At 45.9% G+C, this 62,636-nt stretch overlaps 2 protein-coding genes across 17 annotated transcripts; both read left to right on the top strand.

Moving 5' to 3' along the window:
• Positions 1–7,949: 7,949 nt before the first annotated feature.
• LOC123065714 (uncharacterized) lies at positions 7,950–8,688 on the top strand. Its single transcript, XM_044488943.1, has one exon. It carries the CDS (start codon positions 7,950–7,952, stop codon positions 8,469–8,471), a length of 522 nt encoding a protein of 173 aa, XP_044344878.1. The 3' UTR covers positions 8,472–8,688.
• Positions 8,689–40,246: 31,558 nt separating this feature from the next.
• On the top strand, positions 40,247–45,810 carry LOC123070890 (protein MAIN-LIKE 1). Of its 16 annotated transcripts, none has more exons than XM_044494287.1 (11): positions 40,247–40,648; positions 41,009–41,066; positions 41,844–41,973; positions 42,155–42,252; positions 43,172–43,253; positions 43,346–43,951; positions 44,031–44,297; positions 44,373–44,575; positions 44,658–44,964; positions 45,038–45,133; positions 45,220–45,810. In XM_044494287.1, the coding sequence occupies exons 5-7, from the start codon at positions 43,173–43,175 to the stop codon at positions 44,289–44,291; spliced, it is 948 nt and encodes a 315-aa protein (XP_044350222.1). In that variant the 5' UTR covers positions 40,247–40,648; positions 41,009–41,066; positions 41,844–41,973; positions 42,155–42,252; position 43,172; the 3' UTR covers positions 44,292–44,297; positions 44,373–44,575; positions 44,658–44,964; positions 45,038–45,133; positions 45,220–45,810. The 16 variants fall into 16 exon arrangements, with proteins under 16 accessions (XP_044350222.1, XP_044350215.1, XP_044350219.1 ...); XM_044494280.1 differs by having other exon boundaries at positions 41,009–41,099; positions 42,152–42,252; XM_044494284.1 differs by having other exon boundaries at positions 41,009–41,147.
• The last annotated feature ends 16,826 nt before the right edge of the window (positions 45,811–62,636 follow it).

Here is a 62,636-nt window from a genome sequence, read left to right as displayed (position 1 = left end):
GATGATTGGCATCATGTCTCGTACTTCCTTCGCAAATTTCTTAGGGGCTGGTCCAAGAACCACTTTGTTGAGGCGAGGCGCGATAAAGTTAGGCTGGGCGCCCAAATTAGCGCTCTTGACAATCGTGCGGATAATGGTGGGCTCTCGGAGGCCGAGTGGCAAGTTCGGTATGGCCTTGAGAAGGCGCTTCTGGATATCCACCGCCAAGAGGAAGTTTATTGGAAGCAAAGGGGCACGATTAATTGGACCCTTAAGGGTGATGCGCCCACGGCTTACTTCTTCGCCATTGCGAATGGTAGACGGCGTAGATGCCTGATCGATAGTCTCATTATTGATGGTGTTAGGGTCTCGGACCCATCGGTCATTCTTCGGCACGTTGTACAATTCTTCTCTAATATGCTTGCGGCTAAACCAGACCTCGGATTCTCGCTTGCTCCGGGCTTCTGGGCCCCCCTTGATAGGGTTTCGCCCGCTGATAATGAGCTCCTGCTTATTCCCCCTTCTGAGGAGGAAAATTTTGACACTATTCGGACTGCCAACTGTAACGCGGCTTCAGGCCCCGATGGTTTCTCCATCCCTTTCTTTCGACAGTTCTGGCCCCAACTAAAAGGCCTCATCTCTGCTGTCATCCAAGGGTTTTGGCTGGGCACTGTTGACATATCTAGACTTAACTACGTTGTCCTCACCCTCATACCTAAAATCAACGGCGCTGATCTCATCTCCCAGTTTCGGCCTATTGCTCTAATCAACAACTTTGCCAAGATGCCTGCTAAGGGCATGGCCACTAGGTTGTCTCCCATAGCGCATCGGACCATTAGCCCTTTCCAGTCTGCTTTCATCAAAGGGAGATTCATCTTGGACGGGGTGCTTTGTTTACATGAGATAATACATGACCTGCGGGTTCGAGGGACCAAGGCGGTGGTCCTTAAGCTTGATTTTGAGAAGGCTTACGATTCGGTGAGTTGGAGCTTTCTTCGGCAAGTCCTTCTGGCTAAGGTTTCGAGGGGCCTGTAATGCACCGCCTGATGCAGTTGGTTTCTGGTGGACACACGGCTGTGGCTGTCAATGGTCAAACTAGCAAGTTTTTTGCTAACCATAGGGGTCTCAGACAAGGGGATCCAGCATCTCCTTTGCTTTTCAATTTTGTGGCTGATGCTTTATCTCGCATCCTTTCTCGAGCTGCGTTGGCCGGTCATATTACCCCGGTGAGCTCTCACCTTATCCCTCATGGCATCTCTCATCTTCAATATGCGGACGACACTATCATTTTGATGGAGCTCAATGAGAACAATCTCACCAATCTGAAATTCCTTCTGCTTTGCTTCGAAGCGCTTTCTGGCCTTAAAATCAATTCTTCCAAGAGTGAGGTCGTTGTGACTGGGGTTTCGGACCTGGAGGCGCAGCGGGTGGCCCACCTTCTAAACTGTTCTCTTGGGTCCTTTCCTCTCAAGTATCTAGGCCTTCCCATCTCCCCGGTTAAGCTTCTGGCGAAAGACTTCGCCCCGATGGTCACCAAAGTTGGCAACAGAGTATTACCTTGGCGAGGTCGATATAATACGCAAGCGGGCAAGGTCGCCCTTACCAATTCTTGTCTTTCTTCACTCCCAATGTTCTTGATGGGCTTCTATCTTCTTTCTAATGGGGTTCATTCTGGTTTTGACAAGCATAGGGGTGCTTTCTACTGGAATGCTGCGGATAATAAACGCAAATATAGGTTGGTCAGATGGGACACTATATGTCGCCCCAAGGACAAAGGGGGCCTTGGCATTATTAATACGCGGGTTATGAATAACTATCTCCTGATCAAATGGTGGTTGAAGATAATGACTCTTAAGGAACCTCCGACCTGGCTCTCGATCCTAAAAGCTAAATATTTCCCCTCCTCGAGCCCTATGTTTGCTCCTGCTTCTGGTGGGTCTCAATTCTGGCGTCAACTGGTTAAAGTTCGGCCGATTTTTTGGTCCCTTGTCAAGTTTGTTGTCAGGAACGGTAAGACCACTCGGTTTTGGCTTGATTGGTGGGTCGGGGATTCCACGCTGGCGGTTGCTTTTCCGGCTTTGTTCTCTTACTGTGATGATGCTGAGATTTCTATCTTTGAGCTCTCGGCTAAGGGTTGGGTTTTAGATTTTCGGCGTTCTCTTTCCCCTGTAGAGTTGGAAGATTGGCAGTGCCTTACTGCTTGCTTCCCCCTGCTCTCGGAGGAAGAGGACTCCGTGGTGTGGCCCCTTTCCTCCTCGGGGCGCTTCTCAGTTAAATCGGCCTATTCTAAGCTTATCCCTGGTGGACACTCGGTCAAGTTCAAAGATATCTGGTCGGCTCGAATCCCACCTAAGATCAAGATCTTTCTTTGGCAAGCTGTTCGCGGTAAGCTTCCGGCGGCTGACCAGATTAAGAAAAGGAACGGGCCGGGTTCTGATAGATGCGTGTTATGTGGGGCGCTGGAGAACACCGAACATATTTTTTTTCATTGCTCCTTAGCGAAACTTATGTGGTGCTGCATCAGACTTTGGCTGCATGTTAACTGGTTCCTCTCCTCCTTTGAAGACCTGAGGCAGTGTGTCAATCTCTTATCTGGACAATCTAAAAGGGTTTTCTTAGTTGGCTGGGCTGCGATAGGGTGGTCGTTGTGGACTACTAGGAATAAGTTCTCGATTGAGTGTATCTTTCCGGCTAACCCTGTCAATTGCTTATTTAAAGCCAATGGTTTTTTGCAGCAGTGGAGATTATTGACTAAAGAGGGGGACCTCCAGGCTTTCAACGCCATGCAATCCAAGATGAAATCTACGGCGTCTGCCCTTCTTCGGCGATCTTTGAGGACGGCTTCCTGATCTTCTCTTTTGCGATATCTGTTCTATGCTGGCCTGCGTGCCATGTGAGGCCGGTGGCCTTGTAATGCTACTTAACTTCCTTGGTGTTTAAACTCTGTTTTGGTGTCGGGTGCTGGTGATGTACTCTGCCTGGTGGCTTTATTTATGAAGTCGGGCTCTTGCCTTTTCTCTAAAAAAAAAAGCTGGACAAAATAATAGAAACATTAACCGTAGAATGTGTTGTACCTAAATTAGCTGCGTGGAAACATAGGGCCTATGCTAAATGACTGAAGGGTGAGCAACAACTTCGAGCCGAGAATTGGAGACCGGCGAGATAGAGTTCGGCCATAGCGTAATGACTGGAAAGGAAGGCATTGCACTGGAAGGTGGCGCAGGTGGCAATGGAGGAGGCGGCGATGAGTATTGCGTCAGGCGGCAATCGGATTTAAGCGTGGAAGATATGGGCATCAATAAGAGAGAGGGTGAGAGCCATAGGAAAAGGGATCTGGTGAAAAAAGAACATGAGAGATGGGTGTGGGTCAGTGGGTGTTATCGGCCTGGCTAGGCCAACATGGTACATGCAAACTTTTTTTCTTTTCTGAGTTGTACTAGGCTAAATCTCACTATATTTGTACGTGTTCATATGCCATTTCTTTTTCAAAACAAAATAAATAATGAAAATGTAGAATAATGTAAAATCAAAATAAGCATGTTCATGAATTCAAACTCATTAACTCTTTTATTTTTTGTTACATATATATCCTTGTCATATTGGTGGTAAAAAAACTAATAAACAAACCACGGTTTTGGTATTATTACACATTCTTTATTTGTACTCACATATGCACTTATGAAGATGTGTGTTGCACGTGCAAGCTTTACTAGTACTGAAAAACTGCGACTGCGCCGCCCAACAAACGTGCAGCTATATTTTTTTGTTAAGGCGAAGTAAAAATACAAAAAAAAGAGAAACTCTTCTAGATTTGAACTTGCGAAGTGGAGACGCTAAGTTCCTCCCCGCTAACCACTAGAAACATTGTTCGTCATTGCTATGGCAAGAGGCCCAAACTATTTAACCATTTACAGCAGCGTTGAGATTTGAATTTTCTTAAGGGCAAACAAATATTCAAAACACGCAGGGCCGAACTATTTTTGAAATTTAAGATTTTTTAAAAACAGTTTTGAAAATTCTTAAATTTTTTTAAAAAATGAACATTTTTTTGAAAACACAATCAATTTTGGAAAAGTGAACACTATTTGAAAATAAAGATTTTTTAAAAAAGGCAACAAATATTGAAATATTTTTAATGTTTAAACAATGTGAAAAAATGTTCATATAGTTTTATAAAATGTAAATCGTGTATTTGGAAAAAAGTTACTGTGTCACAGTTTTTAAAATATATTTTTAGAATTTCGTAAATTATTTTCGTTTAAAAATATATATTCTGTATTGTTCACATTTTTCTCAACAAATGTTTTGAAAGTTTTCAAAAATAATTTCATATATGAACGCTTCTATCACTACACCCGCAAAAAACCCGGCTTCTATCACTAGCAGCCTTGAGGGCGATTTGATAGTTCGAGCCGCCGCGAGTGCGAGGTCCCGAATTTCGAGTCCTCTCAAGCTCAGGATTATATAATCAATAGTACTTTTTGTCCCTCCTAATAGAAGACAAGTGGGTTCTTGTAGTTTTAAAAATATTTGTTTTCAGTACGAAGATACAAAAGAATGTATTACCATTACAAAAATATAAAAGAAAGAAAACGAAAAGAAAAAAAAACAGAACATCACGGGCGAGCAACTGTGCTAATGGGCCGGCCCGATTAGTCCTAATATCCAGCCGTCCAGTAAACACTTGCTACGTCAGTGAATACCGTTTGAACTCCCTCAAGATTTAAAATAGACCGGGATCAGATAGTTCGGTGTGCGGATTTCCGGGTTTGAAAGTTTAGGGTTTGATTTAGCTTTCGCCTACAAGTTGCAGGTTTGTTTTGGACTTTTTCCTGAAAGAAACTCGAAGCCAACATTGCGCGGTGCAGGCGTGCAACCCTCACGCAGTGTGCAAGCTTTTGGTGGGTGTGCGGCTGCATCGGCCACAATAGCGAAGGTTTTTTAAAAAAAAAATCAACCGCCAAGGTGCGGTGACAGCGTTGGGGAAGCTCCACGGGCGGTGGCGGGAACTAAGCAGGCCTTGGGCCCCCAACGGGCCTTAGTGTGAGCCGCGGCGGTTGTGATGTTGCACACCTTCGAGTAGGCAGGCAGAGATGAGATTTCCTGAAATCACTAATTAAGAGGTATCTCCTGTAAAAGTCACTCCATCTTTTTTTGAGTTGACAAATGACATATTGTATTTGCATCAGTCGTCGCAACCTGAGATTTTTTTGGTGATTCTTTTTTAAAACATGTTTTTATCTTTTGAACCATGCAACTAAATCACGAGCCGTTTTCACCGTTGGATTTCTCACGTCGATACCTTCGAAACTAGATTTCATATTAATAGGTTTCAACAAATTTTCTAACAAAAAAGTGGAATAAAAAATAGAAATAAAGAAATGAAAACCGGAAAAACAAAAACACAACAACAACAAAAGCCATAACCTGGAAGCACAGTTGTGCTTTTTCAATTTTTTTGGAAGCACATTTGTGCTTTTACCATTTTGCGAGGCACATGCTTTGCTTTTTCATTTCCAAGAAGCACATGCTGTGATTTTTATTTTTTTCGGGAAAGCACGGTTGTGTTTTCAAAAGTTGTGCTTTTCTCTTTTTCGGGGAAGCACAACAGTCTTTTACAAGAAAAGGCACAGTTGTACTTCTTGTGCAGCACATCTATGCTTGTCTTTTCCTTTTCAGAAAGCACATGGCCTGCATTTCTCTTTTTCTAGAAGTATAGTTGTGCATCTTGAAGGAAAATACCGCTTTTCAAAGAAAAGCCTATTTTTTTCATTCAAGAAAAAACTAGGCAAACACCAAAGAGCCAAAGCATTTAAAACCCAAAAACGTGTACAAAAAAAAATAAAAATCTGATGGGACCGGCGAGCATGCGACACGCGGAGGCGCCTGGACGCACCACTTAGCATGCTGTCAGTCCAGAAAAGCGACCCTTGTGGAAGTCCCCCAAGGGTAACCATTAGTTAGTTGCTCCCGGAACTTTCGTGCGTCAAATAGTCACCACATCACACATGCAAACGGGACATGGGCCAGCCCATTTAGAACAACATATGAATTTTTGTTTTCCCTAGTTTTAGGATCCGGTTTTTCTGTTTTTGTTCAGGTTTTCTTTTTTTTACCCTTTTTCTGTTTTCTTTTCTTTCTATTATTTTTTCAAATTCCAAAAAATGATCAATATATATTAAAAAAGCAGTTCAAAATTACAAAAAATGTTCACGTTTTCCAAAATAATTTTAATTTTAGAAATTGCCCGTGTTTTCTAGAAATTGTTCATACATCCAAAAAATGTTTACTTTTTTAAAAAAATCTTGCATTGGAAATAATGCTCTCATTTTGTTAAATGTTTATTTTCTCAAAAAATGATTGTGTTTTCAAAATTTGTTCAAAATTTCAGAAAATGTTCACGAATTCAAAATATTTGCGTTTTTAGAAAATAATCGAGATTTCCAAAAAAGATGCATTTTAAAAAGTTTTCAAAATTTTGATAATTTTCATGTTCCAAAAAATATTATATTTTAGGAAAATCATTTGAAATTTCAAAAAATGTTTGATCTGCCAGTGCTGATAGTTTCAGTGTTGCTACACTGCCTACAGGACACCAAAGTTCATCGTACTACATTTTTGGGATTTTCCACTATTTGAGCTACAGCGTGCCACTCGCTACTGGGCTGGCCCATTCAAGGAGCCCCATGTATTGCGTGCGTCTATTTTAAACAAAGTGTCATATAGGAGCTCCCACCAGAGATGCATTTTTGGGTTGATCGTTGGCTTGGCACCGATCCCATGCACCTCTTACTTGAACCTCCAACATAGGGATGCCCCAACCCTTGTTGTCCATAGTGGAAATTCATAGCAAGTCCCGTGAGCGCAGTCCCAAGAGTGATGACAAGGTGGTGTTTGTTGGCATCGCCGGCTCCACCTACTCTAACAAGGTTGGCATCATCACGTGGACTCAATTGAATTATTAGTTCTCCATCCAAGGACCTTTATGCACAAAGAAAGGACAAGTGCCTAATTTTATATTTCTGTAGGGTCCTTGGAATAGTTGTGCAGTAACCACTTCTACCTAGGTCCTTCGGCACCCTCCTTGATGTTAAAAAGGAAATGCATTACTTGCTTGCATTGCACAAAACACTAGTGCTAAGTTCTTCATTACTATTTTTTTTGCGGGGAATAACTTCATGACTTAACGCGGTCACTCTCTATTTTGCTTAAGCATGGTGTACTGATATGACGGTGGCGGGGTTCGTGTCTTGCTATTTTCACTTTCTCTCTTTCCTAGTTGCCACCATTGTCAAGTTTAATTTTTTTTATTAAAATTGCCATCATTGTCCATTTTCCAAAGAAAAATGACACCATTGTCAGAATTAACGGCTGACTCACGGCCAGCGCTTCTGTCAGGGAACACGATTAGTCGGGAAAAAGTCGCTGTCTTTCCCGCGGTTGCTCGCTCGCTCTCTTTTACAATTGCATCGTTGACACGAGCAACGGCGATTGCTAAGCTTAATTAGCACGTCAAAATCCCAAGTTAGTAGGCCGACTGGTTTTGTTAACAGCAAAACAAATGGTATCAACTCCGGCTTACATATGCGTGCACCCGGCACCACCCGATGCAGCGCGTCTGCGCTCGTGAGACTTGGCCGGCTCAACTCCCCTATCACCCTAACCCCAAAACACATCACATACATGTGCATCCTGACCATTTCGCCCTTACCGCCGGTATTAAAAACCGCTTACGCCATGGTTAACCAAGCAAATCTCTAATATTCAAAACCTGCAGGCACCTCGAGTGCACAAGCAACCCGGTGTGAACATTATCATCGGGTGCTCGATTCTCAACCCAGAGATAACGGAGACGTCCGTCGAGTTGGCTCTATAAAGAGCAAGAAACCTCGACGACCTAGCTAGTAATACCAGGAGCGGTCTGTCGGTGTTTCTTTGTCGGAAGCCATCTCCACGAGCGTGCGCAGCAGATGACGAAGGACGGCAGCAGCCAGGCGGGCGGGTGCCTCTGCATCGGCGCGCCGATGCGCGCGCTGTCGCGGGCGTGCGACTCGGCGTGCGACCTCTACGTGCGCGGCATGTCCGGGTGCGCCACCCGCGTGCCGGCGGGGGCGGTCGCGGGCGGCCGCGGCTCCGGCTTTGTCAGATCGGCCACGACCGTGCACCTGTGGACGAGCTCGGACCGCGCCGACGACCTCGGCCGCGCCGCGTCGTCGAAGCAGCGCCGCGTGGCGACGCTCGATCAGCCGGCGGATGTCGGGGCAGCAAAGAAGGGCCGCCTTGGCCCGGTGGCGCCGGCGATCGTGCCGGCTCGGAGGAAGGGTCCGGCTATGGCGACCATCGCCGAGAACGGGCCGTGCGACTTCGGTGCCTGCGCACTGACGCCACCGGAGCTGAGGAGGCGCACCCCGGCGGTCGCCGGGCAGGGCGCGCCTCGCGGTGGGTTTGTCGCCGTCATGGCGGGGGGCGAGGCCTTCGCGTCTCGATCTTGACGCGTGCGTGCATGACGCGCGTAGCGGCTGTGTACAAAACTAGCTTCTAGAAGTCCAGAGGTCGATTTCACCCAACACACCAGTTTTCTCTCGCGTTCTCGTGATTTCTTCATGATGTGTAAACACTTTGACAAGTAGTGCAAATACTATTATCATCCGCACAGAACATAGTGCGGACATAATGGCAAAGTCTGTTTCAAGCCATGTCTTTGTAGTGAGCTAGTGATAATCTGACATGGACACCAATCTCCTGATCCGTGAAATCAGGATAAAGCTTGTCAAAAACACGATTATATCATGTGCATGTGCAAACATTCTTATCTGACAAGCTTGGAGTGTAAGGGCATCTCCACCACCGTCCATAGTAGGATACATCAAGCGTCCAAGGGCACGTCGGGACGTGTACGTGGACAGCAGATGGGATGGGGTGGTGTGTGTGTGTGGGGGGGGGGGGGGGGGGGGGGGGGGGGGGGCATCCAACAATTATATAGCAATGTTCGTCCCTGTTTTGTTCTCCTATATTCTGAGCACTTAAAACAATTAAAGATAAATATTATCTTTCGTTCATAGTCCGTTGTGCAAATATTTCAATACAACAATAATTCAAATGTAATTATTACAACCAAACATGAAGTTTTTCAATAAAATAGTTTAAATTTGAATTCAACTTATTCAAACATATTTTTTAGTTTTTTGCTCGACCAGATCTAAAGTTGCTCATGAGTTGCTCGATGACGAATCTGTTGATGCATTTGGATAAAATCCTCAAATGTTGCCGGGTTCTGCTTTGGAAGTTGTATAGAATCACCCGCATGCTTAAATTCCAGACCGTGGCGAACTCAGTTACCCTCATCTTCCACAATCATGTTGGGCATAATCACACAAGTTGCCATCACCTTCTACAACGTCTCCGGATCCCATATGTAGGTCCAGGAACAACTGCAAAATGGGCGTGGAGCACTCTGAATGCCCTCTCGACATCCTTTCTAGCAAATTTCTTGTCTTTGGGCAAAGTGAGCTCTTTTCTCACTGAGGGAGTCCTGGATTAGGGGGTGTCCGGATGGCCGGACTATGACCTTTGGCCGGACTTCAGGACTATGAAGATACAAGATTAAAGACTCCGTCCCGTGTCCGGATGGGACTTTCCTTGGCGTGGAAGGCAAGCTTGGTGATACGATATGAAGATCTCCTCCCATTGTAACCGACTCTGTGTAACCCTAGCCCTCTCCGGTGTCTATATAAACCGGAGAGTTTTAGTCCGTAGGACGAACAACAATCATACCATAGGCTAGCTTCTAGGGTTTAGCCTCTCTGATCTCGTGGTAGATCAACTCTTGTACTACCCATATCATCAATATTAATCAAGCAGGAGTAGGGTTTTACCTCCATCGAGAGGGCCCGAACCTGGGTAAAAACATTGTGTCCCTTGTCTCCTGTTACCATCCGCCTAGATGTACAGTTCGGGACCCCCTACCCGAGATCCACCGGTTTTGACACCGACATTGGTGCTTTCATTGAGAGTTCCTCTGTGTCGTCGCCTTTAGGCCCGATGGCTTCTTCGATCATCAACCACGACGCGGTCCAGGGCGAGACTTTTCTCCCCGGACAGATCTTCGTATTCGGCGGCTTTGCACTGCGGGCCAACTCGTTTGGCCATCTGGAGCAGATCGAAAGCTACGCCCCTGGCCATCAGGTCAGGTTTGGAAGCTTAAACTACACGGCCGACACTCGCGGGGACTTGATCTTCGACGGATTCGAGCCACGGCCGAGCGCGCCGCACTGTCTCGATGGGCATGATCTAGCTCTGCCGCCGGACAGCGCCCAGAGTGGCGCTCAGGAGTCCGCTCCGACCATTAGCTCGGAGCCGACTGCGCTAACCAGGGACGGACGGTTGGACGCCGCCCAGGAGCCACAATCTCTACGGCGATAGAGCCGAATACCAGCCTAGTCCTTTGCAAGGCCCGTGACTCCAAGGTGTCGGACTCCGTTTCGGACTCTGAATCTTCCGCACCCCTTCCGATCGAACCCGATTGGGCTTCGATCATGGAGTTCATCGCCGCGGACGTCTTTCAGCACTCGCCCTTCGGCGATATCCTGAACTCCCTAAAGTCTCTCTCTTTGTCAGGAGAGCCCTGGCCGGACTATGGTCAGCAGGGTTGGGACGCGGACGACGAAGAAATTCGAAACTCACCCACCACCCACTTTGTAGCCACTGTCGACGATCTAACCGACATGCTCGACTTCGACTCCGAAGACATCAACGGTATGGACGCTGATGCATGAAGGAGACGACCAAGAACCAGCACCTATAGGGCACTGGAAGGCCACCTCATCATACGATGTATACATGGTGGACACACCCAAAAGGGATAACAACGAGGATCAAAAGGGCGCAACCAGGGATCGCTCCCTCGAAAAATAATCAAAGCGGCGACGTAAGCGCCACGCCAAGCCCCACCTCGACAAAGACCCAGCCATAGAGCAGGGTGAATCAACGGAAGACGAACATGCCATCGAGCAACCGTCCAAACAGGGCGGACAATCCGAACAGCCCATTCCCGGGAAAGATAATAGTCCGGGCGATCTCACGCCGGACAAATTGCTGGAGCATCAGAATCTCCACCAAAGGCTCATCGCCACCGCACGTAGCCTGAAAAAGCAGAAGCGGAGGCTCAAAACAGCGGAAGATGCACTCAGAATCAGATGGGGCAAAGTACTAATACCGCACACAAGTACGGCAATAGTCGTCACACAAAGTGCTATCCGAAGCGGAAACTACTACCGGAATTTGATGAAGAGGCCATAAAGCCCCCACAATCAAAAAACAAGGAAGCCACCAGGTCGGATCGACGACCCAACGATAGAACTAAAGCGACAAAGGGCGCCGCACTCATACGGCGTGCGATCCGCCTAAGGATTCACATCAAATAACCGGCCCAACCAGATCCATCTATGGGCTAAGAAAGCAAGCTCCAGCGAGCAATGCAATGCAGAAAATATCCGAACATCGCGGCACACCTACATACAGGGGCGCCGCACATCCCCTATGTTTTACCGATGAGGTGCTGGATCATGAATTTCCAGCGGGATTCAAACCCGTGAACATAGAAGCATACGACGGAACAACAGACCCCGGAGTCTGGATCGAGGATTATATCCTCCACATACACATGGCCAGAGGAGATGACCTCCGCACCATCAAATACTTACCCCTTAAGCTCAAAGGGCCAGCCCAGCACTGGCTTAAAAGCCTTCCCGAAAACAACATGGGAAGTTGGGAAGAGCTCGAGGAGGCTTTTCGGGCAAATTTTCAAGAGACCTATGTCCGACCTCCGGATGCAGATGATCTGAGTCATATAACTCAGCAACCCGAAGAGTCAGCCCGGAAACTCTGGAACAGATTCCTTACTAAAAAGAATCAGATAGTCGACTGTCCGGACGCTGAGGCCCTAGCAGCTTTGAAACATAGCGTCCGAGACGAATGGCTCGCCAGACACCTCGGCCAAGAAAAGCCAAGAACAATGGCCGCATTAACAAGCCTCATGACCCGCTTTTGCGCAGGAGAGGATAGCTGGTTGGCAAGAAGCAGCACCAGCGACCCAAGTACATCCGAACCCAGAGATGGAAACGGGAAACCGCGTCGTAACAAAGAACAGCGCCGAGTCAAGGATAACAGCCCAATGAGCATGGCAGTCAACGCCGGATTCAAAAGCTCTCGGCAAAATCAGAAAAAGCCGCCCCCCAAAGATGACAGGGACGAGCTATCCAACCTCAACAAAATCTTGGACAAAATATGTCAAATCCACAGTACTCCGGGGAGGCCTGCCAACCATACCCACAGAGATTGTTGGGTCTTCAAACAGTCCAGCAAACTCAACGCCGAACACAAGGGGCTCGACACACCAAGCGAGGATGACGAAGCACCCCACAAGCAGAACACCGGAGAACAAAAGAAGTTCCCACAAGAAGTCAAGACAGTAAATTCACTTCAAATGACAAAGGGGAAAAACAGAATGGCGCTTACAAAGACACGCGCCGTACGGCCAGCCCCAGAGGAGCACCGCCACTGGTTGTTACAACCAATTACCTTTGATCGTCAGGATTACTCCAGAGGGGCCCGGAACGCAGGCTGGACTGCCTTGGTCTTGAATCCGGTTATTGGCGGACTACAATTTACACGAGTCCTTATGGACGGCGGCAGTGACTTAAACCTGTTATATCAGGACACAATCTGCAAATTAGGGGTAAACCCAGTGCTAATCCGCCATAACAACACTCCCTTTCGAGGAGCCACGCCGGGTCTAGATACCCAGAGTATGGGTTCCCTTTCGTTAGAAGTCACGTTCGGCTCACCCGACAACTTCCGAAGCGAAAAGCTAACCTTCCACATCGCCCCATTCGTAAGTCGCTATCAAGCGCTACTGGGACGGGAAGCTTTCGCCCGCTTTAACGCAATACCGCATTATGCATCCCTTACACTTAAAATGCCCAGTCCACGAGGCATCATCTCATTACAGGGGAATGACAATTGACCCCCAAAGTATGGGTAAGGGTGCGGCCGCCTGGACAGCCGCACACTAATCTAGCCCCACTATTCCGGACACGGCTAGACGAGTCCAGCGTCAACACACATGGACTTAATAGCTGCATAACCCTGTACAAGGGGATCCGCGTGTTTACGACAGGAGACAATGCGGCTCACTTCTTGCTCCAACTATATTTTGTTTATTTTAATATAGATTTCTCGCACGCTTATTTACTAAAGTTCCTCTTTTTCGCAGACGAACACCATGCTACGTCCGTCCAGGATACGGCACAATGGAGACACAGGCGCAGACGTGCAGTAGGGACCCATTCAAAGGATTCTTTTCAGATTAAGACCCTGCATAAACCTTTTTTACTGTCTCTTGTTGACAACATCCCCCGGTTTTCGTCATAACCGAGGAGGAGGCTGGCATCTTGGCATGTGGCCACGCCAGAATTTTGCGCGTACCTGGACACCAGGGGCTTTTTTAAAAAGGGCTCTATTTCGGCCCGTCCTCATAAAGACCGAATACCTTAGGCAGTGTTCGGCGTCGCGAGTTTGGCCCTATATGCATCAGCTCCGAATCATGTCTTTGGTCAAATGTTGGGTTTGCCCGGCTCCTGTGTTTTGCTGCCTTACGTTCCGTTATATCGGCTAACGCGGCACCAGGAGAACTACTGCGATTGTGCCCCGGTTCGGCCAGGCGAGCACCTCAGTAGAGAAAGCCGAAAACTGACTGTCATGATATAGCGAGAGACTGGTCAACCACTCGATGACTTTCGGAATCTTTAGGATTCCTCCGCATTAACGAAGGGCCGCTTCCCGGTCAGGCACACTCGCGCCCCGAATCCGGGTGAGCGCGGTGCCCCTAGGGGCTATTTAGTAGCCCACTATCAAACTACTATGGCTAAGTGAAAGTGATAAAGCATTATAGTACGGTTGCCTAGTTCGCCGCACCACCACCTCCTTTATAGGACCAAGACGTTGGATTAAGTGTGAAAAGGCGCCTTTTTGTGAACATCCCCGCATTCTATGCGTGGGGGTTGAAGCCAACGACTGCCATCTTTCAGGTTATATACAAATATATATACTAAACGGCCGCACAGGAGGCATCATAATTCTTGCAAACACAAGTATAAAAAAGCTTTAATATTCCATCAAAATATTTGTTTTACAAATAGCACACGCTATTCGAACACAACATCCTTCGAGCACTGCGACTCTATTAAACGAGCGCCATGAAGAACTTCCTCAAAGTAGTGCTTGGCAGGTACCCGGCTTTCGTCCGAATCCCGGGATGCAACAACACTGGCCTTCATATCCGCCCAGTATGTTTTGACACGGGCAAGAGCCATCTGTGAGCCCTCTATGCACGCCGACCTCTTCATTGCATCAGCATGCGGCACCGAACCAAGGAACTGCTGCACCAAGCCAAAATAACTCTTCGGCTCCGGCTTCTCCGGCCACAGACGACTCGCAACATACCTCATGGCGAGTCCGGATAACCTGTTCAGTTCCGCCCAGGCGGCCAAACGGTCGGATACCGAAAGTGGGCATTCTGGATTGTGGAACTGCGACCAAAAAAGCTCTTCCAATCCATGGTCACCTCGGCCGCGGAAGTGTTCGGTCGCGTCCGCCGCACTAGCTGCCAAATCCAGATAAGTGTTTTCCGCACTCCACTACCGGTCCAATGGAGCATACTTGGGGTCTCCGAACTTCATCCGCAGCATATAGGGCTTTCTAGACGTGATCTCTCCGGCCTGACGCAGCTCCTCCTTCATAGCTCTCATTGCAGAGCGAGTATCCTTGGCTTCGGCAGCGATCTTTTCAAGATCCTTCTGAGCCGTCCTATCTTCTTGTTCAAGAAATTTACAGCGGTCGGTAGCATCCTTCAACTTTATGGTCATTTCGGCTATCACCTTTTTGCTCTGGCAGTGAGCAGCCTGTTCGGCTTTTAGCTCTTCAGCCGCTTTAATGGCAGCCGCATCACTTCTCCTTGCTTGCTCCTTGGCTCGGGAAAATTCCACCCGAAGGTTCTCCACAGCAGCAGCACCATCTACATTAGGCACATATATATATAAGGTCCGAGCATCGAGCTCCTATTACCAGGTGTCTTTGGAACATACCTTGTGCCTCGTCTAGCCGCTTATTTACAAGCGCGATGTCGGCATCTGCTACGTCAAGTTGCCGCTTTAGCTCGGCAGATTCATCAGTCCGACTAGCCACCGAACGCCTCGCCACCTTCATGGAAAAGGCAACATATTATACCTGGGGTTATGATCCTCTGCGCGCCATAACCCTTGACGACACACAGAGTCTCAGGGGCTACTATTTATACAGGGCGCATTTAATATGCGGCTCTACCAAAAGGTACAACTTTTTTACGTACCTTAAAGCCTGTTAGTAAACTCCTGGCAGCCTCGTACAATCCGCTTTCCGCGGATGAAATCCTTCCAATCACCGTATTCATTAACATATGGTGTTCTTCTGAGATGGACGCCCTCTCAAGCAGATTCTCCAGCCCCTCCGACTGTGCACCAGAGGGTGCCGGACTAGCCTGACGACCTTTTCCAGGATCCGGACTTGCGAAGACCCTCCGAGACGACACCTCAGGGTCGCCTGCCTTGTGAGATGGCGCAAAAAGAGGAGGCATTTCGCTCTCTATCATCTCCGGACGAAGATCCCCTGAAGATGAGCTCTGCTGAGAAGGGTTGAGATCCGAACTACAAGGTAATGTTTCGGTTATCTTCCCCAGAAATAAAACAGGAGTGTCACTCATTATGGAACCCCTCCCTTCACTTACGTCTCGGGGGAGAGCGGGTCCCCCTTAGGGGGCGATTCGGCCGGGGCGTTCTCCGGTGCCGAACCCTTTGGCGAAGATTTCTTCCCCCGTTTTGAGGCCATCACCTCCAGGTCTTTAGAGGCAGTCCTTTTCTTTCCCTAGTCGGGGGAATTCTCGATTCTTCCCTTCCTAACAGCCTCCTTCATGGAGGCGGTAGCCCCTTGGTTCCCCCCTTCGCCTTCCGCCAAAAGCGCGACCTCCAGCATCCTGGTTAGCATGGGGTTTGACGCGGTCTCGGGCAGGGGGGCTGGACACCTTATAAGCTTTGCCTTCACTATCCACTCCTGTTCAAAGGACAACTCCGTTAAGGGTAATTTTTTGATGAAAATACAGATGGTGTGTCCAAATACGGGGCTACTTACCTTAGCATCCGGGCGATTGCAGCTCAGGCCCGCGTCCTCGGACAAATCCGGACACCTTGTATGTGATCCGAAGAACAATTTGTACATCTCCACGGCTGTCGCACCCATGAAATGTTGGAGGACTCGCGGTCCCTCCGTATTAAATTCCCACAGGCGGAGAGGTCGACGTTTGCAAGGCAGTGTGCGGAGAATCAGCATGACTTGCGCCACTATGGTCAAGTTGATATCTCTTTCTAGAAGATCTCGAATGCGGTCCTGCAGCAAGGGCACGTCTTTGGGCGGCCCCCAGATAAGTCCTTCATTAACCCATGACGCTAGCCGTGGTGGGGGACCCGAGCGAAAAGTAGGTGGCGCCACCCATGTGGTGCCCCTGGGGGCTGTGATGTAAAACCAGTCCCGTTGCCATAAGCCGAACTCCTCTTGAAAAGAGCCCTCGGGCCATGGAGCGTCGGCCATCTTGCTTATTATAGCTCCTCCGCACTCAACGTGCTGCCCCTCGATCATCTTCGGTTCCACCTTGAAGGTTCTTATCCACAATCCGAAGTGAGGAGTGATATGGAGGAAGGCCTCACACACGACAATGAATGATGAGATTTGGAGGATGGACTCCGGAGCTAAGTCGTGAAACACCAGCCCGTAATAAAACATAAGCCCCCTCATGAAGGGATCAATCGGGAAGCCTAGCCCCCGAAGGAAGTGAGATACGAACACCACGCTCTCACCGGGCTGGGGAGTGGGAATGGCCTGCCCTTGAGCAGGCAGCCTATGCGAGATTTCACTGGTTAGATACCTGGCATCTCTTAGCTTTCGCACATCTTCTTCCATAATGGAGGAAGGCATCCACCAGCCTTGAAGGTAGGAGCCGGACATCGTTGAAGGTCTGAAGCGCCTAAAACTAGAGGCTTTGGGTGTTGGAACTCGAAGCAAGGGGCGGATTCGATTGGACTGAGAAGGAGGGAGTCGGGCCCTGATCTCTTTATAAAGGAGTTGAATACCAAGAGCCCTCCCCGAAACCGTTTGAGACTCGCTTTCAATTAGGGAGTCATACCAAAGGCACGGTTGGGTTACCCACGCCCGTATTGATGAGAATCCCGGAATAAGGGGACACGATCTCTGCTTTGACAAGACGTGCCAAGGAAACCACCTCGCTAAACGGGCTTAGGTGGTACGTTAAAACGATTTGAATAAAGGCATGGCCGTGACGTCACACTACGGAGTACGCCAGCAGATTATATTTGTGCAGATATTATTCTCTCTACGGTGGCATGTGGAACTTATTTTGCAGAGCCGGACACTATCCTGGTGTTCAACATCATCTATGAAGTATTCGGAGGAAGAACCCGCCTTGCAATGCCGAAGACAATTTGCGCGCCGGACTCGTCGTCATTGAAGCCTGGTTCAGGGGCTACTGAGGGAGTCCTGGATTAGGGGGTGTTCGGATAGCCGGACTATGACCTTTGGCCGGACTCCCGGACTATGAAGATACAAGATTGAAGACTCCGTGCCGTGTCCGGATGGGACTTTCCTTAGCGTGGAAGGCAAGCTTGGCGATACGATATGAAGATCTCCTCCCATTGTAACCAACTCTGTGTAACCCTAGCCCTCGCTGGTGTCTATATAAACCGGAGAGTTTTAGTCCGTAGGACGAACAACAATCATACCATAGGCTAGCTTCTAGGGTTTAGCCTCTCTGATCTCGTGGTAGATCAACTCTTGTACTACCCATATCATCAATATTAATCAAGCAGGAGTAGGGTTTTACCTCCATCGAGAGGGCCCGAACCTGGGTAAAGCATCGTGTCCCTTGTCTCCTGTTACCATCCGCCTAGACGCACAGTTCGGGACCCCCTACCCGAGATCCGCCGGTTTTGACACCGACACTCACCCATTGGATCAGATAAGGTCTTGAGGAAGGTCTCCCACGAAGGATAGATATCATCACAAAGATAATAGCCCATGTTGTAATCATGATCATTGATGGTGTAGTTGCATGAAAGAGCTTGTCCCGCACACAACCTTGCAAACAATCACTAGTAGAAAAATACCTATTAGTCCCGGTCCGTAAGGGCCTTTAGTCCCGGTTCATGAACCGGGACTAATGGGTCGTTACTAATACCTTCACCCATTAGTCCTGGTTCAAACACGAACCGGGACCAATGTGCCTCCACGTGGCCTGTGCGCTGAGCCCAGTCAGGGGGGCCTTTGGTCCCAGTTGGTGGCACCAACCGGGACCAAAAGTCCATGTTTTTTTAGAAATGTGGCTGCTTTAGGGGTTTTGGGGGTTATTTTTAGGTTGTTATTAGCTAGCTAATAGAGAGAAGTGTCCTCTCTTATATCTTCGTCCTTTGTTTACCAACGCTGCTGCTATATATGTTCATTTCACCCGCTGATATAATAACTCATGCATGCTCGCATCATACATCATCATATATAATAACAAGTCCTACTAATCATGCATCATCATACAACTTCTACTCGTTATTAATAATAAGTCATACGATCATCATCCTCATAGTCATCGAACCCAACCCTACACAATTGTTCTTAGCACATGATCATCAGTATCAGGTAGGACCTAAATACCCTTAAGGTAAAATAGCATAAAACAATATAGACCCTGACTCTCCATTATGAAGAATGGCGATCATCCTGTCTCCAAATCTTGCCCTTCGCTGCTTTTTGCTTCCAAGAAGCTCCTTACGACTGTCTATACATTTTTTCCATTCTTTGGTTGTCATATCTCCACTTCTTTTAGAAACCCGGTATGGACAGTTGAGGTTCGTAGGAAGATCTGGTTGTATGTTCAAAACATGAAGGGTACTATGCGTATACATCATATGAGGCACACAATCATTCGGGATTATCTGTTGAAAAACATAGTAATAACTTCGTAGTTAGCAATGATGTACTAGTTTTAGAAGTGTGCAAAAAGATGCACGGATGTTGTAATAGTAAAAAATCTTACCAGGGTATCTCCATGATAGTTACCGTAGTTCAACACGTGCACTAGTGGAACGTATTGACCATAATGTTGAGGAGTTTGATTGTAGATATTGTAATTCTCAAGATCAGTACAAAATGCGACCAGATGATTTTTCTCCTGATAAGTTAATTCGGAGCCTTCGGTGTAGTAGGTTCTGTCTACCATCTTCCGCACATTCTTTGAAGAATGAAAATAAGCTGTCAATGGAAATAAGTTGTCAACTATTTTGAAATAAACAATATAAATTACTTAATAACTATGTTAAGCTCGCATGGGGGAAGAATTGGAGGTGTATCCACAAGGACCCAAATCGAAGGTCTCTCTTGCTCGATTGTAGGATCACCAAGATTCATGGTGACAAGCATACCCTCATCAAGACCATACATCTTGCAAAGTGCTTTCCAATTTTTGTAACCAAAATGGGTTACACTCTGAGCATTGTACAACTTTACTTGAAAATCCACACCATGATGGGTACTTAGGATAATTTTTTTGGTTTCCATACTTTCATGGTCTTCAAACCCATCCTCTCCAAGACATAGCGTCTTGCAAAGCATGGGATAAGCTAATCGAATTGGAAAAGATGAAAAATACAGTTAAAATAGTTGAATTCATGCTTAATTACGAAAAAAAAATTATTGTCGTTGTTGCGTACCGTATGAACATCGAAGGTCTCCTCGAGCTTAATGCTCAAGCGCCGATCTTCGTCCAGCTCAATGAACCTGTCGCACATACCTCGGTCGTCGTGGCACCAGTCGCACTCCCTCGGGCGGTTTTCGTCGTCCGAGTACGACATTTCCGGCCTATGTTCATAATTCAAATATTAAACTAGATTATTAATCATGGGTTGACTATCGGTGATGTACGTAGCTTCTCCTTTCATTCCCGAGTGCATTATTACACCAAATTGTCTAGCACACGAGAATGAAGGAGAACTTATCCAATATGAGCATTCAATAAGCAAAACCAAATCATAAAATAAGCAAAATCAAATCATAAAATAAAGTAGCATGCATTCAATAATTATAAGCAAAAGTACATCATCTCTTGGTGTCCGTACATCATCGAATATTATCACTAATATAGCATCACTAATACAACTAGAACCGTAGCGCCCGGCGGGTATCGACGCGGGCGGTGGACACCCAAAGATAAGGAACCATCACAGGATCATAGCTCCAGTGAGATCCCTGAAGAACCTGCCAGGTATTGTCGAACCTGCCCTCCAATGCAACCATGTAGCGACGGACGTGCTCGTCCTCCTCGCTGACACGGTGACGTACCACCTCCGCGGTGTCCGGAAGCCTCAGCACCGTCACTGGCCCACGCGACCGCCACCAAACAAGGATCGGGTCAACAACGGGCTGCCTCCTCACCAACCTACGTCCCCCGGAAGGTAGCACCTCCCAATACCAGCCCGGCGGAGCCCAGTCCCGAACATGGCCCTGATCAAGCAGGCCTCCACCGCCGAGTCGACGACGACGAGGATGCGGGATAGGCATCACCGACGTCGATGCGGGAACTACTTCTATATATAGTTAAATAAAGTAGTTTTATTAATTAAATCAACTATCTAGTTCAACTACTAAGCACTTACTATAAATAAATAAAGTAGTACTTACTAAAAACAAACTACTTCTATATATAGTAAAATAAATTAGTTTATTAAATCAACTAGCTAGTTCAACTATATATGAAGCACTTACTATAAATAAAATAAAGTAGTACTTACTAAAAATAAACTAGTATTTTTCTAACTAATTATATTAAACACTTTCTTTTCTTATTTTTTTTCCTTTTTCTAAATACTATGAACAAAAAAAGCATTAAAATTCTATGAATAAAATTAATTACACAATCTAAATATCACAAAAAAATCTATTAACAATAATATCACCAAACATGCATATTCAACAATAATATCACCAAATAAGTCTATTAACAGAAAAAAAAACATAATATGAACAAATTAATTACACAATCTAAATTACACAATATGAACTACATATCTAAATTACTACACATCTAATCTAACAAAAAGATCTATTAACAATAATATCACCAAACATGCATATTTCAACAATAATATCACCAAAAAAATCTATTAACAAAAAAATCTAACATAATATGAACAAATTAATTACACAATCTAAATTACACAATATGAACTACATATCTAAATTACTACACATCTAATCTAACAAAAAAATCTATGAACTACAAAAAAGTCTAAAAAAATCTAACAAAAATAAAAAAAGTTGCTCACGGCCGGCGCCGGCGACGGCAACGGCGACGGCGAGGTGCAGCGCGGGGCGGCGACGACGTCGAGGCGGCGCGGGCCGGGGCGGCATGGCGGGCGGCGACGGTGCGCGGGCGGGGCGGGGCGGCGACGGCGTCGGGGCGGGGCGGCGATGGCGAGGTGGTGGCACGGGACGGCGCGCCGCGTCGGGAGAGGAGGAGAAGAGATCAAAGTCGGGAGAGGAGGACGGCGCGCTAAGTGCTACTTATATAGCAAAGGCTTTGGTCCCGGTTCGTTCCACAAACCGGGACCAATGCAACCTTTAGTCCCGGTTGGTGCCACTAACCGGGACCAAAGGCCTCTTTTCAGTAGCCCAAAGTTCGGGAAACGAAGACCTTTGGTCCCGGTTGGTGGCTCCAACCGGGACAAAAGAGGGGCATTTGTTCCGGTTGGAGCCACCAACCGGGACCAAAGAGGGGGATTGGTACCAGTTGCTGCCACCAACCGGTGCCAATGCACCCGTCTAATTACTTATTTATTTTCTGTAGCTGTTTTTTAGTTGATTCTTTCTGCAGCTGTTTCTAATTAGTCCCACTTCGCCAAGCGAGAGGCACTCGCAGCGGTTTATAAGCCCTGAGTGCAGAGACGATGAAGAAGAGGCTCAATGCTCACCTGCACGTTGCTTAGGTTCAAGCCTTGAGGATTAGGGTAGACTGCACGGAGCTATGTGCAGTGCAGTTTATACTATTCTGAAAGGCTTGAAGCTAATTAACAAGCATTGCGCCTCTTTTTTATTTTTAATGACTTATTACAACTCAGAAATAAAAAGAAAAAAAATAAATATAGCAGAAAAGAAAAAAAAGATATAAAAACTACTCAGAAATTAATAGAAGAAAAAATAGTTGTGATTAACTTTACTAAAAAATGAGCATAGATGCTTATTTTTAATGACTTATTACAACTCAGAAATAAATAGAAAAAAATAGTTGTGATTAACTTTACTAAAAAGATGAGCATAGATGCTTATTTTTAATGACTTATTACAACTCAGAAATAAATAGAAGAAAAAATATTTGTGATTAACTTTACTAAAAAATGAGCATAGATGCTTATTTTTAATGACTTATTACATCTCATAAATAAAAAGAAAAAAATAAATATAGCAGAAAAGAAAAAAAACTATATAAAAAACTACTCAGAAATAAATAGAAGAAAAAAATAGTTGTGATTAACTTTACTAAAAAAATGAGCATAGATGCTTATTTTTAATGACTTATTACAATTCAGAAATAAATAGAAGGAAAAATAGTTGTGATTAACTTTACTAAAAAATGAGTATAGATGCTTATTTTTAATGACTTATTACAACTCAGAAATAAAAAAAAATATAGCAGAAAAGAAAAAAACTATATAAAAAACTACTCAGAAATAAATAGAAGAAAAAATAGTTGTGATTAACTTTACTAAAAAGATGAGCATAGATGCTTATTTTTAATGACTTATTACAATTCAGAAATAAATAGAAGAAAAAATAGTTGTGATTAACTTTACTAAAAAATGAGCATAGATGCTTATTTTTAATGACTTATTACAACTCAGAAATAAAAAGAAAAAAATAAATATAGCAGAAAAGAAAAAAATTATATAAAAAACTACTCAGAAATGAGCATAGATGCGCTTATAGAGAAAATTCAACCTAAATTCATAATAAATTTCTACTAACTTCAGAGAAATTCAGTATGAATTTAGGTTAAATTCCTTGTATAAGGGCATCTATTTTCATTTTGAGAGGAACTCAACAAGGCAGAGAGGGAGGGGCTTATAAACCGGTCTGAGCCCCCTTCGGTTGGCGAGGTGGGACTAAACTCTAGCCGCAACTAGGACCAACCCTTTAGTCCCGGTTGGTGGCCTGAACCGGGACTAAAGGGCAGCCTTTGGTCCCGGTTAATGCCTCCAACCGGGACCAATAGTGGTGGGCCAGGAGCGAGGACCATTGGTCCCGGTTCGTCCCACCAACCGGGACCAAAAGGTCCAGATGAACCGGGACCAATGGCCCACGTGGCCCGGACGGCCCCCGGGGCTCACGAACCGGGTCCAATGCCCCCATTGGTCCCGGTTCTGGACTGAACCGGGACTAATGGGCTGGCCCTGCCTGGACCATTGCCCCCTTTTCTATTAGTGAATGGAGACCACTGTAGCACATTCATGTCATTGCGAGCCCCGAGCATCCCAAAGAAAGAGTGTCAAATTCAAAAGTCTTGTGGTGCAACTACTTCAAGAATGATGGCAAACTTTTTGCAATAGGCCTGATATTGCCCTTGTAGAGAACATGGGCAAATTCTTCCATTGTCAGTGCATGCAATCGAGGGATTGTAGCATACCTAGCCAACCTCTTGGTTATGACAGTGCCATGAGTCATGGAGTGTATTTGTCAATTGGTTCTCTCAAGTACTCGGATCCAAACACCTTGACCACGGCATTAGCAAATTGGACAATGGATTCAAGGCATTTGGTTTCAGAACAGCTTTGGTGATGTTGGGGTGCAACCCTATCATGAAGAAATACATCATCCAAATAGTGTCGTCTCCAACTAGTCGCATGACATGCTTCACTTGGAGGAAGTATTTTTCGAGGAACTTGGTTCGTTGTGTAGTGTGTTCCAAATAGCGACTAAGCAGTGTAAGAAATGTCGCCATTTGATAGTACATGCTACATGCATGTTGTTTACTGTGGAAGAAGAAGATACTCTCCTTGGTTTGGCCACTAGCTTCAATGTTGGGAAGCTTTCAGATGCAATGGCGGAGGAGTGGTTGATCCCTCGCAAGAAAGAGGTTGCTATCTCAGTCCTGAAGTGGTTATTTCATGTTCTTTTCAACAAAATGGAAGTGGTGTGATCCATGACATTTCTTATCAACCTGTCAAAATTGGAACCATCGGAATGATAAGGTACACGGCAAGCAAATACCACCGGTGCACATTTCGAAGGAATTCCTTTGTAGCTATCGCAAAGCGATTCTACAATTAAGACATCAGGCCATGAAGGAGGTACTAAAGGGTAAGACAATCATTGAATGGCCTCGACCTACTTTCTCAAAGGTAACAATGGCGTCGGATCCTTGGCCTCGGCCAACGACGGGATGGATGTCTTTGTTTGTTGATGGGTCCCTTTTTGAGGCCGATGGAACGACATAATCTGAGATGGTGTTGCGTAATGAGGATGGGAATGCCATTTTTCGGCATATAGGCACTTGTTTTATTGCAATGATGCCCTCCAATTGGAGATCCATGTAATTTTGGAGGGCATTACTCTCAACTTGCAATGACGTATCACCCCATGATCATCCAAGCGGACTGTGTCGTTCTTATTGGAGCTCTCACTAGTACCTCAATGGACCGGTCCTGCTAAGTTCATCTGCTAAATCAAGCTTATACTTGAAAGTCATTGGTTTATTCCCCAGAAATTACTTCGTTCAAAAATAGGGTTGCTCATTGTTTAGCTCATCATTGTAGAACTGGTGTTAGCACTGATGTTTGGTTGCGCCAAATAGCATAATGTATTAGCAGACGAAAGCTGTTAACATGGTCCCCGCAAAGAAACTTCTACCATGGAATAAAACTCAATATTTTCGTTGAAAAAACACACTCTTAACAATTACCTTCCCCTTTTAAAGAAAATAATAATGCATTACCTTCCCAATAATCCACAGTATTTCGTACACACACACGACACTGCAACAATATAGACCAATCATTGGTTTTTTTTTGAGACAACCTCGCGAAGCTTTTATTAATCCGTCACAATGTTTACAGGGACGAAAGAAAGATCTCCAGGATGACCTAACACTACTAGGGAAAAGCCTAGCAGCAGCGCGGGTTTTGGCCCTCTCAGTAGCGCGGGTACCGGCGCTACTAATAAGGCGCTACAGCTAACGTATAGCAGTAGCGCCTGTTGACCCACGCTACTGCTACTCATGAATAGCTGTAGCGCTCTTTGGAAAACGGCGCTACTGATATTATCTGCAGCGCTTTTCAGCAGGAAGCGCTACTGGTAAGTTGGCGCTACTGCTAAATTCCCCCCCCCCCTAGCTACTACTAGTTTTATTAGTTTTTTTCCTGCATATTTGTTTTTTATTTGTTTTGTATTTGAATAGGCTTTATACAATAATCTTTAGCATATCATCCACATACAAATGTAATCATAACATATACATACATTTAGTCTCATCAAATCATGTCATCATCATAATCATCATCCAACACAAAGTGGTCTCTCGTCATCAATCTCGAAAATAGCGATACAAGTCTTGATTACTTGCAAAAACATCGTCATCCATCCAAACAATGATATACGCGAGAATAGCTATCACTTTGAGTACATGAGTTCGTATCCCTCTCTCGCATTAGCGTGAACCTAAACTAAGTACTGCGTGTCGCTCGGAAACCGAAAACCGGTACACCTGGGCCTGACACTCCGGCCATTTGTCGTATATATACTCCTGGCGTAGCACTTCTTCGCCATCTATGATCTATGCACCTGCATCGTCACATGAGTCGATGATATGCAACATATATAGTTGAGCAACAGAAAGAGACAGACTTGGCAAAAATAGAAACAACATATCATAAGCATAAATAACAAAGTTCATCGTACCCAAAATGACCTAACTAGAGTGATTTTCGCTAGTCGAGGAGGAGGACGGTTTAATTACATCACAAATAAAGTTTCACCGTGCATAACTCAAAGTTTTGTCATAAAAGAAAGTATGGACTAAACGGACACATTGTCATATATCGACAATCACTCGATCATGTCATGCCATCCATCCATGTCAGGGAGATAGTCATCGAGCTTAGTGAAAGGCTTCATGTCAAGACGCTGAGAGGCTATCCATGTTCGGACGTCTTCCCGCGACATTTGTCCTTCTGCATGGAACATCCCTGTTTTTCCGACGACCTCATTCATGATGATTTGGGCAAGTTCGCGCTGGATGTTATAGAACTCAGCTCGAAGTCGATGATCCTCGATATCTTCTATGTCCTTTGCCCATTGCAGAATATGGGCATCGCCAGATCTAGGTGCCATGTGAAGGTTCTGGTGATCCCGTCTGTACTCCAGCATGTGGTGTAGGACATAGAATCCATCATTAAGAGAATCGTTCGGTTGCTGGATGCAGCAGAAGTCGGTCTTATGGCTGAAGGCGGCCCTGCCGCCCCTTCTCTTCTTGTACCTAACCTCTCCACCCCTTGCTTGGTAGTAAAACATAGCACTGTCGAGAACATCATTGATGTGGGTGTAATCCTTTTTGTGAATGTTCTTCAACGAGTCCAAGTAAAGAGCGTGGGAGAATCGGGGGTAGAGGATGATGAGGACGGCGCGCTCGCCGCTGCGCAAAATAAGTACATCTCAAATTAATTAGCCTCCACCGTGCAAATGAATTATTGAAATCGAAGGAAGGATAGCATCGCGGATGACTTACACGGGATGATAAGGCACGAGAATCGCCTCCTTGTCCTTATTGGCGAGCATGAAACTGACGATGTAATCCCTCGCGTATTCACGATGCTGTGCACAGACTCCCAAGAAGCCCTCGTGCATGTAGTACGGGTCAGCGACACAGATAAAACGTATCTTCTCCACCCCAATGATGTAGTTCATGTGCAAGGCATAAAGGCGGACAAACGTAAAATCCAGCTTCTTCACGTGAAACATGTCGAATATGTAATCGAATTGGAGGAAGAACTTATCCGCAGGGAAGCCGTCGACGTATGACATTTGCCGCGGAACGTTAACCACGTAGAGTGGGTATCCTGGATCTATCGAGGCGATGAGGCCTTTCTCTACCCACAGCACATCGTCATGAAGTCTCCTTAGATCACCGAATCTGGCCCGTAGCGCTGTTTTAGGTAGGATTGGTCGACCGGGGATATGCCATTTATCAGCATCGGGGATATCTACACGGTCCTGAAGCCGAGGCTGCTGAGGCGGCTGGATCATAGAATCAGCTTTTTTGCCTTTCCTCGCTCTCTTCCTAGGCTTCTTTACCACCGGATGATCGTCAATAATACGTTGAGACAGTAATTCAGGCACCGACTCATGATGCTCAAACCCTGAGGAGGCGCCAGTATAGACATACTGTTCAGCACCATCGGCATCCTCATCCTCATCCATGGCGACGTCATCAGCGACTAATGGAGCCACCTTCTTACCCCGTCCGCTATCACCCAACCCGACACCCGACGCTAATTGGGTAGGTGGGGTGTTGATGTTCATACCTTGCTGAGGCTGCGTGCTCGTGGGTGTGCTCCCGGCCGCCTCCAGACGAAGCAGACTCTTTGGCCACAACATGACCCACCCATTGCAACAATCACCAAGCCGCCGCGGGGTCTCGTCGTCATCCCCCACTAGTATTAGAGGAGGCAAATTCTCGTGGCCCGGTTTGACACTGGCCACGGAAACCTTGAAGACGTTCGGGGGGATCGACCGGCTGTGGAAGAATGGTTCCTTCGGCTCCATTATCGTCCCCTTCCCCACGTCCACCTTATGTTCACCGATGGTGTACAATATGGTGCACGGGGTTTCGTCGGCCTGCAAAGAAAAGTCTGCGACGTGAGACATCCGAAAGGCAACGAAAACGGGAGACTATACATTTATATTGAAGGGGGCCGGTGTGGCAGATACCGTGAGGGCGTCGAGCTCAGCCAAAGAGGAGGCACCACCGAGCACGTCCGGTGCGGGAGCCGGTGCGGGAGCACGTGCGGGAGCCGGTGCAGGAGCCGGTGCGGGAGCAGGTGCGGCCAAGAAGTCAGCAAGGGGAAAGTCCTCTGCATTTTTTTCTGGACTTTGCCTTGTCCAAGTGTAAACGCCAGTCACCAAGGAAGTAGATATATCTGCAATCGCCTGTTTTGCAGCAGCTACCGCTGTTGCGACTGTCTGAGATGATTTATTCTCAACCGCAATCTCAACCTTCTTGTCGATGCTTTCTTCAGTTAACCTCCGTCTTTCCTTTTTCTCCTCCGTGGTCTCACGGTAGTACTTCTTCCACGTGGCGCCGTCTCCGACACCGTGCATGCGTCCATACGACGGTCGAGTATCCACCGGTTGTTGTTTCAATATGTTCAATGCCCGGTTGAATGGAGTGTCCCACTTGGGCCTCGCCAATGCCTCAGATGGCGAGTCGCTTTCGGCCGCAATCCGGTGCTCCTCTCTCTGCAAAAGGCACAAGGATCGTTTACAAATATGACTAACGTGTGCAGTTGAATTGATCAGAAACTAAAATTACCAGCAGTCTCATGAACTCCGTAATGACCGGTGTTGTCTCGTAAACCTTCTTCACTGGGTCCCAACGGTGCCGGGCCCTCAGGACGTCACGCTCCTGCGGGACGGTGAAATCCGCCAAGGGGTCTGGGATGCCCAGACTCGCGGCTTCCGCGTCCTCCTTGGCCCATTTGGTCTTTCCGCCGTAACCACGGCTTCCGAGGTGGTGGGTCCCAATGTTCCTCTTTTGAAGCCCCTTCATGTACTTAGACTTTTCTTTGGCAGCTTCGGCCTTGCAAGCCTCCTTGAATATTTGAAACTGCTCTTTCGTGATTGTCGGACTATCCTTTACAATCTCAGAGTACGGTTCCCCGTCGTTGATCTTTGCTTTCACTCGATTTTTCCAAGCGGCCAATGCGTTGCTAAACTTGGTCATGGCGTGTTTGTTTATCTTCTTCATTGCCGGGTCCTTGTCTGGATCTTCATAATCCTTCTCATTCCGGCCCGGAAACAAGAATATCTGGTGAAACTTCTTTAGGAAGGAGCTCCTCATATTTTCTATCTTATTTAGATTCTCATCATTGATGGTGGCGGTTGTCCGTATGATGCAGCCTATTTGATTGCCGTAGCACGTGCGCGCTTCCTCGGGCGCCTTTGGCTCAAAATTGCCGTCGTCCACCTCCGTGACCACCAGTCTAGTAGTCCTGAGTTTGTTAGGAACCCGTTGCCTCTTTGCTTTCGGTTCTACACCGGCTCCGCTCCCCGAGGCAGCACCGGTCTCAGCGCTGGTCTTGATGCCGGTCTCAGTCTTAGCACCGGTCTGCGTGTCGGTCTCAGCACCGGTCTGCGTGTCGTTCTCAGTCCCCGATGCCACCGGTGGGCCCAACAACAACATCTATTGATCGTCGGTAAGGCTAAAAAATTCGTCTACCGCCCGGTAGACGTCGTCGCAATCACCAGAACCCTGTCCTTCATCGTTGCTAGCCATGTTTCCTATGATTAAATCTAGTCAATTAATTCTAGACCTAATAAAATGAATAATGACATAAAAAAGGACTACTGTTTTGCAGGAATGTTGACTCCTTCCTGGTGCGGCAAATCCCGGGCACTCGATATGTCCTAGTTTGTAGCACAAGTCATGCCGAAATTCACGGGAAATTTCGGCATTACCTTTGCTAAAAAGTGGACAAATCGAGAACCTGAAATTTGCCGGAACAGAAATGAATCAACATTCCGGCAACACATAGGCCACTCAGCATCATTCCCTGGAAACAACAAAGCCACTTGGGCACAATCGAACAACTTCAATGAAAAGATATAACATGACCACTTCAATGAAAAATAAAATTTGCCTAAATTCTTTTCCTTGAAAATAGTGGTTTTTTCAAAAATCAAAAACCTTTGCCAATCTACTTAACCTAGCTTGTTAATCCAACGAACCTAATTAACCTACCTATTTAACCTAGTTAGTTAATCTAGTTTACCTAGATAATTAACCCTAATTAAACTAGTTAACGCAGCTACCTCTCTGTCAAAGCCTAAAATAAATTTTTGCACTAATTAACCTGGATAATTAACCTAATTAAACTAGTTAACCTGACTAGTTCTCTATCAAAGCCCTAACTAAGTTTTTGCACTAACCTAGATAATTAACCTAATTAAACTAGTTAACCTAACTACTTCTCTGTCAAAGCCCTAACTAAATTTTTGCCCTAACCTAGATAATTAACCTAATTAAACTGGCTAACCTATGCATGAGAGAGAGAGGAGGAGTGGGGGCTTACAGATGATGGCTCCGGTGGTGGCGACGGAGGCAGTGGTGGCGAGGGAGGCAGGGGCGTCTCCGGTGACGGCGAGGGAGGCAGGGGCGTCTCCAGTGACGGCGAGGGAGGCAGGGGCGTCTCCGGTCACGGCGAGGAAGGTAGCGTCAACGGTGGCTCCGGTGGCGTTGACGAGGCCGCGCGGCTCCGTGGCATTGGGGGCGGCTCCGGTGTCGTCGACGGCGCACGGCTCTGGTGCCGTCAACGTCGGCGGCGAAGTGGGGCGACCGTGAATCAGGGAGACGGCGGTGCGCGGGGTGGGTTGAGGGATTTGAGGGAGAAGTGGCCGGGGGAAAACGGTTTTTTGGTTAAGTCAAACTTAGCGGTAGCGCATTTCGCAAAACGCGCTATCACTAAGATAGGTATAGCGATTTTTGCAAAACGCGCTGCTGCTATAGCTATGTAAATTTCTTCCTTTTTTAATTTCCTTTTCTGTTTCTACAGCGGGGGTCTAGGACACGTGCTGCAGCTACGTTAGCTATAGCGCCTCTTACAAACACACGCTGCTGCTATGCCTTCCTCCGATTTTTCGCTTTTTCGTTTATTTTGCTTTACATTTTATTTTTTCCTTTCTCCTTTTTCTATTTCTTTCATTTTCATTTACTTTTCTATTTGTTTTTTATCTTATTTTATTTCCGTTAGTAGTAGCGCTCTTCCCTGGAAACGCGCTGCTAATTATGCCCTAGCGGTAGCGCGTTTCATCTAAGCCCGCTACTGCTATGCGTAGCCTATCATTCTGCCAATGGGAATATTAGTAGTAGCGCTTTTGTGACTACCAGCGCTACTGCTAAGTTTGTATCTGTAGCGCGGTTTCTCTTAAATCGCTACTGCTATATAGCACTAGCGCGCTTTTTTGACCCGCGTTGTTGCTAAATTTCTGTGTATAAGGTTTTCCCTAGTAGTGTAACCAGACATGGCGGCCACCCCCGAGAGATAAAGCATGCTTCACTAAGTTGTGAGCCTCAAAGTTTGAGCTCCTAAATTCATGAACTATTTTACAAAGATGAAAACTAGCTGAATGTTCTTTGATTTCATGTATCACCGCACCATATGAAGCTGAAGTGCCATTCTGTATATCTTCTACCACCGTTTTGCAATCGGAGCCCACATGAATACGTTGAATGTATAAGTCTTCCGCCAAAGCTAGTGCTTCCCTGATGGCTAGGGATTCTAGTGTTTGAGGATCATTGATTTACCGGAAACCCACGACCGAGGCTCCAAGAAACAGGCCATGTTGGTCCCTACACACAGCTGCAACTGCACCATACGTACCTCCTCTCGACAGCGCTGCATCCACATTAACTTTGACACATCCTTGGACCGGAGGCAGCCATCGTTTTGGTCTCGGCACAGACGTAGTCATTGGCCTTGGTGACCTCATGTTGATCTGCTGCAATTCTGACAAGTAACTCGTTATGAAGCCGTTCATGGAGTATGGAGATTGAAAAATGTCCTCATAGATCGCCTTCCTCCTTGCACTCCATATCGCCCATGTTGTAACCACAAGGCGAGTGAACTCTTCAGGCCGTAGCTTATCGTGTAGAGCAAACAACCATTGCTTCGGACTTTCTTGCTGGCAGCTTATCACCTTTTCAACAAAGTCATCGGGAGCTAAAGCCCAGATGCTCCTCGACATTGAGCAATTCAACAACGCATGTCTCCATGTGTCCGTAGCTCCACATAAGTGGCATGTATTTTCGTCGGCCATGTTGCGGTGATGTAGAACCTCACCTGTGGGCATCGACTGCCTGGCTAGACGCCAAACGAACATTCGTAGCTTTGAGGGTACTTGTATATGCCAGATTGCACTCCACTGCTTACTTTCCTGTGTATTTGAAGTACCTTCTTCCTCATGAATCCATCCTTCCCTGCTGATCTTCGTCTGCAATATCATACGGTAAGCTGAATGCACCGTGAAAACTCCCCATCTCTCTTCATGCCATGCCCAAAAATCTGTTATGTTCCTCGTACACAGCGGTATCTTGAGGATCTCTGCAGCATCAAAAGGGCTAAAGACAGACCGTACCAGGTCTTCTCTCCATTGAGCCGAAGTAGCATCAATCAGTTCTGACACCCTTTCTGGCGGATTTGGAACTAGTGATGCGATCGGCCTCTTGAAGTTATCACGAGGAATCCAATTATGCTGCCAGATAAGTGTTGAAGCCCCATTACCAATTCTCCGGACCACTCCTTGTGCAACAATGTCCCTCCCATCAAGCACCGCTCGCCATATCTGAGAGGGGTGAGATCCCAACTCAGCCTCAAGGAGTGAGCATTGAGGGAAATATACAGCCTTTAGTACCTTTGCACTAAGCGAGGTCTCATCGGTCATCAGCCGCCATGCTTGCCTAGCCAAGAGTGCTAGATTGAAAATCTCCAAATCACGAAACCCAAGACCTCCCAAGTGCTCCGGCCTCATCATCATGTCCCATGCAACCCAGCTTGGTTTCCTCTTACCTTGTTTGCTTCCCCACCAGAATTGGCGAATTATGGATGTGATACTGTCACACAGCCCCCTTGGTAGACGAAAACAAGACATTGAAAAAACAGGGATCGCTTGTGCCACTGCCTTAATTAAAACTTCTTTTCCGGCCGCAGATAGTAATTTCTCCATCCAACCTTTGATCCTTTCCCATACTCGGTCTCGCAAATACTTGAAAGTGCCATTCTTCGACTGACCTACATCAGTTGGCATACCCAGATAACGTTCATTTAATGATTCATTTTGGACGTTTAAGGAATTCTTCACCTCTTCCTTTATGGAATCTGGACATCCTTTACTAAAGAAGATGGAAGACTTCTCATTATTTATCCTCTGTCCCGAAGCTCTGCAATAAATATCAAGCAGGTTTGACACTTCCTCTGACCCCTCCACATTAGCCTTAAAAAGCAGCAGGCTGTCATCTGCAAATAAAAGGTGGTTAATGGTGGGCGCCGTTGGAGCCACCTTAATACCTGCGAATGATGACCGAGAACTGGATTTCAGGAGGCACGAGAGGCCCTCTGCTGCAATTAGGAATAAGTAGGGGGAGATTGGATCTCCCTGCCGGATACCTCTTGTAGGTATAAATGAATCAAGTTTCTCTCCATTAAAGAGAACAGAAAAGGATACTGATGAGACCATCCCCATTACTGTGTCAATCCACTGTTGAGAGAAACCCAATTTTCCCATGATACCTTTCAAATATGGCCATTCCAATCTGTCATAGGCTTTCATCATGTCCAGTTTCAACACACAAAAACTATTAGATCGTGACCGTGTCCTCTTCATGAAGTGCAGACATTCATAAGCACATATGATGTTATCCGTGATGAGCCTCCCAGGCATGAAAGCAGATTGTTCCTCATATATAATATCAGGCAAAATATTCTTGAGTCTGTTGGCAACTACTTTGGATGCAATCTTGTAGAGTACGTTGCAAAGACTAATGGGTCTAAATTGAGACAACCGAGAAGGACTCGTTACCTTTGGTATTAGGACCAACACAGTGTCATTAATGCCTTCCGGGCATTCCTCCCCTCGCACTATTCGCAGAACAATTCTTGTAACATCATCACCACAAATATCCCAGTTGCGTTGATAAAAATGAGCAGGAAATCCGTCTGGGCCAGGTGCTTTCGTTGGAAACATTTGGAATAATGCTGCCTTAACCTCATCAGACGTGTATTCGGCATTAAGGCGCGCATTCATTTCCTCCGTTACTTTCCTGGGCACATGATCGAGCACCGCCTCCATGTTTTCAACTCCCTCCGAAGAGTGCAAAGTTTGATAGAAACTATTTGCCATTGCCTTTAATTCATCTGGATCAACAACGATCGCCCCCAAGGAATTTTGCAGTGCCTTAATCATATTCTTATTTCGCCGCAAGCTTGCACGAAGATGAAAAAACCTGGTATTCTTATCACCCGCAGACAGCCACTGGATCCTTGCTCGCTGATGCCACATTAATTCCTCTCTATGGTACATCTCAATTAGGCGTTCGTTGATCTTGAGTTCCACATGTGATGGTCCAGTTCTAAGCGGACCCCCCCCCCCCCGCAGCTGATCTAGCTGTTTTTTCAAGAGCTTAATCTCCTTTTTCACATTACCAAAAGTATCATTTCTCCATCTGCTTAGACCTGCCGCCAAGTTCCGGAGCTTATTCCTCATGTCCTCAACTGTCAGGCAAGGCACTGCTGCATCCCATCCATCAACTAGAGCATCATGGAGGCCCTCATGTGTCTCCCACATTACTTCATAACGAAACTCTGGTTTTTTGTGTTGCTTTTTCATTCGTCCCATATCAACCAACAGTGCCGAGTGGTCTAAAGAAGCAACTATCTCATGGGTGACAGCTGCTAGTGGAAACCTTGCCATCCAATCCGTGCTAACCAACGCCCTATCCAGTCTGCACCGTGTGTATGTACCTCCAGTGACCTTCTTCTCGAAAGTCCAAAAACGGCCAGTATAGCCCAAGTCTAGTAACATGCAAACATCGATTGTATCTCTGAAAGCCTGGATCTGTGCATTGCTGCGTTGACCAACTCCCTCGTGCTCTTCCGGACGTAAAACTTCATTAAAATCACCAAGACAAAGCCAGGGTAAGCTGCTTGTTGTGCTGATGTTTTTCAAAGTTGTCCATGTTTGATGCCGCAAGTGCGTCTGCGCCTCGCCATAAACACACATTAGTCTCCACTTATCCTCACCCTGCTCCTCTACAGATACATCAAGATGGTAAACAGAGTAACCCAGAATTTCAACTTTTATTTCATTGTTCCAAAACAAGCCGATACCACCACTCCTACCTTGACTATCAACTGCATAAGCATTATCAAAACCAATAGAACTAGCTAAAGCTTCTACCCTAGAACCTTCAATCTGTGTTTCCACAATACAAAGTAGGGTAGGGGCAAACTTCCTCACAAATTCGTGAAGTTCTCGGACTGCCGCGGGTTTGCCCGCTCCACGGCAGTTCCAGCAAAGGGCACTCATTAGGCCCGGCGGCACCCCTCGAAGGAGCCCGCCAAATTCTTCACTGCCGAAACCTGTCCATCACTGCCATCATCTTCCTTTCGGGTCCTCTTGGGTTCTCTCCGGGGGAGGGGGACTGGACAAGGAAGTGCCCATCGGCACGATTGCTAGCTTATCTGTAGGATCACCATTTGTGTTGTTGTGCACATTGCCTTCCAGCGGCATCCCCGCCAACCTCTTCCTCGTGAGATCATCCATATCAGCATCTTTGCCATTGCCATCAACTACCATGTCATCCTCTCTCCTTCCCGTCTCCTGATAAATAGGGAAGTTGTTCCTGTCGGCCTCGCGGCGGTTGCCTGATCGTCCCCTTGTCCGGCCTCCCCTGCAGCCACCTCTGCTACCTCGGCCCTCTCCAGGACCTTGGCTCGCTCGCATGGCCCAGCTAGCTCGTAAATCCTTGAAGACTAGAGCCGAAGGGGGATGAATCCCAGTACCGTGTTCCTTACAGAGATGACCCAACATACCAGACACGGCGCACCAATCTGGCATCTTCTCATACTTTACCCTGTAGATCTGTCTTTCCCCCCCTCTGATCATAGATTCATCGTTCTTTAGGGGTTTAAACACATTCAATCGAATCCACACCCTATGGAAATTCCCAACAAAGTCATGAGACGGTTGTTCTGTGAATAGCACTTCCCCCACCTTTGCAGCTAGTGGGGTAACCAGGTGAGCAAACAGATCAGGAACATCATATATCTGGATCCATATGTCAATCGTCTCCAGCTTGATAGATGAAGGTTTTGAGACCCCATCATAAGGCACAAGAAGCACTGCATCCCCTCGGAAATTCCAAGGTCCCTCATGCATAACTCTCTCCCAATCTCCTAAACAAGACAGTTGAACTGAGTACAGATTATCTTCCAAGGGCTTAAACTTGGCCTCCTGCGCTATATTCCATGCTGACCGCATGTTTCTGTAGAACCACGTCTTACTGTACGATTTGGAGGTGTTTACCCTAGCCAACGCAATTCATCTGGGTCCCTGTGGAGGCGCATCTTTCTCATCGAAGATCACATCATCAAGATCTTCTTCGTTCAACCCAAGTTCTGCCATCATCCGCTCGACGTCGCTTGTGCCCGAGGAGCCCGAGGCCCCATCAGCAGCCATCAGAAGAACCTAACCCGATGCAAAAACTGACCGGGTATATTGGGGAAACCCTAGAACCACCGTTCCCTGCCTAGCCTCGCGTGGGGTGAGCGACGGAGGAGGACAGAGAGAGATCGGCGATAGGGAAGGAAACGATCTACTCGACGGCGTCGTAGTCGCCGTCGCGAGAACAAAACCCTAACTCGAGGGAACTCTACTCGACCAATCATTGGTGGAGCCACACCCTGGGCACCTAGGCCCCTGCCTTTCTGGGCCGCCCAACAAAAGCGAAGCAGCTCGCTCCTCCTTTGTTCAATAACCAGTTAATGCAGTCTGTCGTTGAGTGCAAATCAGGTTTTATGGGAAAGTTAACCGCTAATCAGTAGCCATTCAGAAAAGTTCATAGATTTAAAAAAAAGTTCATCGATTTGAAAAGTCACGAATTTGATAAATATTCATAAATTTAAAAAACTTTGTGATTTTGTAGAAAAAATGTTTACGGATTTGGAAAAAGCTTGTGGATTTTGAAAAAAGTAAGGATTTCAGAAGTGCATGAATTTGTAAAAAAGTCATGGATTCTGGAAAAAAATCATGAATTTTAGAAAAATATCAATTTTGGAAAACAAATTTCACAAAACTGAAAAAAAAACATGATTTTTAAAAGAAGCTAGTGCATTTGGAAACGTTCACCGTTTTTTAAAAAAAAATCAAAATTTTTTAAAAAAATTGCTGGTTAGAAAAACATGATTTTCATGAATTTAAGAAAAACACGAACTTGAAGATAGTTTTTGAATTAGAAAAAAGTTTGCGCAAATAATAAATGAGAAAGAAAAAATAAAAAAGAAAAAGAAAACCAAAAGAAAAGGAAAAGAAAAAAAACAGTGGGAATGCTTTCAAAAGCTTCCCAAAACCGGCCTAGGAAGCATTACAAAACTGGGTAAAAAATTACCTCTTATGCGCTTGGTGGCCCGGCCAATTCAGAATTATAGGAAGGGAGGGGGTGCGCTCGTTTGCACAATAATCCTTGTCGGGAGCAACTAACCAAGGGCTACACCTTGTGGGAGCCCCGTAAGGTTCATTTTGAGTGAGCTCAGAACGCGCTAGGTAGCGCCCTCTGAGCCGCCACCACGTGTCCCGTGTTCGGTGCTCCCTTAGGATTTTATTGTTTTATTTTTCTGTAAGTGTTTCGTGTTTTAGATGGTTTTTTTCCTGCTTTTTGGTTACTGCCCGTATTCCCTAGTTTATCGAGGAAAATTTTCAAAAATAAAAGTGCGTAAAAAATTTGTATTTTTCTCTTCCATGAGAGGCACAGATTTGCCTCTTGTGGAGGCGCAGATTTGCTTCCACGAGAGGCACATCGAAAAAAAACACATTTTTTGCTTCCTCTAGAAACGTATATTTGCTTCTCCCGGAGGCACAAGTTTCTTCTGTGGAAGTCACGGTTGTGCCTTTCGGAAAAGAAAAATGTATTTTTTTTTGCTTCCGCGAGGCACAATTTGCTTCTCCTAGAGGCACATGTTTGCTTTTTGCCAGAGGCACAACTGTGCCTACTAAAAAGGGGGGAAATTGTTTTTATTTTCATTTTCGAGAGGCACAAGTTTGCTCCCGCGAGAGACATAGATGTTCCTCTTCAAAAGAAAAAAACATGTTTTTTTTCTTCCAGGAGAGGCACAGTTTTGCTTCTGATGAAGGCACAATTTTGCTTGTGGGAGAGCCACAACTGTGCCTCTTGAAAAGTGAAAAATGTGGGACAAAATGTGCTTCCGGTAAATTCTTTTGAATAAATGAATCTACGAAAGAGTGAAAATTTCCAGGTTACGACAAGTGGTGTGCATGTATCACTTGTCGCGACTTGGAAAGACGGGAGTGACCTTTCCATGTGAATTTGTTTTCAAATTTCTAAATACTTTTCAAATCATGAATATTTATGGAAATATGGGAACATTTACAAATTAATAACATGTTTTTAAATCTGAGAATAGGTTACAAATCCGTCAATATTTTGGGAGCATTTTTTTACATTTGCAAACATTTTTTTCAATTTGTGATCAGTTTTTTTGAATCATCAGGCCTTTCTTGAAATTGATGAATAATTTTTTGAAATTTCTGACATCTTATATTTCGAGATTTTTTATATTTTGAGTATAATTTTTCGAAATTTACAAGTATTTTCTATATTCATGAAAATCGATTTTTTTTAAATTCATGAAGATTTTTAGTTCACAGATATTTTTTTTAAAATTTAGACAAAAAATGAAGAAAAATATGAACATTTTTTATAATATGTTTTTTTTTCAAATTCGTGATATCCTGGGATTACAGAATGATAAAAGGAAAAGAGAGACAAAAAAAAGAAAGGAAAAAAAGCAGGGGCACCAGGCGCCCAGCACATGGGCTGGCCCAAATCATGCGCTGGAGGGAGACGATTGCGTGTTTGTGCGTTGTCTTCGGCGCAGGTCGTTGAATAGGACGACTCATAAGCAACACTCCCTTCATTCCAATAAATAAGGAGCGCACATTTTTTTAAATCTAACTTTAATCGTAAATTAGATTATATGTATTTGTTTATAAAAATTATACCATCGAAAACTCATTTTCAGTACGCATATAGAGGGAAGGAAAGTCGGGTTAGTGCAGTTTACCTGACTTTTCTTTCGTAGGTCAGAGAAGCCACCTCCACCTCCATTCATCGCCCCACACCAGCTACTCCCCCTGCCCCTGCCTGACCGCAGTTCGCCGCTGCGTGCCAAGCTGCTCCCAGCCCCAACTACTCCCCTGCCCTTGCCTGCATGACCACCGGCTGGCTGCTGGCTGCTGGCTGCTTGTTAAATTTCTTGCTTTATAATATATTCACTAGATCATGACAGCGTACGTTGCTGCGCTCATCTATTTTACCATAGAATGGTTGTTATTCATACAAATATATAGGCATATATTTTGTAATTGATTGTTGTTAAAGTTATCATACATGATTTGTCACCAACCTATGCAGCTTATTATAGCAATTTGAATGAAAACAATGTAACCAATGTTCTGGCCTTCATAGTATCTGATTTTGTAAAAAGCGAGAAAAGGCAACAATGTTTTGGCCTTCATAGTATTTGATTTTGTAAAGAGCGAGAAAAGGCAACAATGTTCTGGCCTTCATAGATAACACAAGCTGGGGCACAAATGAGTGAAATGACTAATTACTTGGTGTGTATCACATATGGGTATTAAGGACATTATAACCGCACCTAAACCGAGCTCTCACAGCGATTTGCATTTTCAGCCGTCGATTTTCCCGATCTGGGACTTTCTCGCCGTCCGATTTCGTGCGTGTGGCTATCTGTTCCACGATCGGTGTTAACTGGCCGGCTGTCCTGTGGGCTGCTGCTCCACGGGCCGAAATAGAGGCCTGTGGTGCATTGGGCTTTCGCGAGCCGCCAACCCATTGAAAGGAGGCCCGCTGCTGGGCTTGGGGCCTACTCGCGACCCCGTGAGGTCCATCCCACTCGCGACCTGGAAATCGAACACATTTATCGTCGCGGCAAGGGCGCCCCCTCATGCTGTCCACGTCATCACAAGTACTACGACAAAAAAACACGTTGGTGATAAGCTGCGCTGAAGACGCGCCCGCTAGACCTGTGCATGTCATCACCTGACACTGTGCGTCCACATAACACCTCCCTCGGGCTGCTTTTCCTTCCTTGCTAAGCATACCCTGCCTCTTCCTCGGCACGCGACCTCCGCCGCCTCCGGATCGCTCTCCCGCATCCCTGTGCCGCCGCCTCCGCCACTCCCCCTTCATCTCTCCTAGCCAAGTTCCAGCCCTCCTCCTTGACCGCCTCTCTACTCATCTGAAGAAGTAGCACGGGCGAGCCGCTACGCTTGAGCCGCCACAAGATCGTCGGGTGGAGGATCCGGTGCCGACGAGCCACTCGCGCCGGTGTCCGAGGTCACGGAGCCCCTGGAACTGCCGGCGCCATACAGAGATGGGTCAGTGGGGATGATGGTGTTGGGGTCTTGAGGGGAAAGGCGCCGCCGACGAGGACGGCGGCATGGCAAGGTAAACACCTCTCCCTTTCTCCACAGTGCCGTTTACAGATTTTCTCAAGCGAATGCGCATCTATGTGTCCATGTTGTTACTTGCATCTAGCTGTATGTCAATTTTTACACGTCCTTGTGCTACTTTGCAAAGAAAAATCTGAGATTTTGGGTCATTGGGGATTGATTAACATGTTCAGTGTTCAGACTTCAGGCACCAGCTCCTAAAATGTGCTTACAGTTTTTCACTTCTCTACATCCCTACTAATCGCAAGATGGGTCAGCTAGGTGTTCCCTCGAGTGAATTCTTAATTAAATCAGTAAAGCTGGGGTAGTTCCCTTACAAAGCGCTAATTCCTAATGTGTCTTCTTGTTGTTTCAGGTGTTGGGATGATGAGCTAACTGACAATGCGACGAGATCTTATAAGTGGTTCTTAGAGGTCTACCTGCTGGAAGTGATCAATTTCGTCTGGGTTTGATTTCCGCTTTATCTTTGTGATTGCTTTTCTGAAAATGCATGAGTAAGCCATGCATCCGTTGCTTTATACTAAGCTTTCTCCACTGTTAACCTAAAAGATTAGAGTTCATACCTAACTTGTGAGGGCTAGATGTTTAATTAGACTGTAGAACTCAGTATTATTCTGTGGAAGTTCCAACTTTGAACTACTTATATCATCGTTTCTATATTTGATTTGTTTTCTTATGAAAACACAGTTGTGATATTTGCAGTCCAGAAACAATGCATTCAGTTCAAGTATTCTTAGACAGTAATGCACAGAACAGTTATGCAACAAGCCTTTCTCTATAAAGTTTGAATTATATACTACATTGCAGGTTGCAAAGGGGGTCAGATTTTATATCTTTTTGCTAATATAGACCGGCTTCCATATTTTGCATGGTTTATCCTATAATTTATGAATCAGTATTTTCCATAAAGCTCCCCTTTGGACTGTGGTTTTGTTCTGCTTTAGCTGTGTTGCATTAGTTGCCCAACAATTTTTTTTAAGATTTGTCATATGTTTTTATTCTAATATTTTTTAAGTTGTCGATGGTCATACTTCATGTGCTTTGATGAGGAATTCATTTAGCAAATGATCTTTCATGTTGAAGTTGATATTCTCTGCAACTTGAAAGTATATGTGCATATGAATTATTTGATGTCACGATATGATCCTTTAGGTCCTCATCTGACTAATTTGCATACCCTCCTCCTTTAGGTGAATTGGAAGACGTTTTGACATATGTTAAAATGGTGTATCCTGTGCTAGCTGACTGGTCAATCTTTTCATTTGCTGGGAGCTGAAAGTTGTATTTCCAAAGTAACAGAGGATGAACCATGGTTCTCAGGTATGATACAAAGCATTCCATGTTGTGTTTAATAATACCATATGCTCATTCACATAAGATATGATTGATTATTAAAGAATAAACAGGTTAAATAGTGTTTGCTTGGACTGTAAATTTTCTCTCTTATCATTCATGAATTTTAGCTATTGTTTCTTATTCATCCATCTTTTCTTCCCAGTAGGTAATATCAGAATCGTCGAGTCTTGCCGATCACATGAGATCACTTATCTTATTTTGGTGCACGGTCAGCCTGAAGGTTTGATTGTCATCTACCATTAGGTACAACTGCATACTTTGGGTTACTCAATGTGGTAAATGCCCCTGTCTGTTTTATTCATGATGAGCAAAGGGGACGAAATCACTGTTTTGACCTTGTCCACGTTTATCTTCACAAACTGAACCCGACGTGAAAGTATTTCACGATTTGACCCTTTTAGAAACGTCAGGGTCCGCGGCGTTTCCAGCCAACATTGAAACGCCGACCAAGCTAGCGTTTCTGGCCAACACCGAAACGCCGTGGTAGCCAGCGTTTCTTCCGTGGCCCACAGTCAGTCCGAACCCGCTGTTTTCACTGACGTGGCACATAAGAAACGCCAATGGCCCTGGCGTTTCTGCCATGTATTTAGTAATGCGCGCGGGGCCGCTGGGGCCTGACCCAGCCCATATCTCGGACCGCTCGGGCAGTTCGTCCCTGCCCCGACAAACTGGCGGCCGCCCCTCCCTCTTCTTCACCAACTCTCCCCCAGATCTCCTATTTTGATCATCAAACGAGTAGATCTAAGCACCCCCGAGTTACTTGAGGTATTCTCTTCCCAATCCTCCATTTATTTTCAGTCAAGATTGGCTATTGTAGATGCATTTTTTGAAACATGGTGGAACCCTAAGATGAGTTATTAGTGATTTGTTTGATGAATATTTTGGAGATATACTCATTGTGTTGAAGTATTTTTAGTTAATTTGTTTAGTATTGGATTTAGAGAGAGACCATTTTTTTGGATTAGGTTGAACCTATTATTTGTTAATAATTAGTTGTGATAGATTGTTTAGGATAAAATAGGTTGAAAAGAATTGGTGTTGGTAATGTGGTTCGTGATTTATATCTTTGGGATAATTTGTAGTAGTTTCACGCAATTTTGTATATGATGTGGTCATAATTTTAAGCATATATCATAACAAATCCATTCACCTTATTTTGTAGGATGTTTGAGCCGGATAAATATCCTGGCCTTGATGATTATTACGAGGAGAAGCATCGTGTTGTGCTTGTGGAAAGAGGGGAGGTAATTATGTATCTATATTGTCGATTCTCATGTTGTGATTATATTGTGAGTAGTTTAGAGAAGTATATAAATTGTGCGTGTGATTTTTGTAGGTTCCTCCAGTACTTCGGTTGAGAGGCCACAACCCACGTGAGTCACTGATGTATGACCGTCGCTACGAGCCTTATTTTAGAAGAATGGATCTTCTCCAGTTTGTGCTCAACTTTAAAGGCACACCACCATGGCTGAACTCGACGGCCATTACCGCCCTTACGGACCGTTGGAGGCCGGAGACGCACTATTTTCACCTTGCTCTTGGTGAGATGACCGTCACTCTGGAGGATATTGCGATGATCTCCGGTCTTCCGATCGAAGGCAGGGCTCTTACCGGGAAGGTGAAGTCCGAGGGGTGGCGACAAAGGGATGCAGGTTTGGTTGGTGTTGAACCTCCCCAGTGGATTCATGAAACAAAGAAGGATCCTAGGCCATCTGGTGTTTTGTTCTGGTGGCTACAAAAACATTTTTACGAGTGCCCAGAGAATGTCAGTCCGGCTGTTGTGGAGAGGTACGCAAGGGCTTACTTATGGAATCTTATGACCCAAGTGGTGTTTCCTGACGGCACGGGAGACACAACCTCCTGGATGTTCTTGGACCCTCTTCGTAACTGGGATGTTAAGTGGAGTTGGGGGTCGGCGGCACTGGCCTTCTTGTACCGTCAGGTAATGCTAATTTGATGAATTTTCATTATATGAATGATTTTTTTGCATGTGATTTTTTAATGTGTATACAAATGTGCAGTTGGACGGAGCATGTATGAGGAGTAAGCCGAAATCTTGTCTTGGTGGTTTTGTTTGGGCCCTACAGATTTGGATGTGGGAGCGTATCCCTATGGGCCATAACTTGACCATTGCTCCGGAAGAACCTTGGGAGTGGCCTTTCGACGGGGATGAGGAGCGGTATCCCACTATCGCATACACGTGGGCTAATGTCCAAGTGTCTAGTATCGCAGCCATGGGGCGGTACAAGGCATACATAAGCAAGCTTGACATGCTTACTTAAAACCACGTAATTATCAAATGCCTTGCTATCAATTCAGTTTTTTTGTTGTTGTGCATGGGCTAGTGACACGTTGTGATGTAGGTTAATTGGAGGCCGTACATGGTACTTAGGCAGTTCCCTTTGAGCAATATGTGCTTTCGTGACCAACATCTTTGGCGTGTGCGTTGCCCCATGATATGCTTTTATGCGGTGGAGTGGCATCTTCCACATCGTGTTTCGAAGCAATTTGGAGTACAACAACGCACCCCGCCGGAGTATGTTGAGACAAGTGTGGTGCTACATATGTGAGAGTTTTTGTACCATATGTTGATCAATGTGTAACCAATGAAAAATGAAATTGATACCCATACATCTCATGCTTTGTAGGACGAGCCGGCAACACAACAAGAATGTCATTAATTGGGAGGATCACCATCTTATGTGGGTGGACATGTGGAATGCTCAGAGGAATGCCCGAGTTGAAGATGATCACACACCTGACAACGACGAGGGGGCATATTTAAGGCGTTTGGAGTGGCTTCGCAAAGAGTACAGAGTTATCCTTAAGGGTGCTTGGACTCGTGCCAATTGTTTGGAAGTAATGCCAAGTGAGGCTGCTGATGGTGCATTCAACAACTCTATTAGGGAGACCATTGGAGCGCACCTAGATTATGGCCCTCTGCATGACCGAGTGGTATGCCTTTTTGTCTCTTTTTTGAACATGTGTCATTTCTTCATGAGTGGTGTATCACTTAAGTTTTATTCAGGGCACAGAGCTATGGAGATGTATCAATGATAGTAATGTGGTGCTTGGCCGCCCACCTGGTAGAGAAACGGACGGTCTCGTTAGGAGTACTCTACAGGTTAGAGGCCTTTTAATATGAACATTTATTTTATATCATGTGAACTATTTTTGCATATTTACATGTCAATGCCTTTGCCTCTGCAGAAGGTTGTGAATCGTTGCTGAACACTAGCCGCTTTACTCTCTTGCCATGGAGGTTCATCAATGGATGTGCGTGCACGTGCTCAGTATAGAATGGATGTTCTTTCTTCCGCTCGTCCATTTTCGAGCCAAGCATGTCCCCGTGCTTCTTCCGCTCGTCCTTCTTCCAGCCGAGCACGGATTGATGAACATGAAGATGAAGAGGAGGAGACAGACTCTGATGCGGATCCGGACTATGTGGAGCTTGGGGCTTCGCAGATGGAAGATGCTCCACAGCCAACTCAACCTTCTCAGCCTTCTCAAGAAGCACGCCGAGTTAGCTCAAGGAACATCCGACGTCCTGGATGGCAGAACACTCTAGAGGGCTACGTCAACAGGGGGAAGCTGCGAAAAGAGGCAGGAAGTGAAGTGATGACTAATGCGAGCTTGTTAGTTCTATATCTGGTGAACTAGAAATGTAGTTACCTTTTCAGATGGAGCGAACTCGTTAGTTCTATATCTGATGGACTTGTTATTTCTATGTCACCAAGACTTGTTAATTATTATGTAAGCTGGATCATGTTAAGTTCGTTGCTCTAATGTCTCATTGATATATTGTTGCTGTACTTGGGCATTTATATTGTGAAAACTGTTGGATCATTAACTAATAATCTGTTGCTGTACTTGGTATGGTTTGGTGTGATATGCACAGAATGTCAGAAACGCCATAGATGTTGGCGTTTAGATGTGGCCTGGAAATGCCAGCAGTACCTGGCGTTTCTGCTGTGAACGGCAACGTTTCCTATACGTGTCCCAGGCAGCTTCTGTCTTAAAGGAACGCCAAGCCACGTGAAGCATTTCTGTGTAGAGCGGAAACGCCAGGACCTTTGGCGTTGCAAGCGTACAGCACAACGTTTCATGGAGGAACCCCAGGCAGCTTCTGTCTTAAAGGAACGCCAAGCCAAATGCAGCGTTTCTATGTAGGTCTGCAACGCCAGGGCCATTGGCGTTGCCAAAGTGCAGTAAAACGCCAACTGGTTTGGCGTTTCCGTCAGAACAGGAAGTCAAAAACAAACTCCAAAGCAATTTGATGGTACACATAGTTCATCACATAAAGTAATACACATAGAGGAGTCTAGAGCAATTGTGACATCACATAGTTCACCACATAAAAGAGTACACATAGAGGAGTCTAGCGCAATTGTGACATCACATAGTTCACCACATAAAGAGTACACATAGAGGAGTCCGAAGCAATTTAGAGTACACATAGCTCACCACATAAAGGAGTCTAGGCAACAACAAGGTTCAAGATGAAATGCACACGAAGGTCCAAAGCATGGCACAGTTCACATCATAGCTCTATTGTGTAGAGCAAGGCCCCTTTCCCTTCTTCTTCTTCCTCTCTTCTTCTTCCTCCTCCTCCCTTTTCCTTATGAGATGAGCCTCCTTAACCACCCTCTTCATGAATATCTTGTTCTTCCTCTCCTCTTTTTCAGCTGCGAATGCCCAAAGCTTCATGGTTCTTTCTTCAAAATCCCTTTGACGCTTCTTTTGTGCCTCCTCACATTTCCTCACCAACGCTTTCTGCCTAGCGCGACACTCATATGACGCTCTCAACAATTCTTGATTCTCAGCTTCAAGCTCCTCTTCCTTCTTCTTCTTTAGTGCGGCTTCATCCTCCTCTCTCAGCTTCTTCCCAGCCTTCTCCCACCACCCCGCCATCTCACCTTCGCCATCTCAAGCCCCTTCATTGTTGCCTTGTTGGGTTGAGAAGCCGCCATATCTATGAAAAATTACAAGACATCAGTTAGTAAGGACAAAAACAACATGAAAATAATATTGGGAAACATGAAAATAATTATGAAGTGTAGCCACCTACGGAAATGGTCCAGCGAGGTATCCAAACATTCCTCTAGCATTACCACGGCCTCTACCCATGAAACCTCCTCTACCACCACCAGAACCTCTACCCCTACCACGAGCACCATCACCGGTAACTCGTCCTCGACCATGACCACCCCTGGAACCTCGGCCACCACCAGAACCTCTACCCATACCACGAGCACCATCACCGGTAACTCGTCCTCGACCACCACCAAGGCCACCACCGGAACCTCGGCCACCGCCAAGGCCATCACCGGAACCTCGACCACCACCAAGGCCACCACCGGAACCTCGGCCATCGCCAAGGCCATCACCGAAACCTCGACCACCACCAAGGCCACCACCGGAACCTCGGCCACCGCCAAGGCCATCATCGGAACCTCGGCCACCGCCGAGGCCATCACCGGAACCTCGGCCACCACTTGAAGAAGCATTGTGCCCTTTTGAAGTTTTGTTTGTTTTGCAAGTCCTTTTGTTGTGTGTCGTTTCATTGCACCCACCGCATTGGTTCCTATCACGTGGCTCCATGAAATGTCCACTACCAAACTCTCTGGTGCTCATGAGGTCATCCATATCATTCCTGTATCGCTTTGTTCTCCTTCTACCCTTGGGTTGTACCATCATCTCCGGATCGGGCCTAATGTTAGGACCGTGATACTCTGGCCACTGCGATGCATACAGAAAAGGGTGAAATCTAGATGCCCATGTTAACTTATGAGTTTGCAAGTTGAATTCATGCAACCTTACAACTACTCCATCGGAGATATCCACATTCCTGATGCGGGCCGCCGACATCATGTGTGAGCATGGCCAGTGGTACTTACTAGGCCGCTCACAAGTGCAATGTCTTGTCCTAAGAGCCACCTTAAATGAGCAACCACCATATGATTGTCCATCTCTTGTTGTCCCACCTGGCTCATCCACTTGGTATTTCATTTCTACATTATCGAAACAAGTGACTTGCTGGATGGCTGACTTGTCTCTCTGAAACTCCAGCCACTCGGCAACCTTCTTCGGATAAATTTCATTGGGAGGCTTCTCACTATCAGCAATCAACTTGTCGATTTCCTCGGAGTGCTTCAAAAAATACTCATTTAGCTTGTAAAAGGTATATTCCGCTATTGCCGTCACCGGCAACTGACGGGCACCCTTCAAGACAAAGTTGAAGCACTCAACAAGATTGCTTGTCATGTCACCATATCTCATGCCTCCTTCGTCACATGCCCGTGACCACTTGTGTCTCTCATCAATATTCCTTTCTAAGAAATCTTTCCCACCTTTGTTTGCCTTCTCATAGATTTTGTTCAAGCGTGTCGTGAATGACTTAACGGAGAAGGCTACACATGCGGAGTTAAGATCCTTGCAAAGATCCTTGTTTTTGCAAGCTCTGTAAAAGTTTGCAACGAAGTGCCTCATACACCATCGGTGGTGAAGCCTCGCATGCCCTGGAATATGAATATCCACAGCCTTCAATATGCCTTGGTGCCGATCGGATATGATGCATACCTCCCTATTCGAAGGAATGACCGTGCTCCTAACAAGTCTCATGAACCATTCCCAGTTGTCTTGGTTCTCCACGGAGACCAAAGAAAATGCCACAGGAAACACCTGATCGTTAGCGTCATGTGCCATTGCTATCATGAGTGTGCCCTTGTATTTCCCTGTCAAGAATGTTCCATCTATAGACAGAACCGGTCGACAATGCTCAAAAGCTGCAATGCATGGGCCAAACGTCCAAAAGGCACGACGGAACACTCCTTCAATGTCTTGGACATAGTGGTACATTCCTGGGTTTTTATAAGACATCGCTCCCAGCAACCTGGGTAACATGTTGTAAGCCTCTTCCCATCCACCGTACAACATTCTGAGAGCGACCTGCTTGGCCTTCCATGTCTTCCCATACTTGAACTTATATCCGAACTTATCTTCAATCCAACTCATCAACAACTTCACTTTAATGGTTGGATCCTCAGCTATATGTTTCTGGTATTTATAACCAATGAATTCCGAGGTTAGTTAACGATGTGTTACCCGTGCTTCTACGGCCGGCGGTGTGCATTGGTGAGTGGCTTTGCAACTAGTTATCTTCCACCAACCATCTTTCGTGAGTCTTCCATTGACTTTCCATTTGCATCTTTCTACCTCACATTTCATGGTGTATCGCTTGTTGCAGTCCGAGTGAACAACTATGAAAGGCCTGTGGTGTTTGACAGCATACTCACACAACCACATCCTGAACTCTAGCATGTGCTCGCACATCAAACCTTTCCTCAAGTACGACATCGAAATCGCGTCAGGTGTACTACTTGGGAACTGTCTAGCATCAATTGTCTTGCTCATGCCACCGTCAACTATAGCCTTATCTGCAAGGCTAACATCACAAAACAAGGGAACTTTGTGATCCCTACCGGTGAATTTTGTGTACCACTCTGCTTCTTTCTCAGTCAAGCCATCTTCGTCCAACTCATTCACCGGGCCTTCATCATCCGAGTCATCCACACAAGCACGCTGATAGATAATGTCAAGATCCATGTCCTGATGCCTTACTTCGGCCTCTACGTCACCAACAATGTTGTGATGCCTCTCATACTCTTCGTCGGAGTCATCACCATCATCTTTCATCGGTGCACTACCTCCGAACTCATATAGGGGATACTCATTGGCTTCAGCTTCAACTTTATGCTCAACAATAGGCGGCACGCTACTAACCGGGCTCACATCATCTACTAAGGTTCGGTTCAAGTCAACATTAAAGAGAGGAGCCATCACCACCTTACTTGCAAATACTTCTAGTGACTTGACTGCCGAGGATGCAACAACCTCCTTATATGCAACCCAATGCAAATTGGACTTGATAGGCATTGTCTTCATTCGACACTTGTGTGCCGACCCAACATCATATCTTCCTACTAATTCAACTTGGTCACTTGCATCCACCCACTTTAATCTTATCCATGTTTCTTCCACAACCTCTTCATAACTAGGTGTCTCAAGAAATATCAATACTTCCTCATACTTGTCAACAATATCCACATTCATGAATGCCTCTTTGTCAACATAATGAATATTCACAATCTTGTCCATCTAAAAAATGGGAACATAAGTATAAAAATGTATAATGCTAAATATACCACATTGCTAACAAAACCACTAACCCTAACCCTAAATCTTAACATTAGGCATAACCCTAACCCTAAATCTTAACATTAGTCATAAACCAAACAATAAGTCATGCTCAACAACATCACAATGCAACACCATTGGAACAACAATACTACAAACATCACATTATACATCCATGTTCAAAAGTAGGGTTAGGACCAACAAGAACAAATCAATTCAAATGGGCAAATCCAACCAATAAAAATTTGTGAGATGAAGGAGGTTACCTCAACGAACGAAAATGACACCGGATCCACGGACCAACCCAATCAATTTGCAAGGATTTGAGAGGGGCTAAGTGAGGGAAACAAAGGGGGAAACGGGCAAGAGCTCGGGATAGGCCAATGGGGGAGAAGAGATTGAGTGGTGAGTGGTGGGTGCAAGCCCCACGACCACCTAAAATATCTGCACCAGAAACGCCATTGGTGCTGGCGTTTCTAGAAATGCTAGCTAGCTCGGCGTTTCTAACCCGCCACGTCAGCTTGCAACGCCAACTCGGCCTGGCAGTGGGCCAGGTAAGAAATGCTAGCTTGGTCGGCGTTTCAATGTTGGTTGGAAACGCCGCGGGCCCTGGCGTTTCTAAAAGGGTCAAATTGTGAAATACTTTCACGTCGGGTTCAATTTGTGAAGATAAACGTGGGCAAGGTCAAAACAGTGATTTCGTCCAAGCAAAGGCAGTGTACAGCATGAGACAACATTCTTGGCGGCAACCCGTGGTCCATTTTTTGCAGGTAACACGACATGATAGTGTTCTACGGTCCACTTTGCATATGTTTTGTCTTTGTTTTCTTGGATGGTTAGTTATTAGCCGGTGTCATCAGTCATATATAGCTTCACATCGTCGATGTTCAGCTTATTTTTCAAACCTCTGTGGAAGTTGCCGCATGATAAATTTAGCTAAGCATTTAAGTGTTGTGAATTAGATGAATTTAAATTTTTCATGTTACCTATTGAGATACTATCAGTGCTATGCCCGTGAATGGGTGCTCAATGTTGCTTGCTCCATGGATGTAAACTGAAATATTCAAATCTAAACATAGTCAACAATTCAACTTTCTTGTAGTTCACGAGTCATGGCCCTATAAGTTGCACTTTACTGTTAAACTGTGTTGAGCACAATGAGATGAGATGAGATGCATGAAAGGTGAAAGAAGTTGATTGCTATCATTTAATATACTACTGAAAATTTGGCCTTCCATTGATGCTTTGCCCTTTGCATTTGTTGCCTTCCCTATAAGATTTTTGTTGGGTTTATCGCCTCCTTTTGGATTGACCAGTTCATGTCAGATCAATTTGGTCCAAGGATTTCGTATTTGACCAGAACATTGATGTCTGGCCTTCCATTGATGTTTTCCCCTTTCGTATACATTGACTGAATATTTGGCCTTCCATTGATGTTTTCCCCTTCCGTATTCATATCAATGGTTGGATTAAACAGTATGTATCTCATGTGCGGCTGAACACTAATTTTAAGCCTTTTGTAGTCTCTTCCGCCATTTGACCTTATTGGTTCTATATTCAGGAAACCGCCATTTGAACAATGGCTATCTGATGGTTTCCTGCAATGGTGGTCTCAACCAGATGTGTTCCTTCTAAGTACAGCTTGTGACAATCTCGATGCATCTACTGTATTGTCTACATTTTTGAGCCATTGTTGTTGTTGAAATACTAAAACTGAACATACACGTTGCACTGTTAAATCAGATATGCGATATGGTGACGGCTGCAAGATACTTTAATGTCACATGCATTGTGCTGGAGTTGGATAAAACTTCATTTTGGGCTGATCCTAGGTCAACATTTCTTTCTCCAGTCACTGCAATTCTTAACAATTCACTTAAGGACTTCCTTTATCTTATCCTTTTCTATTGCTTTGCCTACAGTGAGTTCAGAGATACATTTGATGTGGACTACTCCATAGCATCATTGAGAGATGAGGTCTACATAATGAAAGAGATGCCTCCAAGGCTGAAGAGGAGAGTTGAACAGGGATATCTTCGCTCCGTGCCTCCCTGCAGTTCGGCCAATATATCCTATTACCATAAGCAGGTTTCTTTGCATCTCTCCATTTCTCATGATGTATCTAAATCATATGTATGCCCAGGTAAAGATTGTATAAGTAGTAATCGGGAAAAAAAGATTTTACCAATGAAAAATAAGTGCAGGGTCTTTTTATCTGAATAAAACAGATGCTTGACTTGCAAATAATGGCCTACCCTTGGAGATTCAGAAACCGAGGTGTAAATTTTGATTGGTTGAAATTTACCCCTGAAAATTGAAGAGCTGGGCAGGCGTGTGGTTCAAATTCTTTGTCAGAGTGGACCCTTTGTGGTTCTCCATCTGTGGTATGAGATGGACATGCTTGCCTTCTCTAACTGCACACATGGTTTCAGCAATAACGAGGCTGAGAAGCTCAAAACGATGAGGTATTGCATCCCATCCAAATTTTCTCAAGATGTTTTAGACCTAATTTGGAAGATACGCTTACCCAAGTAGCAGGTGGATCAAGGGTACGCTGGTCTCGTTGGGCCTCAAGTAGCAGCTGGATCAAGGGACTGAAGGTGACCTTCTCATCCCAATCTCTTTTCTTATCCCTTCCTCCTACGAGTCCTATCCCAGTCCCCCTCAATGTGTTAATCTTCTTCAGGAGAGGACGCTGCCACTTCCCGCCCGGAGAAGAGGGCCATCGCGCCATCGATGGGAGGAGGCCAGGCTGAGCACGCCTTCGCCACCGGCGTTGCCCTGGGAGATCTGCTAACTTCTCGGTTCTTGCTATTGCAGGTTATTGGCCTGCCCGTGCTGCTAGCCCTATCATGGTTGATTTTGCTGGTTGGAATCCGACGGATCGGCGTCCGGCGAGCCAGATGGATTGTGTGCCCGCCTTTTCTTAATTGGAAAGAACATATCTTTTGTTGCTGGAGATTGAATGCTTGGGCTGATGCTTCATTCTGTGCGTGAATTGTTTGGATTGCTACTGATTTCAATGTACTAAGGGAATCCTAAATGATTAATGGCGTTGTGTTGTACAATAGTATTCAACGGTATTTGTCGGGATTCTTGTAAGATTTCGTAAGAGACATGCATAAGGGAGATTTACTTTCTTATAGATGTTGATATATTTTGTCTTACCTCCATTTAGGGCCCTGACGAATGAGACCGAAATGCTTTTCCGCCTTGAATTCTTTGTTTAATGCTTGATACTCATTAGTACTGTATAAACACGTTCTCAACTCCAACAGCTGACTGGTACGCACAGTCACGTCTTAGGAGGCGCGCCAGGGCGCGCCCCAGACGCTAGTCCTAATCAAATCCCGATCGAGGCGCAGCGCAGCGACCGCGTCGACTCCATTCTCGATCGAGCCAGGGCCAGTTTCTCGATCCAGTGAAGACGACCGGTGTGCGTCGGTCCCCTTGAGGTGAGGTGAGGGATTTGAGCGGGATCCAGGTCGAGCCGATCCAATCGAGCGCATGCCAGAGGTGTGGTATGAGATGCGAGGCGCACGATGTGTGTGAGGAAAGGTGGGGGCGAGGGCGATAATGGCAGACGCCTCGTCTGCTGGAAACTGCTCTCCCCTCCTTCAAGCTCGCAATCATGGCTGGTAAAGTCGCAAACCTTTCCTATGCCCAGAGGTACTACATAATGCTTCCCTTCCCACTTCCCTCTGTAGCCATGTCCCCAACTCGCCGTCGCCTTCTATCCTGCTTGCCGTGGCCATAGATTCTCTTCTCTCCTCCTTGCCCAGTACTTTATCTCTTGTCTCCAGCGACAACACTGTAGGTGCAGCACAAGCGCGTCCGCTTACCTTGTGTTCTTTTTGTGTTTTTACTACTGAATTGTAGAATTCTTGTTGTTGCAGAAATTTGGAGATCAAGCTGCTGATTGCCTCGTCATCCAGAACATTCGCTAAGATGAACCGGCTTTTTCTGGCGAACAAAATGAGCTCCTATTTACTACTTTTGAATTTGTTCATTGAAACGTTGGGTCCAAGCTTGATTATTTACAGAGCAATGAGCACTCCTCTGTTCCCTCAACTTCTTCTAACAAAATTAGCTATTGTTAAGCCAGTTTTTTCTTTTACGCAGGCAAATAGTTCAGTTCAGGTTCATAATGATGAGTTTTTTATTTCCAGTTTACATATTATTATCCACATAAGCAAACCTTGGGGGCTTCCTACTATTCCTTTTTAAAATGGTGCCTCTTACTGTGCTTCATTAGCTTGTATGTATATTGGAGCAATAATGAAAGCCTTCACATCAGGTTACGTGGTTGCACTGCTTATGCTGGACACTATTTGTGAGATGACATCTCATCTACTAATACAGTTTTATCTGAGAAGATGGGCCTGTTTTACTATGGTGGGAAGCTATAAATTTTCTTGACAGCGACAAGTGTGCCATTCCATGAATTTTATTGGGCATCATTTTCGGTATAATATCTAGAGTACTGTCCTGAGATGTGGGGGTGGGTTAACATTGTTCAGATACTACCGGCTTAGGTTTAGTCTCACTAGAAGTGTGTGGGACATAATCAATCACAATCTGTTATGTGATGTATATCAGTATCATAGTGGTTGATTTAAGTTATGTGTGAATTGCCGCAACACTCAATGAAGATTGTTTTGGCATCACTTCTATTTTTGGTTTGGTAAGTTTACCTTCTGATCTTATAACAATTATAATGCCACATCTTTCCTTTTATCTTTTGAGCCTCTCTAAGTTTTCATATTATCTTTTCCTTTTTCGCACATTTTCATCTTATTGTTCTACACCACGAGAGATAAGTATTTATTCGGCTCTGAACTTACAAGGGACTGTATTTAATTATTAGTTGTGGCTTGCTGTAGAAATATGCAGTTATATTGCAGCTTCCATATTTTTTCAAGTTAGCAAGCCTCTTACCCTCTTGCGTGCATTTCGATGTGCAATTTTAAGGCTTTATGGATCTGGATGAGTTGATGTGACAATGGTCGAGGAGGTGATGCCGTACTCTCATCTGATACATTGATGAAGACTAGAGGATGTGAGTTCTCTCACTACCTATTTCTCCTTAGGTCATTAATTCTGGTGATATGTAAATATGTTTCTCTCTTTCAGTTCTGTAACCACTGCTGCACTGCCCTTTCTACAATACTTCCACCTTAGTAATATTATTTTCTTTTTAGGTTTGCAAGGATTCTACATTTCACGTAATTTGATGCACACTACTACGCCTGCACTCTGTAACTCTTCTTCGCCACGACACAGTTCTAAGCACTTCTCAAAGTATGCATATTGACACTTTGTAGAGCTTGAGAGTAGTGGGTACTTCAGGGGCTGCTATTTAGTTATAGCATTATTTTGGCATAATTACTTGGCGTTTGTTGAACACTTTTTTAGCGTGAGCATGGTTTATTTACCAGTCTGATTTGTTTATTGTTTATGCATCTTTACCGAATTGAAATATTGTTCAAATACCAGTGTAGTTAGTCCGTCGTTACTACATCTTCTCCTCTCATGAAGATATATGCACAGTGCTAATTCCCAGTTTCGGAACCTTATCTGATGTTTTCGCACTTCATTTTTCCCTCAAATATTTATATTGTTCTTTCTACACGATCGATGGAACAAACACACCATATGTTATTGGGTGCAGTGCTGCGGGAGGCCTTGCAAATGCTATAGTAGCTGATCACCCAGTTTTGGCATAGACGGACATGGATTCCCAGAGCATTATAATCAAGGAGAGGAGAAAAGGCTTTGGACAACTTCTCTGTATTTTTCACCCACAAGTCTACAACCTATTTTTTTGTATGGAAATGACTTGTGACACATTTTATTGAATATCAAAGTGAGTTACATGGTTGAACACTGAAGGCAAAACCGCTAGGATTCTCAAGTGTCACACAACGACGTTTTATGCTTGGCAAGCTTCCTCGCCTATCTATGCTATGTTGCTCCTAGAGAATGGCTAAATTAGTTACATTGATGTACAATGTTTTTTCATGATCATTTTGTTATAAATTGCATGTTCTCAGTTCATCTCCGGCCATTCCATAAACATAATTGCATTTATTATGAATGAATACTTATATCCACTTTACACACTGTATCTCCTAAATTTTCTTATGTAACTTACATTTTACTGTGCTATATATTTCTGGAATCACCTACATTTTTATTGTGAAAATGGACGGGCACAGCAACGCGTGCCCACCATGATCTAGTATACTTCAAGGAGGAACAATTTTACAAAATATATGGGCAAACACAATCTGTTCTAAAATGTGTAAACAATGAAGAGAAGTAATCCATGTACAACATCACAACAGTGATTGATGTAATAGAATAGACATGGCATAATTTAGCGACCAAGGTGATGTTTCCCAACAATTTGTGTCGAATAGCATGGAGAATTGCAGAGCGCATTATACCTTCATCTAACATTGCGGCCCTATCGATTTACAAAAGCTAATATGCCTGATTGGGTACCAAATTCCAAATGCCCTTGATGTAAAGACATCCCTAATGACTTAGTTATATACTCTACACTCTAAAGTGCAACAGACTAAGCTTATTTCTTGGAAGGAACAAAGATAAATAATTACAGGGACTAAACAAAGCTGACCTCCCAAGAGCCATGTACAAACTTCAGTGGGAGCAGGGTGCAGCTAATTAAACCACACCCCTGTTCGTCATTGCAGCCCAAGCGCGATTAAAAGAAATAGATCGAGCGGCTACAAATGCCTAGTAGTGCAGATCCGACAACCGAAAACATGGATTGCATTCTGGGAGAGTCATCACAGCTTTGGCCTTTGCTTGGACCCACGACCGTGAGGTTGCCACCTGTGGTGAAGATTGCATCAACACTAATGTTATAAATGGTACACAAATCTTAGTTATACATGACTTGATGAAGTCAAGTACCTAGGGTAGGGTCATGGACCTATCTAGGATACCCTACCCAAGGACATCCTTAGAAGAAGCTACCTTCCAGTCGACCAAGAGGGACTTCACTCGACGAACTCAAGGACACTCGACGATGAAGATAGCCATTCGACCATGAAGCTAACCACTCGACGGCCAGGAGACCTAAAGTCACTCAGCACGCAACGGTCTGTCATTAAGTAGCTTTAATAGTCTTCATGGCACTTTATGAGGGCGTTACCAGTAACCCCCTGTCTTAATGTACTTTAAACCCTGCATAACTGAGGGCCGGACGGGTCTGGCGAACTCTATATAAGCCACCCCCTCCTCAGTGTAGAGGGTTCGCACCCATGTAACTCATACGCACGTAATCCAGTCGACCGCCTCCGGGCTCCGAGACGTAGGGCTGTTACTTCCTCCGAGAAGGGCCTGAACTCGTAAATCCGTTGCGTATACAACTACTCCATAGCTAGGATCTTGCCTCTCCATACCTACCCCCCATTCTACTGTCAGACTTAGGGCCACGACAGTTGGCGCCCACCATGGGGCCGGTGTATTAGCGACTTTTTGGAGAAGTTGCAATTTGTCCGATTACCTTCATTATGGTTTCTGGCGGAGCTCTGGTCGAGGGCCACGAGATCCGTCTCGGTGCGCTCGCTTTCATCGCCGACGACTCCGCTTGGCTCCAGGAGGCACCACTCGATATCGACGCGCTCCCCGTCCGAGGGGCGACGCACTTTCGGGCGTGTGTCCGCGGCGTCCTGCTGCGGCAGCCGTCGACCCCATACCGGTCGACTCCTGTGCTGTCCTCCCTCCCTGTCTCCCGCCAGCGCAAGCGCTCCGGTCGGTCGAGGCTTCAGCGATGGGTGAGACACGCAGTTGCTCGCCAATCGGCCACCACCCAAGTCGCGGCAATTGAGCCCGACGAATCTCTCTACGGCCTGTTCGATCTGTCGACTGGCTCCGTAGAGACTGCATCCGAGTGTGACAGCAGTGATCCAGCGGTGGAGGTCCTGATGGTCAACGGGCCTCGTAGCCCTCCCGGTTTCCACCGCATCGATGGGATGGACGATGGAGGCGACCCCGCTCAGGCCCACGAAGAATATCAGCTCGAGCCACTCACTTCTTAGCAAAGAGAAGATCTTCGCCACCGGAACATGGATGCCCTGCATACTCCCATCGCAGGAGAAACTCCTGAGGCTCGTGCCTTGGAAGAGGCGCGTTTGGCCAACTTGGCTGAACGCACTCGACTGGAGAACCTCAGCCGAGCACTCGACGAGCGTGCATGTCAATGAGTACCTGACTCCAGCCGATGTCAGCTCTTTCCGCAACCGACTCAGGTATATCGAACCCCGATTCAGAATTTGGCAGCTGCAGCCCGTATAGTGGAGTCAATTCAACCCTCTTAGTCGGAGGCTGGAAGAGGCTTGATGCAGATCAGGCATTTGCTCCAGGCGGCAGGAGATCAGAATTCAGTTGTGTCACAGTCGCGCAACAGGATTCATAGTCGATCCGTCGCTGCGAATACTGTTCAGTCGGCTCACAGCCCAAGGTCACCTCCGAGGCGCGTGGGACGTGAAGACCGGCCGGGACCACTATGATGACCGATTTGATCATGATGATAGGCGTCGAGTGCCCACTCCTCCCCCGAGAAGTGGGTCTAACGCCCATCGGCAGCAAGATGACATGCGCCAGCTCAGTGTTGGGCGGAGAGCTCCGGTCGACCCCAGAGAACCAGGCTTTGACGCGAGATCCATCATCGTGCAAGGTTTGGTCGATCGGAACAGAGCTCATAGAGGTGGCCATGACAGAGATGTGCCCACTAGCAGCCGAGTCCATGTTTCAGGTCCAGAATGCTTTAGCAGAGCCATCAGAGCCGCAGTGATACCCCCAACTTCAGGTTGGCGACTGGGGTAAGTAAGTTCACCAGAGAGTCCAAGCCTGAAACTTGGCTTGAAGACTACCGAGTGGCGGTACAGATTGGTGGTGGTAATGATGAGGTGGCCATGAAGCATATGCCACTCATGCTAGAGGGTTCGGCCAGGGCGTGGTTGAATCAGTTAGCTCCTAGCAGCATTTACACCTGGGAAGATCTTTCCCGAGTGTTCGTCAGGATGTTCGAGGGAACTTGCAAGCGACCGTCCGGATTGACGGAGCTGCAAGTCTGCGTACAAAAGTCGAGTGAAACATTGAGAGATTACATCTAGAGATGGATCACTTTGCATCATACCGTGGAGAATGTGTCGGACCATCAAGCGGTCTGCGCCTTCAAGGATGATGTCAAGAACAGAGAGTTGAGCCTGAAGTTTGGTCGAACCGGAGATATGACCCTGAGTCGAATGATGGAGATTGCCACCAAATACGCTAACGGTGAAGAAGAGGACATGCGCCGGAGTGGCAAGTATAAGCCGAGTCAATCGGAAAAAGGAAACTCCAGTCGGAAGCAGAAGCGGAAGGCCGAGCCAGCTGCTCCTGGAGAGGCTCTGGCCGTGACTCCGGGCAAATTCAAAGGGAAGCCCAAAGGATCTTGGAACCCCAAGAAGGTAAAGGATAAAGAAGGAAATGACGTGATGGATCTACCATGTCACATCCACACGAAGAAAGACGAAGAGGGTAACTTCATCTACCCGAAACATACCACTCGCCAGTGCCGGCTCTTAATCCAGCAGTTTCAAGGAAAACAGCCCAAGGACAAAGAGAAGGAGTCCGACAAGGCCGAGGACAAGGAGGACAGTGATGGAGGGTACCCTCATGTCAATTCCACCCTGATGACTTTTGCTGATGTAGGGAGCAAAAGTCGACTGCAAGTGATCAACTGAGAGGTAAATATGGTCGCCCCAGCGACACCAAGCTATCTGAAATGGTCGCAAACTCCCATTACGTTCGACCAGTCCGATCACCCTACTCACATTGCCATCCCTGGGACCCCTGGGAGGCAAGCGCTGGTGGTCGACCCAGTTGTCGAAGGCACTCGACTGACGAAGGTATTGATGGATGGCGGCAGTGGGTTGAATATATTGTATGCAGAGATGCTCAAGGGAATGGGCATTCCGATGTCCAGGCTCAGCTCTAGCAACATGAGTTTTCACGGAGTCATTCCTAGAAAGAAGGCTGAGTCACTCAGTCAAATAGCTCTGGATGTAGTGTTCGGCGACTTGAAGCATTTCCGCAAAGAGAAGCTAACATTTGAAGTCGTGGATTTCCAGAGCGCTTACCACGCTATTTTGGGAAGACCAGCCTATGCCCGCTTCATGGCTCGACCATGTTATGTGTACCTCAAATTAAAGATGCCTGGCCCCAAAGGCGTGATCACTATCACTGGCAGCCGAAAGAAGGCAGAAGAATGTTTCCAGAAAGGCTCGAAGATTGCGGATGCCCAGATAACAGTGGTAGAGCTGGAAGGATACAAGAAAAATGCAGATCCGAGTGATTTGTTGCGGGCCAAGAAGCCCGCCACAGAGTCAGCGTTCCAGTCGTCTGGGGAGATGAAGCCAATTCATATCCACCCTACTGACCCCAACGCGGCTCCGAGCCATATTTACACAACACTCGACTCTAAATAGGAAGAAGCGCTCATCCAGTTCATCCGTGAGAACTGGGACATCTTTGCATGGAAGCCAGCTGACATGCCGGGTGTTCCTAGGGGGCTGGCTGAGCATCGCCTTAGAGTCGACTCAAAAGCGAAACCTGTTAAAGAACATCTTCGACAGTCCGCCGTTCAGAAGAAAAAAGCCATTGGCGAGGAGGTGGCTCGACTCCTTGTAGCAGAGTTTATCCGAGAGATATACCACTCCGAGTGGCTCGCCAATGTCGTCATGGTTCCCAAGAAGGACAACTCACTTCGCATGTGCATTGATTTCAAACATATCAATCGGGCCTACCCAAACGATCATTGTCGACTCGACTGCGGGATGCAAGAGATTGACTTTTTTAGACGCTTATTCCGGGTATCATTAGATCCGTCTGTATGGACCTGACGAAATCAAAACAACTTTCATCACTCCATTCGGGTGCTTCTGCTATATCACCATGCCATTCGGTCTCAAGAATGCCGGAGCCACGTTCATGAGAATGATTCAAAAGTATTTACTCACTCAAATCAGTCGGAATGTGGAAGTGTACATGGATGATATCGTGGTCAAGTCACGAAAGGGTTCCGACTTGTTGACTGACCTAGCTGAAACATTTGCCAATCTCAGGAGGTATGATATCAAGCTCAATCCATCAAACTGCATATTCGGAGTACCTGGCGGAAAGTTACTCGGTTTTCTCATTTCAGAACGAGGAATCGATGCTAATCCAGAAAAAGTTGGCACCATACTCCGAATGAAACACCCTGTGCGTGTGCACGACGTCCAGAAGCTTACTGGATGCTTGGCCGCGTTAAGTCGATTCATCTCTCACCTCGGTGAAAAGGCGTTGCCTCTTTACCGACTGATGAAGAAGGCAGACAAGTTCGAGTGGACTCCAGAAGCTGATGCAGCGTTTGCCGAGCTAAAAGCTCTGCTCTCCACCCAGCCGGTGCTTGCTACTCCAATCAGCAAAGAGCCTCTGTTGCTTTACATTGCAGCCACAGGACAAGTCGTCAGTACAGTACTTACGGTCGAGCGGGAAGAGGAAGGTAAAACCTTCAAAGTTCAGCGCCCAGTGTATTATCTCTCTGAAGTTTTGAATCCATCGAAGCAAAGATATCCTCATTATCAGAAGCTCGTATATGGGATCTACATGACCATGAAGAAGGTTGCTCATTATTTCTCTGATCATGACATTACAGTCGTCAGTGACGCACCATTGTCAGAGATTCTGCACAACAGAGACGCAACTGGTCGAGTGGCTAAATGGGCGATTGAACTCCTTCCCCTTGATATCAAATTTGAGGCAAAGAAAGCCATTAAGTCCCAGGCTATAGCAGATTTCCTTGCCGAGTGGATTGAACAACAGCAGCCGACTCAAGTTCACTTGGAGCATTGGACCATGTTCTTTGATGGTTCTAAGATGTTAAATGGTTCTGGTGCTGGGGTAGTTTTGGTTTCCCCCCGAGGAGATAAGCTCAGATATGGGCTCCAGATCCACTTCGATTCCTCCAACAATGAAGCAGAATATGAAGCACTTTTGTATGGGTTGCGCATGGCCATTTCACTCGGCGTCCGTCGTCTTATGGTTTATGGCGACTCAGATTTGGTGGTCAATCAAGTGATGAAGGAGTGGGACGTTAGAAGCCCAGCCATGACTGGATACTGCAATGCAGTGAGGAAGCTCGAAAAGAAATTTGAAGGGTTAGAGCTCCACCATATACCCCGACTGAAAAATCAAGCGGCTGATGATTTGGCGAAGATAGGATCCAAGAGAGAAGCCATCCCCAGTGATGTGTTCTTGGAGCATATCCATACTCCATCAGTCATAGAAGATCCTTTTATCGACGAAGCTCCGCAATCTAAGAGTGTTACGGATCCGACTGAGGTTGAAGTTCCAGCAGTGGTCGACCTAAT

Source organism: Triticum aestivum, chromosome 3B (genome assembly GCF_018294505.1).
Source record: "Triticum aestivum cultivar Chinese Spring chromosome 3B, IWGSC CS RefSeq v2.1, whole genome shotgun sequence".
NCBI classification, from domain to species: Eukaryota; Viridiplantae; Streptophyta; class Magnoliopsida; order Poales; family Poaceae; genus Triticum; species Triticum aestivum.
The sequence above is the reverse complement of the archived record's forward strand: the minus strand, read 5'-3'. Positions and strand labels throughout refer to the sequence as shown.

Excerpts from the sequence above, each read along its gene's own strand:
- LOC123065714 (XM_044488943.1), top strand. The coding sequence starts at position 7,950 with ATGACGAAGGACGGCAGCAGCCAGGCGGGCGGGTGCCTCTGCATCGGC.
- LOC123070890 (XM_044494276.1), top strand. Across the intron at positions 43,254-43,345 it reads TGCTTGTGGAAAGAGGGGAG|GTTCCTCCAGTACTTCGGTT; the intron begins GTAATTATGTAT and ends TGATTTTTGTAG. Across the intron at positions 43,952-44,030 it reads TGGCCTTCTTGTACCGTCAG|TTGGACGGAGCATGTATGAG; the intron begins GTAATGCTAATT and ends ACAAATGTGCAG.